The sequence below is a fragment of the Styela clava genome, chromosome 6, assembly GCF_964204865.1.
Source record: "Styela clava chromosome 6, kaStyClav1.hap1.2, whole genome shotgun sequence".
NCBI classification, from domain to species: domain Eukaryota; kingdom Metazoa; phylum Chordata; class Ascidiacea; order Stolidobranchia; family Styelidae; genus Styela; species Styela clava.
The window spans coordinates 14,272,728-14,340,550 of record NC_135255.1 but is presented as its reverse complement, the minus strand read 5'-3'; the positions used below and the strand labels follow the sequence as shown (position 1 = coordinate 14,340,550).

Genomic DNA, 67,823 nt, shown 5'->3' with positions numbered 1-67,823 from the left:
TTATTGTCGTATTAATTTAATTCTTTTAACATGACTCATGGTATATAAAATATATACTGCAATAATCTGCAAATATGAAATGCCTGGTAATATAGCTAGGTTGTAACTTGTAGATAGCAGTTATTCCATTGCTTATTGTATGGAAATTCCTACATACATTTAGATAAGCTTCAATTAGTGGATTTTATTTTCGAAGTATTCGAAATTTCATATTCGAAAAAAATAATTTCGAATGTATTCGAAATAGTGAACTATTCGGTATTGGCCATCCCTGCCCACCACCACCACCACAGGACAACTTGCAAACTGCCTAACGTCTTCTCCATGCAAAACATGAAATCAGGGACCTTGATATTGTAGATTTATGATCGCATACTAAGAGTCAAAGCTTCTTTTATGATGTGGTAGAAAAAACTAAACTATGAGCAGAATATTTTCATTTTCAAAAGTCAATCAGCTCTTGATAGTAAGGCATTTGAAAGCCTGGATTATTAATATACATCCTGCACGCCCATGTAACATCAAACTTGAGTTCTTTTTATAAGAGCAAATGCCCAATTTGAAGTCACCACCTACCAAAAGGCCTGTAAGATGATTTCTTTCCTCTTTCTGGCACTAATTCAAATGAGGGCCAATTAGGAAAAAATGTTTCCACTAATGGTTTAACGACTCTCTGAAAAAGTGGTGTGCAGTAGAACACAAACCTTATGCATAAGAATGATTCACAACTCACTCGACTTTTCCCATTCCCATTCCGAGTCTAACAGCTTGCTCTTTTTTCCTGTCATCCATTGCTGACAGTTTCTTGTCTACCTGTTTCTCCTGTTTTTCTATATCTTGATAGGCCAGTCTTCTTGATGTATCACTATTGAAAAATATCAATCTCAATATCAAATATTTTAACCAAAGAAAAAAAATTGTATACAAAGCAGCACTATGAGTGAAATCTAAAATTTCTAAGACATAATAGATTCAAATCTTATAAAATAAAAAAACAGATTTTTATGTTACAAGATAAAAGAGAGCTTCACCATCAATTTCACGAAATACTTTCATTCAATCTACTTGACTAAAGGCTAGTTTCCATTTATACACTCTTGTATATACATAACAAAATACATATGCTAGATATAATTTCAATAAATGCTACTTCAGAGAATTATTTAAGCGATATATATGCAGTTCTTTTCTGTTTTGTGTAAACAGACAAATGTGTTTTAGAAATAAATCTATGATCTCTTAGAAGTCGGTAAGTTTAACTCTTGTGTCAAAATTCTCTTTACTTTCAATCAAAGGGTTTTGACCACTATTCTGATCCAAATTTCATAAAAAAAAAATCTTGAATAAAGAATAAAATTTTTCCATCTTACGTTAATTTTTCATTTTGTTTTTTATCACTCCCAGATGATGACACAGAAAGTCGCATTTGAGCTTTGTCTGCTTCTTCTGCATTTTTTTCAAGTTCAGAAAAATCAATCTTTTTCACCCGTTGAGCCCCAAGTCCACCAGTTTTCTTTGCGCCCAGCTTAATCAAAACAAATATATTAAAATGGTGATTTCATCCTGCTATAAGTAAAAACCGGAATGGAATCTTTCTTTATGAGAAATTATCTCCTTTTTTCACAAGATATCTATGTTGTATGTGATTATTGCCAAACAATTGCAAAATATATTTCCAATATTACTGCATTAAGTAAAACATGCAGATCCATCACAAATTAAAAATATATAAATTAGACAGCTCATAAGGTTAATATTCATAGCCTGTATTTTTCTCTCCACTTACTGACTTACAGATTTTAAAAATGAATGCTAGGAATATATTTCGCATATAATACTGTAATAATAATGAATTAAATGCCATAATCATTCATGTTCAACCTTGAATATAAAAATTTACATTTTACGGTGCTATTATAAATTAATATTCAACAAAAACAGAATTAGATTTGGGGCTGCTCCACTTTAGTTTGATCCTAACTCTTCACTAGCGAGAATCGTTCCAGCATCAGATCAGAATAATTTCATATTAACTTAAAAAAACGAAGATTGTACTGCAATTTTTTTTGCATTTTGTTTCGTTACTGAATTGTACTAAAATTGGCTGAGAAAAACCATAAATTAATAAATTTGAAAAGCATTGTTGATTTCTTGTATTAGCTAGTTACGCTGAAAAATAACATGAAAAACTTAATACTAAATGATTACTGTTAAAAACATATCGCACCCCTTTCTTTGCTCTTGTGTTTCCCTTCTTTATGATTGTTGATTTTGGTTGACTGGATTGTATTGCGCTGGCAGGAACAGCATGCGGTTCGTACTCATCGCTCATTTTGTTGATGCAACGCTTTTACGTCCACAAACACAATATATATTTTCTAACTGCATTGAAAGTAACGCCACAAAAATGCAATATCTTATAGAGATAAGCTATTCTGCGAAGTATGGTAAATACATAAACACCATGAACGAACAACAGGCATGCATGAATCAGAAATGTTTAGTGTACGTAGCATATTTTGTCACGTGACTACAGGCACGATTGGGTTTGCAAACAAACTCCCGTTGTAGGCTATATTTCGCGGTGATCGGACATTAGAACCCATGTGTATATCCGCGGGTTCAATCTATATGCGGGTGCTAAGACACATGAGTTAGGGTTAGTATGGGTTCAAACATCCGCAAAATAAAAAAATGTCCATAAGTGCAATAGTATGCAGGTGCAATTGTCGTGGGTTCAAATCAGGGGCGGACACTTTCCATAATTGGGGGGGGGGGGGGCGAACTTGGATCGCCTACCGAAAACGCCGCGCCGTGTATCGTCACGTAACAATAACCTGTCGATTTCATTCTCTAAGTATTAGCATGTCATTTTGCTACTCATATATCAGGGATGGGCAAATCACGGCCCGCTTGTTCGTGCTGAAATTAGGCTATAGTTTTCATGCATAAAAATTATCGTTGAAGAGATCGGAAAAACAACAAATCGTCCGCAATTGTAAATATTGTAATTCCACACGTACTATCAGCCCTGAATATAAACATAAAACCATCTGAATAATTTCTGTACAATAATTCAAAACGCCAGCTCCTGACATATCAGCAGTTTGGTCTGCATTTTGCTACGCGCGGGTTCGTGGATATCTCAATACATTTTGTTTACTTTTGTCTAGTACAGGGGGGGGGGGGGCATGTCATGGGTATTTAAGACGTGAACATCAGTAATATATCGGTAAACTATATTACAGTGAATTACCCCTGTATTATGAGGACGTCGAGAAAAGGATTTCCTTAGAACTGTGCGTGAAGTGTGCAAACCTCCTTATTGTGTGGTCATATGAAACGAGAGACTAAATACAAACTAAAAATTTAATCCGCAAATCCAATTAGCGACTCAAAATGAGGAAGTGATTATTGTAAGAAAGGAACGGAGTCATAAGATATAAATATATATCACAAAACATAATGTGGAACTTCATAAATTTCGTTTTCAAAACTCTATTTTTGACCTGGTAAATCCCAAAAATTTCGGTATTTTTCATCGGATCGGAAACTATAGCAAATCCCAGCGGTTCCCAAATATGTGTTTGTGCTGCGCCATATCGCCGCATTATTTCAAAGTTGCAATGCTTTTACTTTATCGTAATGAATTGTACTCGTGGGATTTTATGACCGACCTTGGAATTTTGCAAATGGTGATTTCTTAAAAATACAATCTCAAGTGGCTCAAATTAATCAAATGACCAAGATCGCTCCTTTTCTTAATATATAATTAAATTAATTATATTATATATTAAATTGATATGGCAAGACACTTTTAATTCTCGTAATAGTCTTGAACTGAATATTTTGCGCAACAGAAAAACCATCAACGGTGAAATAGTCGGCAATTTCAACAAATGGATAATCACGACGACAAAATAAAATCAATCAAATAACACTTGCCTTCTAAATCCCAAGTTACAGTAATTTTGTTCGTAAACGACAGGAATGCGCATCATTTATTCTCTTTGATTTGAATAATCTATTTATCAAATACGGTCATCATGATCGCAATTATTACATTGTGCTATCTTTATTATTAACGTTATCCTAGCCCATTAGCCCAGCTGTTAAGCTTTTTTTCTATCAACTTTCTTTGCGCTGCTGCCGTAATTTGCCAGCCCCTGTAAAAACGGCCCATTGATCATTGTGTCTAGAACTCTAGGTATTTGCAAATAACCGTTTCTGACCATACTGAATTTTGATCATCCGGCCCAGTAACCAAGTCTGTTATCCGCATCCGGCCAACTCAGGAAAGTAATTGCCCACCCCTGTCATATATCGATTACCTAGGCTGCTTTGCTCGGACACGGAAGTTGCGCGTCACTGAACCAATTTCTTGAATTCCGCGAGAATTAGCCCACGGCTCTTGCTAACAAACAGAAAATAACAAATTTGAGGAGTCCTATTAGGTTATTGTTTCAATTCCTAGTTCTGCATAAAGCGCACTAACGCCGTTTCGTAAAATTAGAAATGCAAAACAAGGTAACGGGCTATTGTGCGAATTTTTTTCTAATTTTAACAAGGAATTATCATTTGACTAGTAGAATTGCCATTATTGCCGATTTTATTAAATCATCATTTGAACTCGAAATAACATTCAGGATTCACGCAATGACTTTGCAGGGTTTTTGTTTATAATTTAATACGAAAATAAACAGGCACAAGTTCAGGCGCGCAGCCAGAAAAAAAAAGGGCGGGGGTGGGGTGTCAAAGTCGGAACTTCCCTTGCCGTCTGCAACAAGCACCGCGATTACACGCTCGTTAAAAGAGCCGCCTATTTAAGCGTATGATTTTCAATCCATGACAGCCAAGAGATTCTAAAATGTCCTTATATATTAATTTAATTGTGTGCAACGTAACTCGCGATTGCGACTTCTTGCGTCAAAATAAAAGTATTACTAAACTAAAGTACCACGGCGATATGTGGACATAAAAATATGAGATAAGCTGCCTGATGTATTTAATTTTGATACATATTTTTGCAATCTTCCGAACTCGTTATCGCCGTTACAAAAATCTCGATATCTGATATAAAATCCCATATAGTACAATTTTAATTCATACAATAAAAATAATTATAAAGTATACTAGTAAATCAAAAATACAAATTCACCGCCTCGAAATCCACGCGGAACAGTCGCCGTGATTACGCCACTTGTTAAAAGAAACGACTTTTTCAACGAAAAAGGATTTTTCACTTGTGCAAAGTAATCAATCAAAGACCGATAGGGGGATATTCAAAATGTCTTGATTTATTAATTTAATCGTCTTCAATTTAAACTGCGGTTGAGTCGACAACACAAGAGCCACTCTAAAACACCGCGGCAATCCGCGGACATAAAAATGTGTGGTAAACTGCCCGTTTATATAGTGTTTTGATTCGTATTTTTGCTATTTTGCGAATTCGATAAATTTGAGATGTACTTGTAACACTGGCTCCGCTTAATCGCAATGTTGTCACTCCGATTATTTTTAAAGATAAAACCTTTCGAAAAATCCGTAAATTTTCTGTCAATTCTCACGTAGTAAAAGTTATTTCAGTACAATAAAAATACGTAAATAAATACAAAGAGTGATCGAATATACTTTAATTATTTTATATATCATCATAAACCGGGGAAAAGTCGCGTTCTCAGCTTTGTTTAATGTTAACACGAAAATTTTCGACGTCAATTTAAAAGTAATGGATAAAAAGGCAAATCCCGCTCACAATTGACCATGTTTCGATTTTAGTGACGAAATGTTTTTAAAGGTCAAGCAAACATAATTTGTGCCGTAGGCACACGAAATTTTGCGATTTTCGATGCCTAGAAAAGCGTTTTTAGACTGTCGCGGGCCTCAACAAAACTTATATTGTTTACAGTTTTGTTTTTAGTATTTTATATTTCCGCTTTTCGACATAGTAAATGCTTTGATCTTTGCCCGCAAATTATGCTGGGCTTTGCACGAAATCCATAATGTGAAAAGATACGTCCAGCGGTGAAAATTGTTTATAACAACTTTAGATCTAGTTAATTTTTTAGCGATAATAATTAATTGTTGTAATGAAATACAGTTTGTCTCTTTCACTTCTCGCGCAAGTGACAACAATAACACTATTGAACGATTTTGACAATGAGAAAATCATATTAAATTGTACAAAAATGAATTAGTTGTGCAAAACCGTGGCGCGTGATCGGCGGTGCGTTTGAAGACGGAGTATTACCCGTGCGGGCGCGCATGTTTCACGAAAATGTGAGGTGCTCCGAAGGCGCTTTGGTCCACATTATTGTAAGAAAACGGTTTTAATATCGGTAACTATTAACCGTTTAACTGCGCTTGACTACCGCACTTTTCGGAAATGATAATTTTGTAAGCCGGAAACAACATGTATTAAATTTATTTGCGACCCCCCCCCCCCCCCCCCCCCGGGTGTCCACCCCTGGTTCAAATGTACGTGGGTTCAAATGTACGGGAACTCCTCGCCGTCGTTGGGTCGTTCACGTAATCGCTGGTCGGTTACGGCTTCCTCCACCACCAAGTTCATGCTTCCGAAAACAAACAATATAACTAATCCCATACCCGACCTGGAATGGTAACCGGACGAGAGGCCGTGGTTCGCCATATGGATAAGCCGTCTTATCGGCTTTCCTCTCCCCCGGGATAAATCTGTAAATCCTATCCTATCCTATCCTAACCATATTTCGCAGCCCCGAAAGCGTAAAGTTCTACATATTTGTCACAGGAAAAATAAAAGATGACTAGATTCAGCGTTTCTAACATTTAGCAAAATACACCAATTGTCGAGCCATCGGAAAGTGTGCGAAATTAATCATGCGCATATTTCTGGCGATTGTGGAAAACTAGTGCTGCCTCTGGAATATGGATCGCAAAGCGTTGTCATGTATGATGGAACACTGTGAAGTTGTTTCTTTTATTTTTGTATCTATGCACACGTGCGTTGTTATTATTATTATTTGCTCATGATATTTTATTTTGAATACGTTTGCGTCCACGTTCGTCTGGAAAACATCATCACCTACTATCATTTTAGCTATATAATGATATTGAAAGTAAAGTATACCTAGGTCTAATTAATTGACAGTAGCAGTTGTGAAAACCCCTGCAAACATATATATGATATTTAGACCCGCCAATGATATGAAACATGTCATTCTTGTCATTGCAATCGCGGACAAATCAAGCGAAATTCCAATAATAATTTTTTATAAACTAAAAATAGGTTTCAGCAGATTTTTCTCACGGATATTTGTATCTTCTGTTGCACACGAGACCTATATTTGACATATGAATAAGTTTTCATCGTATTTCCTTTCACGCTAAATAAATATAAAAAATGCAAGAGCTATCTATCACCTCTGTTGCCCTCTCGTGTTCAATATCCCTATCGTCGTGGCAACACCAAGCGCTCGAGTGGAATCGTTTCGGAATTTGGAGTTACTGCGATTGCAAATCATTTTACACTTCTCAAACTTTTTTCGGTTGTTAAGCTGCACGAGAAGTAAATATCCAAGATAAAGTTTGATATCCAATATGCCCGAGCCTGGTCCAGAACCAGGAGAGGGGGCGGGGGAAGTTATTACTAACGGTAAAGATGAAAACGCTCCAGAAAATATAGAAAATCAGGAAGATAATCTTCTCGATATCAGAGCGTCACCTACCGCAAGACCACAAAGCAGAGGCAGTGTATCTCCAACTCGAAAGGTTAGTTATAGTTTTTTTTATCCTATCTGATAGTAATATATATGAGCAATACAATCTTCAGCACTCTCTTTACAGCTTTAGGGTTTAAGATCATATCCAATATACTGATATATAACTTTGTTTTCTAAAATTCTCACTTTTCTGGTAATTTGTTCACTTTGCATGCATTGCTGTTGTTTTGCATATGTTAAATTTATCAATTAATTTGTTTCTCAGACAATAAGTCGAATCAGCAGCGCACATTCGACACAATTTGCTCGTCCTCGCAGTGGTTCGTCTCAAGGATCTGTTGAGATACGTGATGACAAAGATGACGATGCTGCAAGTGATGGCGGATACGACACAGATCTAGAAATTGAAGGTTCATTTCTATACTGCAGTACTAGGCTATGTCCAGTTGTTATATTGACAGCTCAGAGAGTTTGCAGGTTTTAACAATATATGGGAAAACTAAAACAGAATCAAAGTAGGAAGTTATTATATTAAATTATCAATGTATTATATTTCATACATCAATACATTAAAATCATCAAAGATTTATATACTGGAAAGTATTTTCACACAGTATTATACAATTGCTCGCAGTGCCAATTTTTAAGCAAAATACTGAAAAGGAAGAATAAAACCATAGCATAACTATAATATTCGTATTGCTATCCTAATTCAGACATATTATATTTGTTGTTTCAATCAACCTAGATGATTTCTACCACACATAATCATTCCCAATAACTTTTTAGTTCGATATATTTATTAAATATTTGGCCGTGTTTATAATATATAACATATTTATTCTATATATTGTTTTTTTCCAAAATTTTATTCAGCGAATCGTGAAGAGTATGATACAACTGGAAAAACAACTTATAAAGAAGCCTGTAAACAATTTGGTGTTATCCCTGTGTCTTATTTCTTGCGTCATATGCAAGATACAGAACTTATCATGAGACATCATGGACTTGGTCCTGCAGGAGGAAAAGCTATTGCTGTGTCACTTGTGGTAGGATATTACTCATATTTATATTCGAACAAAATAAATTAATTTTATTTGTTTAATTTTTTTTATGAGTCTGAATAAAGTATATAAAAACATGCAGGACATACATAGTTTAAATTATTTCAAATTTTTTAAGATTATTTTTTTAATTTCTTTGACTAGAATTCTGTTTTACAAGTATTTTTTTCTGTTATATATTCTGTTAATCTTTGTTGCAGTCCAATACAAGAATTTTGAAATTGGATCTCTCTGACAACTGGCTAAGTGGAAAAGGTGGTGCAGCTATTGCTGATATGCTGGAAGAAAATTGTTATATAACGGAACTGGTATGTTTAGAAAAGTTTTCTCACAGAGCTTCAACTTTTTCTCTGTGATTGTTTGGTTAAACAACATCTAAAGAACTCGTGTGATATTAAAGAAGCTTAATTATGAGCAGGGCTGGGCGTAACTTATGCGGGATATTCGAAACAAATTGCCGGGGAAAAAATTTAGATAGAGATTAGGATAATAACTAAAATTTAAATTTGTAAAAAAAATAAATTCATCTTTACATTTTATTACCTGGTACTGAAACTTATATAACAGAAGTTCTCACTATGAGTTTGATTCTTTAGTTGGTTTCAACTTCTTCCAGATTAATATTCTTCATCACTGGAATTAGAAAATCTAGTTAATCTATCAATCTACAATTGATCATTACATATGGGGATATTGCATTCTTTTATTTTTTCAATTCTAGATTCTTTCTGATAACAAGCTCGGGTACGATGGAGCAAAAGCAATTTGTGCAATGTTGCAAAAGAATGACAACATTAATCGAGTCAACATATCTGGGAATGAATTCGCAAGCAAAGCGGCAGAACCTATTGCCGAATTGTTAATGTCGGTAAGAAATAAGATTTGGTCGAATTATTGAATATAAGAATTATAGTGATTGAGTCTAACATTAGGATAAACAGTCTGCAATTTTTGATATGTAGGATCAGTAATAACAAATGAACATAGGGGTTCAAATGTGCTACAAGAATCAATTTTTGCTTTTGGATGCTTTTGGATTTCAATTTGAGTTTTTTGCATTACATATTTTATCAGTCCATTCTTACTTTGCCAGCCCTATTATAAGGCCATCAAAAAAATAAAACTCGAGGTACAAGAAAGATATTCTTCCAAATTACTGATCCATTTAATCTAAGTGCTAATATTTTTGTTGATTTAGAATACGCAAAAAGTCGAGTTCCTGAATCTTAGTGAAAATCATTTCGATGAGCCATCTGGGGAAATTCTTGGACCAGCTATTGCAGAAAACACATCTATCAAAGAAATTAATTTGAGTTGGAATTATTTCAGAAGAGGAGGTGCTGTTGCAATGGCTAAAGGAATTGGGGTAAGTTTTGAAATGTTTGTACTTTTAGGACATTTTATAATATTGGCTCGGTGGTGTGGCGCATCATGCCAAGTGCTAAGAATATGTTTCCCACGCACCTTTAGGTGTGGGTTTGCTGGTTAGAATCTTGTGTGGGGTAAATATGTACGGGAGGATTGTTGGACACGGCCATAGGGTAGTTCACGGAACCAATATTCCAGATTGTTCAAATAAATTCACTGGCATGTTTACTCATACCTGGCAATCCCACTCTGTAGTTCTTTATAGTCTCAGTAACGCATTTTAGCGGCCACCCTTAATTTTGCTCGGAGATCAATCTTCTTATCTTGTTTTTGAGTGAGTGTGTGTGCTTTAAAAAGAAATTCATTAAAAGTTTCACCTGTAAATTACAAATTGAGGTGGTGGTTTGTCTTCACGATAGGCTTCCTATGTATCTTTGTTCATTCTTTTTTAAATGATCTTTTTTTTCAGGCAAACATCTTCTTAAAATCTGTGAATATTTCATGGAATGGAATGGGATTGGAAGGTGCCACCACGCTTGGTGAAGCACTGAAAACAAACAATGTTTTGGAAGAATTGGATGTTAGCAATAACAGGATTTCTACTGAGGGTGCAATACTTCTGGCAAAAGGTTTGTGTGAGAATATCATTCAGTGATATTACATGGACTTGATCTGCCTGTCCAGCAAGTACAGAGTTCTTATTAAATCTAAAACAGAAAAGCATCACAAAGTTCTTTAACCATGACCATTATAAGCATGTTGGTGCATTGTGATAAACATTAAGAATATGCTTGCCATTGTATTTTTAAATACCCTGTGTGTGTTTGCGGGCTTGAATCCCATGGGCCTGAATTATGTGCAAGAAGATTGCTTGACAGTCCTCGTCACCAAAGGGTGGTTTACTTAACCGCTGGTCAGTTACGCCTTTCTCCACCATCAAGTTCACCTATCTGAAACAGATAACTGACTTACTAATCCCATATCCAAACTCCGATGCACCAGTAAACAGACAAGAGGATGTGGTTCGCCATATCAGTAAACCATCTTATCGGCTTTCCTATACTCCTACTTATGAAAATAATATCCTATTTGTGATAATAATATTTTATACTGACAGTTACAATATGTCGAAGAAAAATGGTTGTTATTCCTAATCCTATGGCGATTTTAACTGTAAAATGAATGAATGACCATGATTCACCATATGATTACGTCATCTTATTAATTTTCCCTTTCAATTTCTTTGTTCAGTTATTGTTAAGATTTCATATAGTTATTAATTACGATTATAGTATTATTTTTTAATCATACAAAACTTCTGCAGGATTGCTGGTAAATGATACATTGAGAATTCTCCACATTGGGAAAAATCCGATGCAATCTGCTGGAGCATTTGGTATATTGACTGCACTGAAAGAAAACTCTGGATCTGCCATTGAACACTTGGGTTTTACTGATATTGTGGTAGGATATATATTTTATGGTGGCACCTGAAGTTAGAAGCATTGAAATTATAAGTATATCGGGGCTGTCGCCGTCGGTATTACAATCTCTTTATTTTTCGTTATGTGTTGTAACTTATTCAAATAAATTTTTACATTTGGTTCATTTTCAATCGAAATATTCCATTATGCAATATTTGTTCTATTTTTCCCCAGGTGAACAAAGACTTTGTAGATCTGGAAAAAGAAGTCAAAGAAAACAGACCAAAATTAGTAATCATCCATGGCGGTGCTGAATCTGAGAAAAAGAAACCAAAAGCTAGGGTAAGAATAACTTCAATATAATTTTAGGATAGGATAGGATTTACATATTTATCCCGGGGGAGAGGAAAGCCGATAAGACGGCTTATCCATATGGCGAACCACGGCCTCTCGTCTGGTTACCATTCCAAGTCGGGTATGGGATTAGTTATATTGTTTGTTTTCGGAAGCATGGACTTGGTGGTGGAGGAAGCCGTAACCGACCAGCGGTTACGTGAACCACCCAACGACGGCGAGGAGTCCAGCAATCCTCTCGCACATAACCATCCCTGCATGGGATTCGAACCCGCGAACCCATGCAGAGTAATTAGAGGTGCGGTGGCGAGCGTATTCCTAACGCTTAGCCCGTTGAGCCACACCGCCGCGCCATGCTCGTTGTTGTGGCTCATTGGGCTAAGCATTAGGAATAAACTTGCCACCCACCTCCCGTTACTCTACGTGGGTTCGCAGGTTCAAATCCTGTGCGAGAGGATTGCTGGACTCATCGCCGCCATAGGGTGGCTCACAACGGTTACTGGTAGGTTACGGATTTCTCCACCATCAAGTCCATGCATCTGAAACATTTAACTGGCTAGCTAATCCTATACCAGATACGGACTAGTAACCAGACAGGAGGCTGTTGTTTGTCATATGATTGAGCCGTCTTATCGACTCTTTTTCCTCCGGGATAAATATGTGAATCCTATTCTATTTTATATACGAATGGTATCAATTAAATGGGAAACCACAATCGTTTGCTCGTTTATCAGCCAAGGTCTGTATAAGATTAGTTAACCAGTTAATTGTTCTATTTCGATGGGATAGACCTAAATGAACGCGGAAGCTGTGATGTGTAATCGACTAGTAGTTAAGCCAACCGCCCTGTAGTGGTAAAGTGTTTAGCAATCCTCCTGCACATGGCTACCACCCACTATATTCAAAACTATGAACTGTGCTAATCAGCAACATATGGGCCGGCGGTGTGATCATGCTAAGCATAGGAATCTGCTTGCCACCGCACCTCTAATTACCCTGCATGGGCTCATAGGTTCAAATCCCATGTGGGGATAGTTATGTGCCAGGGGATTACTTTATTCCTGGCTCCGTTGGGTGGTTCATGCATGCAGCCGCTGATCCATGCACATAAAAACAAATAACTGGTTAATTAATCCCATACCCTCATGGACTGGTATCAGGACGGTAGGTCGTGGTTTCCGATATGATCAAGATGTGTTATCGTCTTACCCCTCCCCCGGATACATACCATATGTATATCCTATGTTTCTAACTTTAGAGCGGTCCACCAGCATCTCAAAACATAATGTGCTTATTACTTTTATATCACTAATCAACCTTGTCTTTAGCCCGACCCAATGACAAAGATTCGCAAATATGTTGAAGAAAACAACATGAGACTTGTTGATTTTTTCAATTCTTTTGATGAAGACAGTAGTATGAGCATCACCAGAGAAGAATTACAGAGAGGAGTTGAAGTAAGAATGTTTTAATGTTCTGATTCTTTGACTATTTTATGTGAAAATTTTTTTTGGTTTATAAAAATCAGTTTAAAACAAAGTTACAGTGCACCTCTGGAAATAAAACAGAAGCTCATTTGATAAGTCATGAATGTCCACCGGAATTTACTTTTATTTTTTTATTCGTCATTTATCACTTCGTCTAGTCTTATCATTTGTCAGAATTGAAAAAACTGTAATATTACAGGTTTTCCGAGGCCTTTGAGTTTCTTAAATCTAGGAGAAGCTGAGGTTAGGACATACAATGATTCAACCCACTCGCGATGCCAACCTTCATGCAAACATAACAACAGATAATACCTATTTACCTTCACTGAATAAAAAATCAAATTTAATTGACAGTTACCGGTAAATCTTTTATCCCAGGGGTGTGCAACGGCCCATGTGACACTAATTTACATTTTTTCCCATCAAGCATAAAAACCTGATCCGACAGTTTATGTTTGAAAAAGCACTCACATGGATAAAAATATGTAATGTTTTCTTGCTATCGTCTTTTTTCACCGCATTGCTCGGTGCATTTATTACTGTAAGACTAAGCGATAATCGCATTCTCTTGCCTTTCCTGCTTAATTTTATGTGTGGCCTAGCTAGATGTCTGAAGTTGGTTATATGGCCGCTGACAAAAAAAATGTTGCACACCCCTGTATTATCACTTTGTGAGTGATTAACAGCAGACTACATTTATTAAAGTACTTTGAATAACTATTGAAAAATTATATATTAATTACATCATAGCAAGCTGGTATTATGCTGACGCAAGATGAAATGAAACAACTCTTAGAACTCCTTGATAAGGATGGTGATGGTGAAATCAACTACAGGTGAGACCTATTCTTTTTACATTTGCTATTGGTTTGTTTGTGGATAACACAAGTGTGTGTTGACTGTTGGGTTTACCTAAGTTCTTGTTTAACTGTGTTACATTTAACTGTGTTAACTTACCTGTTCTAACCTAAAAATAAATTGCATTGGCATAAAATCCTTGGTAAAACTGGATTATGGAATTAATGTGAGGGTAAATTGAAGTGTAAATTTCCTTGATGGGGTGTATTGCAGCAGCAGCAATTACTTTGCGTTGAAATTTCCGTAATTTCATCCATAAAAATCCTCCTTTTTATATGAGTTTAAAAAACTACTATGTGTGATCTTTGTCATTTCGTAATATTGCTTTCTCAGTTAAGCAATCTTTTCATGCATAATCGTCGCCCATAATCCTGGTTTTTTGCGGCTCTAGCTTTGTGTATATGAACAGGCAAAGCATTGTTCAATACGAGCTATGAATAAAAATAAAAATAGCAATAGTGCATCATAATGTTTGATTTGTTAAGAGTTTCTTCATCCAAAACTCGATCAGGTGGTTTCTGATGGTAGAACGTGGTCGATACAGTGGTTATACAAAGGTAAATGACCACAAGGCACAAACACTTTGAAAAATTGCACATGCACCATAAATACTATATTATCACATTCACCAAATTACAATAATTACAATTTCTCGTCTAATTGATCTATAATTTTTATTTTCTCCCTATTCCCTATTCTGACCCAGGGTAGGCAATTGGGAGATTTTAGTCCTTTCAAAAATAGTGTTTTTCTGTATGTCAGTATCGGCCTGTACAAACCCTTATTTAGAATTGGAAAATACCTACCGTATTTCACAGATCATACAGCGCACCATCAATAAATTGCCCAGATAGGGATTCAATCCACACATAAAGAACACCAGGCTATAAAACAAAACCGGTACTGTAGTGTAGGCAATGGAGCATAAAGCACTACAATATATATACAGGGTGTCCCAAAATAAATGAAACCCATTAATTTGATTACCAATTTTGTGGGTTTTATTTATTTTGGGACACTCTTTTTTATACATTGTAAAAATTAAAATATTTAAAGTGTGCCTTATGGTCTGTCAAATGCAGTACAATAAAAAACTATTATTCATATGTTCTTATCATATCCAGACAGACCAATTTCTGTTGGTTGTTTACTAAAATAGTGTATAGCAAAGTTTATATGAAAACAATTGTTTTGTATTCAAAGTCACTATACACAAAATTCATCATTTGTACACAAAGTCGTATAATTTGCCAAAATATCTATGAAATCCTGAACATTGTCTTGCAATTTGTATTGTTTTTGGTGTTATCCTTGTTAATAATATTGGGTTTTATTATAATTTGCCAATTTGAATTTTTTTACATTTTTGAATAACCTGCATGATGTGTTTTGTTGTGTTGCATGTGTGTTATTCCAGAATAATGCTGGCAGTTCTTGAACTTGAATGAACATCTTCACCTTGAAAAGGTAGGTTGGTTTTCTTGTAGCATAGTGTGTAGTTATGTACATGTAATTGGTGTGATATATTTTATTGTATTGTTGTTCAAGAAAATTTGGTATTTTGAGTCTGTGATAATTAACAATAAATGCTAGTTCGACATCAGCCACAGAAATATTGTAAGTTTCGATGAATTACATTGGAATTAGATAAGCCATTTTCTTCCATCAAGCAACCATGAAAAAGTTTGCCCTATTGGCTGGCTGTCTTACTTGGCCATTTTTCAAGGTGTGCAACATGATGGACTGTTTTCATATCTATTTGTATGATTCAGTGTTTCAAAATTCTGTTATTGAAAATCCAAATTTTAATGATCATTCTTTATCGCCCATTATGTATTATTTATTGTAATTTCCTTATTTTAAACTAATTTTTTGCAGCGAACTTGTAATTGGAAATCTTGAATATTTGCAAAAAGAAAAAGAGAAGAAAGACAATGAAGAAGAAGATGCCTAAAAATTTGTAGTTTCTTATTCACTGCGTTATAAGCACATGTATTTGACCACCACAAATTAGTATCTTGGATCCTAATATCTATTTGTCAAAACTATACTTCTTTTATGAAGTTCTAGTAATTTTACAACTTTTTTAAACATGGTTTATGTTCATATTACTAACACACTTCCATTAGAAAATTTTCACCAAAATTAGCCATTATCAGGAAGATTTTGTATCTGTATTCTGTTTTTCATGATTTTCCTATAAACCTACCGTAAATAATTGTTTTTCACTGCAAATATTTAGTCAATTAATTCGGTACAGGATGGCTATTTCAGACCTTACACTCATTCTTTTTGTAGTCATCAATTTTGTCAAAATCAGTGATAAAGCCACAAAACTATCCACGCACACAAAATTTTGTATCCTCACTTTGAATATAGTAAATACAGGACGTGCGTTACTGCTATAAAAGTTACTGTATTTCAGTTCTTATGCTTTTATTTATGAATTGATGCCATTATCTGGTTTCTTGTAATATATTTTGTGTGTTTAGATTTCTAGTCGGTCTTCATTTATTTCAACCCAAACACCTACTCCGTTGTAATTTCTAATGAGTGAAGTGCACATATTAAGTGAACTCATACAATTTACTTATAATAAAGTTTTTTAATGGTGTATTGTATCGACTGGAGTCTGTATCTACTTCGAAATTTCCTCATTGGAATTTGTGTCTTCTGACGAGGAAGATTTACAGACCGATATATTTATATATAATTTTTGATGTTATATTAGCAATGTTTACCTATTTTGCTTCTAAGCCTGCTTAATTCCACTTTGTGCATTTACCTATTTAACCCTACATTGTGTCATTATCACTTCACTGTGTTATTTAATTTGAAAGATGTATTAAAGGGGGATAAATTTTGTTCAGTATTTTTAACTGTAAACAAATGCCAGGCATGTTTGACAGTGGGATAAACTTCATACACATAAACGTTACATTAGACTCTAATATTTATAGTATATTATTAACCTTCCATATTTTAGATAACAACCCTTTGTTCTGAAACAAACCAGATCATAAATCAAATTCTAGTTGTTCTTCTAAGTTTTGAAATGAATGAAGTTTTTTTTTTAAATTGTCTGCTTTCAAGTTTGTGTATTTTTTTTTATATCTGAAATACTTTGCTATAGTAGTGTCTCAAATGTTTGGCTTATTATATGTATTTTTCACATCCCTTTGTGCAAGTGCAGCTTTGGTATCGTAATAAAGTTCTAAAATTATTTATTTATATCGAATTTGTATGCAAATATGTTTCAACAACAGCGAAACAGTAAAATCTGTGGTTTTCAAATTGAGATACCGGGAGTACCGTCAAGAGTACATTGCCACTTTCAAATGCACATTTCAGTTTTTCAAGTTCAAAGATGCGACTATTAGAAGCTGAATCTGAATGTTATTATAAATATTGCTTGTATGCATACTCTTTACTAGGATTAAGAATGTTTAAGTTGAGTGAGAGGTCAAATCGCAGAACGTTACCAATTTAGTGCTACATTTAAAAAAATGCTGATTAAAAGAACACCCAAATATTAAATGTTGTTTAGGTATGCATGTATAAATTAATACTGCATCATATTTTAAGCCCTAATAATGTGGTCTCATCTTTGTGTTACATGTTAACATAAGTTTAAAACCCTATTATTCATAGAAGTTTGGTGTTCTCTGATGACCTGACCACACCCACCGGTCCTGGCACAATTTACAACTGAGTTTTATCAAATGTATATACGCAACTTTTGAATACAGTGGTTCAATATAATACTTGTTAACAAGAGCAAAACATAAAGAACTAGCCCTTAAAAAATTATGAACTGGTTACAGAATTTGAGCTTAGAGGAGGAATTGGTTGGGTTACAGAAAATGGGGAAGTGACATGGGGTGTGTGGCGACTCAAAACATGTGAAGGACTCAATAGAGGACGAATTCCGATATCGCTTTTTCCACTGCTAGATGGTGGACCAGAAGCAGCACCAAGCAGTCTTAAAGTTCTGCCACCTTTCGTAGTGATCATCACGTTTCCTATAATAGTTCCATCATCCCGTAGAACCGGTGCTTGTCGTAGTGGTCCCAGGGTGCGTGATTCCGCCCCCTTTTTGGTTTGGTCACCCTCCGTAATCACTACTCCTGGTGAGGCATCGATACTTTCAATTAACGAAGGGGGTAGAGGTTCAACATTTGGATCTTCATCTTTTCTTCTAAATGCTGGTTGGTGACGACTGTGAGCAAAACTTCTTTGTGTGCTTTGTGCTGTCATTCGTGTTTTCCCTGTAATTATAAGCAAAATTTTGACTGAATTATGTGGATTATGCGTTGTGATTTATGAATTTGAATTTAAATCAATAATGTTGAGAAATTTGCATATTTCAAGGTTCAATTTCTGATTTGGTAATCAATTTCTGCTAATTACCTACTACTGAGTATTAAATGCTGATCTAGAAACTTGATTAAATTCTTATTCTAATTAAATTGCATGCGACAGAGAATTAATTATTTCAGAGGAATTTAAATCTTGGTACAGTTTCTTGAAGATTCCAGCTAATCGTCTTGTGGTTGTGATACAAATAATAATCTCACCTGTCGGTATATTTCTTCGTGGAGAAGGAGGAGCAGGAAGTAAGTTTTTAGGTTGTTCTTCTACTGTTTGTTTTTCTTCCATTGGCACTCGACTGGTATGAAAAATATAAGTAAATTAATTGGTAATGAATTAATGTTTTTGGTGCAAGGCATAATTTACCCAGTACAGCTGCATAAATTATGCCTACACCCCCAAATGAGGGAATCATACCACAGAAATTTGAATAAGCAAATGTTTTTTTTGGAGGATCTATTGAAAATATATCTATATCCACATTTATTTATGCTTTATATGAATGTCATTTCCCCACTGGTTTTCCTTGGTAATGAAATTATAACAGAACAGACATTATTACCTTGGTGAAAGTCTTGTTCTTCTTGCTCTAGGTTTCCATTGAATCTTCGCTAGTGATCTGAGCTTTCCTGTTCGCATTGCTTCAAGTCTTTGTGCTGCTGCTTCAGCCTCTGGATCTATAATGCTGTAGTTAACTCTCACCTGTAAACAAAATGTCACAAATTATTTTAAAGCTTCAACATAGAAATTCAAAATACTGTATCTCCGAATAGCAAGGATGACCAAAAACACAGCTTAATCATAAGTTAAACCACTCTTGACTGGTTACTATTCTGGGTCAGACATTAAAACAGCTAATCAGTCAATAGCTCCAAATGTATGGAACTTGGATGATGGAAGAAGCTGTGACGACCAAGAAAACCTGATGCATATACTCATTCCCTTCGGGATTCGTACATGCAAAGACGTGACTGAGTAGTACAATCTTCAGTTATGCTGATTATAGGGCTGAAATAAACTTATGAAGCTTGTCTATGTTCTGTACAAACTAGTTAGTTTTACCACAAAACATTCATTAATGTAAATAGTAACTTTAGTAAATGTATTTTTTATTAGTACCTTATGGGTTGGAAGACTTTTTGTGTCTAGTCTCATAACAGCCACAACATTTCCTTTCTCATCGAATGTAACTTCTTTATTACCAGGTGGACGACCTGCTTGCAGTTTGAGTAATGATTTTTGAGACGGAGATAGATGTGCGCCGGCTGAAAAAAATCAATTCTTAGTGGATTATTCAAGATTTTTATTACCGGTATATATTTTAAAAGGAATATATGGATAATTGTTTTCGAAAATACCACAAACTCGATTCGGAACGATTTTTCATATCTAAAACGTGTGGAACCACCTGCTATTTATTCGATTGTTTACGTCGATACATTACTATTTGATTTAATCATAAATTTCAGGTTTCCTCTATAGATCTTAACAGCATAAATAACTACTTACGTTCTTTGGGTAAATCAAGATCCGATAATTCCCTTGCAAATAAGTCACTTTCACTCTGCTCCAAAGTCCTTTCCATCTCTCCAAGATGAGCAGAAGGTAATCTACCAACATGTTTCTGAACAAAAAAATAGCATGAATTAATTTATAGTGTTTATATACAAAAGTAAAATATATTTTTGCCACAGACCAATGATAAGAAGATAAGTTTTATCATTGGTTTTTTGAAACAATACAATCACATATCTGGCTTTTATTTATGCAAAAATATGATAATGATACAAAACAAGGAAAAATTCTACTACACATCTGCAACAACCAGTATGATCATGCAATTGGGATATTGCAATTTCCAGTTACATCTGCCTCACATGTTAAATAAGTAGTGATATGCTATATACTCAAATCCACTTGTCATATTTTATCCTTAGTTTTGGAAATATAATCTTACATGATTACATTTGTCGCCATTGGGACCAATCAATTCGAGATCATCTTACGTATTGACCATGCTCATTGTTATCTGATAACTGGTAAAAATAGTCCATTTATTTTTATTACATTACCTTGTATGTGAATTTCTTTTTAACAGGTTTTTCTACTGGTTTCTCAACCTCTTTTTCTACAAAAAAATTACAGTAAAGATTGGTCTACTATCAAAGAAGTAATCAAATATTCATCATTGATGGATGCTTTTAGCAATCAATTAGATTTTCCAACAATCATACAATGCCCTTTTTCACATTTAATTCAATACTTTAAAAATCTGAACCTGTAACACCCTGCAGTGTACTAACATCCAGTATAATTATCCAAGAGCCAAGGTCAATTTCATTTCTATAATAAACAAATATTGGGGCTCCCGAAGTATGCGAACCAAGATGGCGGACATCAGAATGTAATATGTGTACTAGGTTAGGGTTAGGCCATAATTTTAGGTATAAATACTACGGGAGGCTCTTGGCTAGTCTTCCAACTGATAATAGGACTAAAATAAGGAAAATTGGAAAAAAATTATCGCCTAACCCTAACCTGTTACCCATGTTATGTTCTGATGTTCGCCATCTTGGTTCGCATACTTCGGGAGCACCCAAATATTAATATAAAATCAAAATTTCCGTCAAGGAATTGAAATGTTTCCAAGATGTCCTGCGTAGTTCATTTAATTTCAACTTGATAACTATACACTTTTTAAATGATTTAAATGATGGAATGCTGAGAGTAGGATTTACAAACCTTTTTCTTCAATAACTGGCTTTGTTTCTTTTTCTGTTTCATGAGTACTGAGTCCTGTTCCTAGTGATATTGTTTCAGTTCCAGTATCATCAAGTGTTCGAACTTCTTCATCTTTAAATGAAAATAGTAGTAATAAACAAATTATAGAGGATGTAGAAGGTATTAATATTATGAAAAATAAGTTCACCGTGATATGTAAAACTTACTCAAAAAATTGCGTAAGTATGAGTAGCAATCCTCGTGATGAAAGATCAAAAAATACCGAAAGATGCCTAAATTAATATATAATATTAAAACCTGGTTTTTCCAATATTTCTTCTAACAAAGGTGGCATTTCAAATTCAGGAGATTTTGTGAAAATAATTGGCACAGATCCTTGTGCCCACGAGTCTATAATTCCTGGCTCTGGTTCCTATGAAAAAAAGAATAATACTAAATGTTAAACAGACAAAGAGAAGTAAATTCAGCAAAAGGAATTAACACATTCAATATTATAAATTTAAAAATTTCCGACAAACAGAATAGGAAAATAAAAAGTAGTTTGTGACTCCCATTTTTGTAATATGTTTGGTGAGTTCTTGAAATTTTGTCTCAAAATAACAGAACAATTTGGTAAAACCATCAATATCACCAGTTAAATACAAAAGAATAAATAAACATAAAAATACCTAATACACAATTTTTCATTGATAACTCAAAGCAGTAAAGAAATTACATATTCGTAAATGCAAAATAAAATAAGATGAACTACACTTACATTATCTTCAGCCCATCCATGATTTACTTTGACATCAAGTTCACCAACATCATGACTGAGAAATCTCCATTCAATGATATCTAGAAGATCATCTTTGGCTTTGAACACAGTGTATGGTAACACCTTAATTTGAAAGTTTAAATTTTATAAATTGGCATATTACAACTGTTAGCTAACCATGCATAAAGTAAGTGGAATACAACTTTCATTTTCTGTGTAAATATTCCAATTATTTGTAAAATTGTTTGTTTTGTTCATTTGTTGCTTTTGTCCTATAGTAAATTCCTGAGAGCCTTTTTTTGCAGCTCAGAATCAAGAGTATGGAATGAGAAATAGTTTTATTCATCCCAATTAGATAAACAACATACAAAAGTGATTAAGCTGTTTTCAAACACAAAAATTCCAACCAAGCTTTGTCATTTTACGAATTCTGAATATGCAATTAGAAAGAGACTATTATCAACAATAGATTTACTTGCCTGCTTCCACACATATTTATCATAGCATTTGTCCATTGTAATATCTAAAATTTCCTCAACAATTTGTGAAACAAACTCATCGTCATCTTCAACACCGGAAATTTTATTCCAATCTGCTACTGTCATTCGCCCAGGTATGATATCATTACTGACAGCTGGGATAGACACGGATTGTGCCCCGCCACCACCTCTACTCGCCCCCTTTTCTCCCCTCGATTTACTGTCTTTTTGTCGAGACATTTTGTTTTCGGTGTGTCTTGTCAAATGCTGCCTCTCGTAAGTAGAAGTTTAAAAATTCACCTCACTTTTCTCAAATCTTATTCTTCTATAATCTATATCAACATGTTTTGGACGATAAAATAGACTCAGTGCAACTGGAGGTGGGAAGTCCACGAACTATTCTATCAATCGTCATGGAAACAACACGGAACTCTTACGACACCTAGTAGAGAGTTGGTGCCAATTTAACTACACTGGACACGATCATACAAAACAGCATATTAAACAGTTGATTCTTCCTAAACCGTAAACTTTATGACCGATACGGTTTGAATCCGCCCGCTTTATGTATTTTATACTTTCTTGGAATATATATGAAACACTTAAACATCATGTAGGCCTACCCTGAATGACTGCGCGATCGGCACCTTCGCCCACAGCCCTAGGACGATGCTCGGTAACACTGTGTTCTGTAACCAAATAGTCGCAATATGTTTTGATGCAGCGTACCTTTTTTCTCTCCCGTTGCCTGAAAATGAGCAGAAACGGCCGTGCTCCAGAAAGTCTCAAATGCAATAGCTTGATTTCTGTCAGTGCGCGCAATGCATAGCTTCCCGATATTTCAGGTTTCCTAATTTGGCATAGACTTGTCAATGTTCCAATCTGGTACTCGATAAGTAAATAACGAAACATTTTTTTTTATATAGAGTCAGCAATGATTTAATATATATTGCAAGGTGTTTAAAAATCTAATCGGACACAAATGCGCTTCTCTAATTGTCGTTGTTGAAGCTGTAAAAATCGCTTCTCTCCGCACCCAAGGTAGGCTGCAATGTTTTTGTATACTTTCATTCCATAAATATTAAAAAAGTCGTTAGAATGCGCTACCACTGCTGCTTTTTTTCATTCCTATTTTCTATGATTCGATTTTTCGAAAAGATTTTGCAAAAACTATGATATATACAGGGTGTCCAAAAACTTTCGCCCAATTATAAAGTCTTTATAGTCTTTATCAAATGTTAATATTTTTTTGATTTTAAAAAAGATTTATAGTCAACCTGTTTCTAATTGGATGTTATAGATGTTGAATGTTGTAGTCCCCATTTATCATACAACAAAATTTATTCAAATTTGCAATTGGTATTGCTATGAAATCGGGCGGAACTTTTTGGACACCCTGTATATATATATACAAAATATATAATGACGTAAGAAAATGATTTTGTTCAATTCTTCGTTGCACAATTCCACGCTTTGAAATATCAAGGTATATTAATTTGTCGTATCATTTCAATCCAGTGACGAGTAAGATAAACTGTTGTGATTGTCGCCTTCAATCAGCTAATTACATAACGCAAACGAAACTACATCGTTTACAATTTTTATAGAACGAATTATGAAAGGTTGTTTGTAACATTCACCCATATATCATATTTTTCCAACGCTCTTCTAGAAATCATAAATGCATTGAGAAAATGGATGTATATATATAATGAATTGTACATATTTTTAAGTACTGCCTAAAAAAGAAAAGACACTTTTTCTATCGACTCAAATTCAAACATGTTATAAACAACGTTATAAAAGATTGGTACAGAAATTTATATAAATATTGTAAAATTCAAGCGTCCACAACTAAATTATTTCCATATAGAAAAGATACTGGTGGTAATGTAGATCGGTTGATATTTTCATCACAGAGAAAATATGATCTTGGTTGTTCCGTTGTATCTTTCATATTACTCTCAAATTGGTTGTCTCCTCTGTAGATATCTGTAAAATAACATTTGAATAAATAACACAGATATTTTGAAACTCTTGAATTGGTTTTCATGAATTCTATATGTGGGTTTTGTGGAATGCGAGAATTCGCGTTAGCGCTAATAATTTATTTAAATTAGTTAGAGAAACGAGCAACAACGTGACATAGTGTGATTCCATTTCATCGGATTTGGAAAAAATAATGCGATTTTAGAAAAAAATTACTTGTGGGAAAATGTAACCGAACTGAGTCTACAGAAGCAAATTATTTCACCCATGACGACGACGATGAGAAAGTAGTTTAGCGGTAGCTTAGTTTCCACAGAACATGTATGAAAATTGTTTAAAGTATGGAAAATGGACATGGATGTTACATGGATATTACATTCAAAATCTCGCAATTTAAGTTATTTCACATTTATTACAAAAAGTCAATTAAGGATAGGCTATAAAAGAATTTGTTACAGGTTTGAATTGTTCATAAATTCCGCCCTAGAAATGTCAATGGAAAATAAATTTAGGTCCGATTTAGCAGGTGAACTAATATTGAAACGAAATAAGAAGAAATATAAATAATCTTTGTAGAACATATGTAAAATTGACTAATCGCGTATTTTATGGAACTTTCGAAATAAAAAAATTTACGGCCGAGATAACGTGAAATAAACCTGAAAAAAAAAAATAGTAAATGGGACTTTAAGTCTTGTCTTCGTCCAAGCCTTTTTTAGTTACGACTGGGCCTTAAATGACATACAGTTTAACTACGAAAAAATGAATTCGTTGAGTGACATATTGCTACGGACGGTTAATCTTCGATATTTTGACTGTCCGGTTTTGAATTACATCCCGCACGCGCTTAAAAGTATCTCTACCCAATTTTTATCGTCTTGGGTAATGTGAAATTGAATGAGGCGTTTTCCCACAATTAGTGATATATAGCATCGCGACTGGAAAGTCTATGAATCATAATTACATTTCATCGAATACGCTATCAGAGGTTTCGGTTTACGTTTTAAGTTCTGTCAATCGGATGACATCAGAGTTCGGCGGCTAGAGCATATCTGTGAGACAATAGTGTTCTAAACATATCAACATATAACACAGACTTAGAAATTCAAGAGCGTAGACAATGCTGCGTACATCAATTTTCGCTTTTCTAGAACTCAGTTCAAATTCTGTTTGCGAAATACGATTTTTTTATTTTAGTGTATTAACAATTATCTGAAAATTACGTTATTGATTCTGGAGTACGAATTTGTGGCTATCAAGTGGAACAAACTTAAAAATAAATTGTTATTTCCATTATTACCATTGTAATATAGATGATGAAATAAAAAGTACATTCTTACATGCCTATGGTATTCGAAAAATTTTGAAATAGTTGCTCAGCTCTTGAGAAGACTTTTCACAATTGACGTCAATCGTAAGATTCATGTCATATGGTTTAGGATAAATGATTACGGTAAATTAATCACGTGATCAAGGTTTTCATGGGTGATTGTTAAAAATAAATAATGTTAACGCATCAGTGCCAATGTATGGCGCAATTTGGAAACTCTTTATATATTGTCTGCCACAGGAAGTTTCACTTAAACAACATTTTTTAACCCTTTGTAGGCAGGCAATATGTTTTTTGTACCATTTAATTAAAAAGTTCGATTGTTCAAATTAAAAGTTGTGGGAATTCAGATGGACTAGGTTCTGTCATATTTGGTGAAGTCGAAAAAATTCATATATGTAAAGACTATGTATAATGAAGGTGGTTAATTATCTAAATTAATTCTTGTTCCCAAATTATGTGATTACAATCAGGATTGACAAAAGAATCCATAGGGTATATCCATGGGTTCGGACAGCTGAGACGTCATATAAAATTACACGCATTTTAGGGGCTGGCAAACCGATTTCAAGACCTTGGCTATTCACGTACAACCATCCGAATTGGAGACAATGAATTGAATATCCAGCGGTATCTCCATATCCTGTTCTGACGTCAAAGGATCATTAGGACAATGGACCACGAGTATCAGATGGGTATAAGATGCAGAGCAGACAATTGAGCAACACGCGAAACATTGATCAAAACAAGGTAATCAAAATGCAATTCCATTCATTTGCGTGACCATCTAACAAGTTGCTCATTATTTTAGAAGCTTCTTTGGGGTTTCGACTTGAACAAAAGCAACAATGGACTCAACTGAAAGCTACATGGATTAGGGCCACCTGAAAAGCGTAATATTCCACAATTACTAGAATAAAACACTCTTCATCTTCAGTTTATCCAATATGTATCAACGCTGTTTCAAACGGCGATTGGAAATAATTTAGCGAAGAGATATTGAAATTTTCTATAACAAACAACAATATAAGTTATGGCGATTATTGCTTTTCAATATCACTGATAAATAAAGACATGCACTCACTGATGAATAATGATACAACATTTAATATTAATTGAATAGAGTATAAACTTCAGAACGGTTAATGAGAGAATGATAATAAACACTCACTTTGTTGACTACTGTCTTCACTCTCTGGTTGCCGTGAATTATATTCATATTGTGTCTCATGTTCCACGTTTTCAGTATGTTCATACTCAGCATACATGTTTTCGTCTTCGCGAATATCCTCTGCAAGGTCGCTTGTGTTTGCCGTTATTGGATGCCGGTTCAAAACAGGATAGCTTGCTGATAAACTGTATTTATTGCTGCTAACAGGGTTCATACTAGAGACTCCTCCATGATCGTTATGATGTGATTCCTCTGACGTCATCGATGATGTTGGAGACGGAAGTCCGTTTGAACCATTTGGTGACAATCGAGAGCTACGTGGCGGAACTGCCAAGTAAGACATTCCCGAAAAATTCTATGTATGAATTTAAAAATATTAATAAAGCTCAATTCATTTGTTTATCATCGCAAAACAATGCTTGTTTGAGGTTTACATTTAAAATAAACATCGATTGAAGACGATGCGTGAATAAGGCTTGACGTATTGAACGGGCTACCTTGACATTCTTAGAAAATAGGATGGTTACCGAAAATTCTTATATCTCGGTATATTATAAAACACTAGTATAAAAACAAGAAAACTGCAGAGGACTTCTAACCTGGGTGTACGGGAAAAAATTTGAGGGTGGCGATGAACTTTCTGGACACAGTAAGCAACAAGTTGAACCTTCATATCTGTAAAGTAAAGATATATATAAATCATGATTCAAATGAAAATAATATTTACGCGGCCGAAAATCTCGAATTTTAAAAAATACTTCGAAGTTCAAGTATCGATAGTTATTTGCCCTAGGATTTGAGGCCAATAATAAGATCGAAAATAACAAAAGTCATGGTCTGGCCTAAATATGTATTTTGCACTTAGACCCAGTTGTTTCAATCACATTCAATTACTTTCAAAAAACAGTTCTTTCAGCATTAAATTTTCTGCATCTCATCATCGTGAGATCGACGACGTAAAATTAATTTAATTCACTCTACGTGAAGTGACTGGTAACACTAAAAATTTTGACATATTCTTTAATAATTACTAATTACTATATATTGAAAAAATCATAAAAGTATATATCATTTTAGCTAATGAATCCGTAATTATTATTTATTTGTGTGGCTGCTTGTTTGAAACATCTTGAAAGGAATCTAGTCTCGTTAAATTTGGTAAATTGCTTATGATGACCTAACAAAAAGCACCATCATATTATTATTAATTGTATACTGTGAATAATTGAGAAATAGGATTGTAATTCTGCGCGCTTGATTCACAGTGAGTAGATCTCACAGTTTAAAGAATTCATGTTCAGATGGGCGATATCAGGGTCGGATTTAGGAAATTAAGCCTAAGCTATTCCATTTGTGAAGCATAAAATTGTCATTTTCTTTCCTAAATTAAACAGTTCGACGATAAAAAAGATCCCTGAATAGTAAACATGTATATAATTCATAGATTCGTTGTTGTGTAGATGAGTTTAGATATAGTTTAGGATTAAAATATATTGTTTTCTTATATTTTTCAATAAATAAAGGCAATATCAGAGTGAAAAGTGTTTAATTGATTTACAGGGTATCCTAATTTTTTGGGTTAAAATGGTAGGGTTTTTCAAATTTAGAAAAATTCATCTATTTGAGCCATTTTTTACTCTTTTTAAACTGGTGTATTGGAACAAGAATACTGGTAATTAACCCGATTAAAAAGAAAAAATAATCATGGTTTTATAAAATTTACCCCTTGTTGAATTCTGCATCTCGAAAAATCGGGATAAAAATGAATATATATTATTAGTTCAAAATTGAATCTCGAGTTCATTATGGGCTCGAGGCTCAGCCTACCTAGCTTATTGGTAAATCCAGCTCAGGGCGCTCTATACAACTACCCTACTAACCTGTTAAATGGCGGAGGGTAACGAATAGGAGGTACGCGTGGAACATCGGTGAAAACATCGTCAATAAACGGCCGTTCAGTGACAGACTGTCGGGAATGGCAATGGGGTGCAGAACCGATCGTTTTCTTGATATTCGGTATTCCTCCCGTTGCTTCGAGGATTTTTTCAAGTTCATAAATGTAGTCAATTGCCCCCTGTAATGTGTCAACTTTGCTTGGTTTACGGTTTGATGGGACCTAGAACAAAAAGAATTTTTGAATTATAATCGGCAGCAATACGGACATTTGATTTTACGAGAAAATATTCTGTAGTGGGCCAATCACGCACGGTTCTCTGACTTGGACAACGATCCTTGGTTGGAGATAAGCATTGCCGTAAGGCGTAAGCTGTCCGACAAAATGGAATTTATAATATTAGAATGATATGTAGTTCTTAGAGTTCGGCTCTTATTGGTTTTCATCGATCCAGCGTTAGTTTTTTTTTATGTGATTCATTATTTTTCAATTTACAATTATGCATTTGGGTACATTTCAAAAAGTATCTCAACTTACTGTCGGCAATATTCGACGTAATTTTGCAAATCCTGAATTTAAATTTCGAACTCGAAGCCTCTCTCTAGCGTTGGCCTCCCTTCGCTTCGACACAAGTTCAAAACCAGAATGACACATTAATCGACTCTCATCAGCCAGACTTATCCAACTTGAATCGACGGAATCCTCAATTTCCTCTAAATTGATTTGTAAAAACATTCCATAATAATTTTTCACTCTTTGGTGAATGGGAAACAGGTAAAAATGAGTCAGAATATAATTTGAAATTAGTGATCCAACTGTTCGAATAAAAGTATTTCAAGTACAATTCAAAATTGGCATCACCTTTTGTTTCACCAATTATATACACGGTTAGAATGGACATCGCCGTTCGAATCAATATCGTGAGGGTTGGTTTTTCGCGCGAGGTTTGGGCATTAACTTGAAATTGGTAAACGTTTTTCATTATTTTTAGTACTTATAATGTTAGATCACGCCATCTTGATCTTATTCCAACAACGGAGAAAATATTTAGTATCAAACTTGTAATCTAGTATTCAGACTAAGATAAATAGAAAGTGATCCACTTGCATCTTTGAGTAGAAGAACAACGATAACTCTGATAGACCTTCTAATAAATAAAAATTAGCTACCACGCTCACCATCTGTAACATCATGCAACGACCGACGTAATCTTGCCTGTCTACGGCGTCTCACAAGAGCTAAAGATGAAGGCGGATTCTCCATTTGTTTATCAAAATGTAGAGCGTAAATTCCTAATGGGAAAGAAATAACACACTAAAAACACTGTACTGAGTTTGAATGAGAAATTTCTGATACACATACTCTAAACAACTTGAATCATAAAGTTATCATCAAACTTAACAATTACATATAAAATATGAAGATGTAAATAAAACAAAATGATAGTAACACACACGAACTAACTAAAAAAATATTCTTCCTCCTTTCCATTCACAAAATTAAATACAAACAGAAGCATGAATATCATTGCACCAGTACACCAGTGTCATTGAAATGATTTCTACTGATTTACCTAAAAGTTGTTCCCAGGTAGCAAGCCAGAAAAAGGGATTTTTATTCTAAATAATACCCCTTTTTCATCGGCATACGGTCACGTAAAATAGCAAATTTGTAAATTAAGCAGATCTCTCATTTGTAATGTTACCCTTGCTGCGTTTTATCATTGACGAAATCCTACCCACTCCCATGTCTGACCGAGTATGAGTCAGTTAGGATAATGTTGTCTTATCTTTGGCCCATGCTGGATCAGTAATTGACCATTGTACTCCAAAAAAGGTATCTCTTGATAGAAAATAATAATATAACTATTTCACAAATTTGTTGTGAGCTAATAAAACATGTCTTTACATATTTCGCAGAACGAATGTCAGGGGCTCATGTTACCCACTTAACGCCCCCTCAGTTTGGGTCGTAACCATGCGAGAATAAAGTTATGACGATATATATAAAATCGTAGTTGAGACTATAATATAAACATGGCCAAGTCTTATATTCAACTTCTAGTTTTGCTAATGATCAGTGCACTAAATATTTCAATTGACTTCGTCTCATTTTTCTTTATTTTTTTCTTTATTGAGTTAATATAAATATTTTCATTTTCACAATGTGTCTAGAATACGTAATATAATATTTGTTGCATTGATGAAAATAATCCAACAAATTCATACTGTTAATAAGTTTCACGACACAAGGTGAATAAAAATGCATCAAACACAAAATCCTACCTTTCAAATTTAGGTTTTTAAAATAGACAAATGATTTAACCATCTTTGCATGTTAGTATTAGATTTGTAGAGGATGTTTAACTCTGGGAATAAATCTTCATATTGATGACGCCGTGATTTGGTAACCGAAAAAATATTTCCATAAATAGGAAAATTTGGCACATCAAATTTGATTGGATGTGATGATAAGTTAATTATTTCATAATTTCATAACCTCAAAATTAAGTAAGTTTTACTTGCTTTGCAGAGCATATCACCCCAACATGTAATTATATAAATGTACCAGGTTTTCTATAATTATTCACTGAATATTTCTCCAATTATTACATTATTGTTAATATCAAGGTTATAACCTTTTTGATATATAAGCTTACAAAATAGTAATTACTATTTAAAAGCTAATTTATATGAATTTATAATAATTTAATATTCTCGGAAACAAATTGGTATTTAACGTCATGGGATTACCAATTATTTTTGCTTGAATACTTTGCTTTACGTTTCGTTAATTTCATTGCAGATTAAGGATGATTTTCTACTCTGGAAGTTAATTCACAAAATTTAATAATTTTTCACAATCACGTAGTTAAGTGAATTATACAAATGTATGATTCATTTTCACACGAATAGCAGCAGACTCATTAAATATTATTATTATTAAAAATTCATAATAACTAATTTTGTTTATTCCAGAATTTTCTTTGCCTAAAAATAACTACAGATTATACTTTTATATGCTTTCAAATACAAACCGAATATATAATATATCTGCACTGGCCTAATTAATATCGCTTAATTAAATATTTGATAGCCATCTGATCATTTATTAAACATAACTGTAGCAGTAATGCCTCGGTATCATTTACACGAGAATATGCTAATATATTGACCTGGAAATAAAGTTAGAACTTGTCACAAACTCGTTATGAATCAGAAATAGAGGTATATTATCAGGATTTGAATAATAAAATACATTTATGATATTTAACATTCGCAAGGCTATTTGAATAAGCATCTTATGTAATCCCGGTCTGGGTTTTGATACTGTCTTGGAAATGAGAAAACAAATAGTTTTTTTGAACCCCTCCCAAATCTTGCTGGATAAGACGAAGGTGATGAGATTAATTTTTATTTTTAATTTTGCAGGTTGCTTGCCTGTTCATGAAAGATTTTAGGTTTTGGTCGAGTTCGGGTTTGTTGCCTATTCGCTTGAGCAGCTTATAACAACTTGCAATCGTTGCACAATATTAATATTAAATGATTTTTAGGATGAAAAGATCTTATAATGCATTAGAGGTACAGAATCCACATTGTGAATGTTTACTATGTTGCCAGGATTGTCTTGCAAATGGATATGAAGTTGTAAAAATAGATACTTGTATCGGAAATTAAAACAGATTTAAATTTTCAAACACTTAAAACTAATCATTTCCTGCATAATTGTTGTAAAATGCCCCGAAGTCATAATGAAAAGTCAATTGAGAATTCAAAAATAACGTTCAATCATTTATAGAAAAAACATCGGAAATACAAAACATTGTAGAAATATACACTGTAAAAGCGTTTCAACATTACTAGAATTTTTCAGTAATTCAATATTCCAACCATGGTACAAAAGAAAAATCAAATAATTGTTTTGTTACGCAAGTAACAACAATTGTGCACACACGTACGGTGTATCTCATGGTTGATCAAGAAAAAAATAAATGCTGTACCCATCCATATGTAAATTAAATCACTATTAAACCAACTAATTTTCAGTTTTTAATGAGAGATTTCCTACATTTATGAAACTTTCCTAATTGTGCTTCGCAGAAATCGAGCTAACGTAAACTAGAGACAGGCGCCACCAAAAGATAATTTGATTTTAATTATGAGATAAAGTGAAGAAAAAATTTGAATAAAACAAGATAAAATTCAGTTGCAGTTTTAGTGATGCTGGGGGTGTGCGAGGAAATTTCCAAGATGCAGTATAGCGGAAAATTGTACAAGTACAGAAGAATAAAGCTTTGCATCGTATAGGTAATAAGATTACAGGTTTAATGTCGAGAAAGGTGAAATACAATTTCAATTATTTACGACAAATGTCTAAGGTAAATTTTTTAAATCAAGTTGAAGCATTTTGGTTTATGTCATTACTGATTTTCTTCCTATTGAGTAAACTCATCAGTTGTGTGTTATAAATGATGAACGTTTTTGTTTATATGCAAAGTTGTAATTAGTAAGAAATTTCAGATTCAACGGCATGTTGTATTTACAAAGTTCTTGCAGCAATTTGAGTTGTTATAGAAAACAAACCGGACTGAAACTGTTTCCAAAGGAAGGATATTTGTGTTTCATTCAATTCCACCATACTGCTATGCAAATCATTCTTGTTTCTATTTTCGCACGATAAACTTAGTGAGCCACAACATTGCTCAATAGTAAGTCTGTAGCACTTCTCTTCATAAATAGATCAGCCTGCATATGATACATAGCATAGAACTGAGAGTTTATTTTAATGCTATCAAATATATCATGAACATATTGATCCTAATATAAGGCGCTGTGAATTTAAACAAGTAGACGCGTTATACTGGACAGAATATTTGACAACAAAAATGTTTCAGTTGATGCATTCACAAGATAACAATGGTAAAAGATTCAGCTTGGTTTTAATTAGGCATACTGAGTTTCGAATTAAAATAAAATGCTAAAAAAATTTATGTAGCGGTAAGTTTTAATTTCTGTACTACGAAGAAGTCGGTGATAATTACATCGATCTGAATTCATGACTGAGTTTTAATACAGCGAAGAAAGTGTTAAATTGAACTGTTGATCCGACATTAATGCCAACTTACGATAGAACAGAATTTCGTTATACTTATATTTGAATTTCTTAATTCAATTGTCTTGCTAATAAAAGAAGGTGATCAAATAAATTTCAACAGAAGGATGCTAATTTTGGATTATTTTGATTCAAAAAAAAAAATATCCCAAGTTGAAATTGGTTAATATTTATTTTCCATGACCCAAAATGACCATCATGCTTAATTTTTATTTTACGCAGTAATGCATTTTGGTACATTCACCATGATTTGCTATATAATAATTGTTCGTGGTCGTGAATGTACAAGTTTAATAGCTGGTTAGCTCAAATTTTATCACCATATAGCTGTAATTATTGTAATTAGATAGTCTCAAAATAAAATAGGTTTTACATCAAACGAGAGGAAGTCAGGGGTCGAAAGTTCTTTTTTGAGAGAAGGATATTAAGCATAATTTATCTATTTTTTGCGGTTTATTATAAAGATCAATTAACCGACATGCAAATGGTAGAATAAATTGAATTTTAAAACCATTTTATCAACTTGAAAAATAAAAATGACGAGTAGAACATTATGCCCTGGCGACGGTTCGTTGTTAAGACGTATTATCAGACGAAGAATTTCGGTCCTCTCAGGCGTAAAAGCTCTTATGCATATTTGGTGTGTTGTCTACTCTACAGGATTGAAGCGAATATATGAGATCCGAAAAAATCACCAAAAGTGAATTTTTGATAAAATTAACAATATTTATCATCTGCACATCTTCAACAATGTTTAGTCACACCCGAAACAAGTTTATTTGATTAGCTACATGAACTGATAATCAGGCGACCAGGCCGCGTAAAAATAAAATAATTACCTCAAAAATCTATAAAAAGCATCTTTTTATGTAGTTTTCCTGCAATTACTAGTTAAATTCTGTTTACAACAAATATCAAGAGATTTTCGAAACACTTGGGGTAATTATTATCTATAAACTAATTATGGGATTTATCGCGGTGTGAAGCTAATTGCTGTTTGAATCTGTTCCGTTTACGGTAAGAGCCTTTGAAAATGTTATTAAAATAGAGCTGTATGCACCATGTACGGGTAATTACAGTGAACTGTCAAAATTGTCTGCAACACAATTATCCAGAATAGCGCAATCTAACACTCATTAAGCTCTTATTCGGAGCACATGTTTTGTTAATAGTGGAATTGGTGAATTAATAAGATACTGTGTGTTCCGACACGTACCAAATTTTAGAAATCCCATGAATGTGTTGTGTGGTTTTTGAACTTGGAAAACAATGCAAAACTATTTCGTAAGGTTTCCTCTAATTTTATGCCAATCTTAAATTAATGTCTGTTTCGAAAGTCAAAACATGTTATTTTGCCATCCAGATTTAAGACTTAAACATAGATTTGCTTGAAACGTGCTACCGGGTACTTGTGTTTTGATGAGATAATACCACAGTACGGAATAAAGGTGTAAAACTTCGGCTTAAAATGGATCGGAAAAACTATTTCTGATTGGAGATAAACCTACTTCCGTATATAGATTTTTGTTACGCTACTTGTGCTACCATAGAAAAAATTTGTTTCGACATACATTTAGGGTGGAGAGAATAATGGCACGCGAATGGCATTGGGGGTCATGCCCGGATACTGGAATTTTATTCTAGTGTGATTACTTGAATAATCTTGTCGGTATTGCTACGCGTTTGGAATGCGCTTGCCACGGCACCTCTAATACTACCCTGCGTAGGTTCGCAGGTTCGAATCCCGTGGGAAATAATATGTGAAAGGGGATTGTTGCCGTAGGGTGGTTCACGTCACCAATGTCCGCTTCCCCATTAGTTTCATGCAACTGAAACAACTGGCTGACTAATCTCATACCAGACGTGGACTAGTAACCGGGAGAGAAGATGTGGTTCGCCATATTGTTATGCCATCTTATCGGCTTGCGTCCCCTGGGATAAATATGCAAATCCTATCCTATTCTACTTTTATTACCAAATTGAGTTAATATACTAGTGACAGGTCGAGTAATATTAATCTAAGTGTTGTGGTATATCTAGGTTAAGTTAATGACGATAGAATCTGCTGCAGTTTATTACGATAATAGACTCGTACTAAAATTAGAAATTTTGTATTCGTAATACTGATTATAAAACATTGACGATTGACGATTTAATTGACGATTTATAATTTCATTGTTTTCAGCGAGAACTATATAATAATTTGTTCTTGTATTCGTTAATTCAGGTTTATTTAAAAAAAAAAGAAAATGAATCAAAAACTTGTGCTAGCTGTATTTACAATATTTTTTAAAATTGCTTTGGGAGAACACAATCCTAAAATTGTTACTGCAGGGAACTTGGAGGAATCAAGAGTTACACTGACAACTGAAACTCAAAACGAAACAGTTGTTGCAACTTTTCATCAAACTAACAATCCATACGGAATCACATGTAAATATGATTTGAACCTTGATTGGATTCTGAAAAATGATACTTTGAGAACAATATGTTGTGATGAAGTATATGATATATTCAGAATATATTGGAATCATTCTACAATTAAGCTGGCTGATCTTCTGCGTGCTCTTAAAACTTGGCAGTGTCCAAAATTCGAGGAAGAGTGCACAATGAGATATTTCGGTTTCAGCAAGTTCACGAATCTAGTGTATGACCGATTTTGTGATCCAAATAAGTTTGTATCTGAATGCAAAGAAGACATAAAAGAACTCATAAAACAAGATTCGGTTTTATATTCGAATTTAATAAATGAATCGGAGGGATCAGGAATGACTCCGCACAATAATCAGAATGACCTCACGAATTACACAACATTTACGACACCATCGGTATACGATAATGCATGGATAAACCTTGTTCACTCTGATCATCTTGCTGACAATTTACGTATGGTTGACCAGATGAAACCTTGTGTACAAGCAGCCCTTGTCAACGTTCAAGAGATCTCAGCTGGGAAATACTATGAAATAAAACAAAGCGAATTAGCGTTTTGCGATATTTCTTGGTGTGCTTTCAGGGCCGATACTTTTGAAATGGAAACAGTCACGGATTCACTTTGCATGCCTTCGAAGTAAGTTTTAATTTTTTTCCGTTCATCGACAAGAAAATGGCTACAATAACACCCCCCTTAATTCCGCTTTTTATAATTATGTTTCAGTTTTTAAAGCTTGTGTGCCCGAGTTTAATAACCCATTAGGAAGTCACAATTTCATCGAAGTAGAAGCTTCAACTACATTTACCCTATTATTTTGTCCAATCACAGCACACAGTACAATTTTGGGGGTACGCTAGCAAATCTTGAATTGTCCAAAGGATACTGTGTCTGTGGTCAATACTGCTTATTACGACTTAGGGAGCATATAATCTTGGTCATTCAATGGACTAACATTGCTTGAACCTTAAATCATTAACTAAACAGCATTCGTACACCGAATGTGCAAGAGAGCGTGTGACTTTGACAATATATGGAGTTTTAGTTGAAGATTTTAGACTCAATAAGTAATATAATTATGTAAGGTCGATAGACCATGACAGACATTATATCATTCTTTTATAAATTAATACTCTATATTGGGGTTCCACTTTTGAATAAATTTTCCCGGTTGATGTCGCAGATACTTCTGGATATTATAATCAAACAAACACTTTTATTCACAGATGTGCAATCAACATGTATATTATGATGGTAGCGGGTGGACTTCTTGGATTTATTATCGTTCTCGCCAACGGCACTGTTTTGCTGGTCTTTGGTATGAATCGACGCTTGATGAATAGCCAAGGGATATACAAAATGTCTTTGGCAGCAGCCGATTTACTATGTGGATTATTCGTGTTTCCAGTAATTATTTGCACCATGCGTAGAGGTTTCTTATCACAATATGAAGTCATCGAGTCCGAAGTTGTTGAGTACAGTTACGGGAGCGGAAGAAACGGAACTCGGTTAACCATCGATAATTACAATCAAAAGTTCTTCAAGTTTGGTGGAGTTTTCACTGCACTCTCTCTATTCGTCTCGATGTACACTCTTGTAATCGCCAGCTTTGATAGATTCCTCGTTGTGCACCGCCCTCTTGAATACAATCAGTTTAGGGCTAGATCAATTGCAAAGAAATGCGTCGCAGTTTTATGGGTAATCGGAGTCATTTATTCTATTTTGCCTCTATTTGTCGACGATCTTTATTACATGAGAGTTGCATCTATACTTGTTTCATTAGGAGGGGGAGAGGTAGCATTGGTTTTGTACATCATAACATTTGCAATCCCTCTCTTTCTCGTATGGTCATTGAATATCGCAACCTTCACCTATTCAAGAAGAAATGCACAGGTTCGACCAAAAATTAGGTTTTCTGAGACGACTGTACTATCAGTGAATTTGGAGGCACAGCTGGCTAAAACTTTATCCATTATGGTTGGCGTATTTTCGTTATGCATCGTTCCAGTTGCGACCGTGTTGGTGTCAGAGTTATTTATCACCGGAATTCATTATGACGTACCTACAGAATTTCACATGCCAACGGCTGTACTTGTGTTGTCATTAGAAGCTGTGTCAGCGTTCATCTTAATGTCGAATAGTCTGTGGAACTTTTTTATTTACAACGTGCGAAGTATGGAGTTCAGAGCATGCTTTCTGTCACTCAGTGGTTCAATGAAAAGTGCTTGCTGTAGAGCACTAGTATCAAGACACGAGCGCGGTTCGGCATACTCTCACAATGTGAGCTCGACAAATATGAACGGCAATAATACCAAAAAGAATTTAACCATGTCGACAAGGGTACGAACTTTGCAACATTCCGGACACCATGCTTCATAGTAATTATGCTTTTTAAAATATGTAATCAAAAAAACTAAAGTAATTCAACAAATGAAAAACGTAATGAAGTGATCGATTTTGCCTCAATTATGTGCACCAGAAATTGATTTCATCAAATGTAGATATTCTGTTCGGTGAATCGAAGTATGTAGGTCTGGAGACTGAAGCGAATTCATTCAACTTTGTGGATCCTAGAAAACTACATCATTGAAACAAAAATACAAACATTGTATTCGAAAATAAATGAACTTGTACAAAATAATATATTTGGCAATTCTACGTTGCTGTATCCTAGTTGAGAATTTGAATCTTCCCTGAAAGTCCCAAGTGTACATTTGGATCGTTTTGCGAGTTACTGTTCTAGTTGTCCGCCGATAATTTTAACAACTCAATGCTGTTAGGCCTTACGGTATTGATTAGAGCATTATTTACTCCATGACGTAATTTTCATCTACCTTATTCAAGTTTTTTGGGCATCATGTAATATTATAGAAAAAGCCTTTGAAATACGTCTAAATTACAAATGTACACGTACAATATTTAAAGTTTATTTGTTTCCAGAATTCGCTAGCTGTTTCGATCTAACTTGGCAAATAGAAATCTCATACCCCCCCCCCCCTTTTTGGAAACTAATATTAAATTTTAAAATCCATAACAGCAGTAGCGCATACACAGATACTCGCCAGACCTTCTTGTATCTAAAGAGTGATACGGTTGGAAGACATTGGATGTAGCCTACCGTGTTTCCTCGAAAATAAGACTTATCCTGAATTTTAAAAATGATTTTAAGCCATCTCCTTAAAATAAGACCTGGTCGATAACGCAATTTTTTTTTATTTTGTCGACAGCAAGAAATCTCTCCTACACGTTTTGACTGATTGATAATCTATGTTTTGCAGTTGCTTTGAATAAAAACGTGTTATTTAAAAAATGGATATCGATTTTCATATTTTGTATATTTGTCGTTGATAAATAAAAATTAAACTATAAGACATCCCCCGAAAATATTATTTTTCGCGGATCTTTAGTATATATAAATTATAGGAGTCGCCAAATGCAACTTAAAATAATCGAAACGAATTAAATTGTTGTTGTAGAATGTAAAAACTGGTGTACACCCTTACTTCGTTCAGTGTGAGTCAAGCCTTATTAAATGAACGATATGCTTTTCGACGCAATCCTATGTAAACCGCAACCTAGGCAGTAGGTTGATCCGCCTAAAACTTAATCGACCTAAATGACTACAATGTTTCCATTTGGTTATCAACTGCTTTAGTAAGTTCTGTAGTTTGATTGAAAAAGAGCGGTTCCGTTTTTGTCACATCTGTAGCATAGTTGTGGGTTTCAGTCATTTCTTCAAAAATGCCCAAAGCCGAATATTTATACATTTGATTACATATATGGCGATAGATATTTTGCGTACTTTTGCTGCGCTCATGGACCAGGTCCGGATTCAAACGATGCGAGGCCCTAATACAGGGATGTCCAACGTTTTCAAATTAATGGTTCGAAAATTTAATTTTTATTGCAGAAACGACGACTGTGAGTCATAATATATTTTCAATCATAGTTTGCATTAATAAGAAACTTTCCTTTGTTTCTTTTTCCCATAATCCTTGTTTGACAGGGCCAGACTTAATATTAGGCGAGGTAAACTGAAGCTCAAGGACATCGACATTCAATTTTAAACCATTATACATTTTTATGTCGTTTTTACAATGTAAAAACTTGTTCCAGAATGAAAACGGTTTAAAACTGACATTTTTTAATTAGGACCAGGTTAATAATTCTTGCTTCAAATGTTTATGTTTAAAAGGTTGAAAAATTAAATACGATCGAATAAATAAATTTGTCCAAATATGGAAAAATACTACTTCTTTACCCATAATAGATGTTAGTTTAAATGAATTGAGCAGTTTTTCCTGTAACATTGCTTTTACAAAAAAATAAGAAAACGTAACAAAATAATCAATATTTAACAATACTAGTCTATCTAAACAACGACGAATCTAAGAAGTATTATACTTTTTTACTATTTTTTTTATTTTTTATCCTCGTTTACCCGTTTATTACAAAAAATGAAATGATAATAATGTTGAATATATCAGAAATTGGGCCACCTGTCGCAACAAGAAACAGGTATTATTTCGTTGGGTTTTATGGTGACCTGACATTTTATTAAAGCCTTACGTGTCCGTGTGAATCTATTATGACGTCATAATAGTAGTTCAAGTTGTACTCGTGAAATGTATTCAGACGTCACAAACAAAAATTACTTGAAATACTGAAGTTTAGTTACAGGCAAGATACGTACACTAAGCACTCAGTTAGATTAAATATTGATTTGATTTTAAAAATACTTTACCACCCGAAAATTATTACAGACTTGAATCTTTAATAAGACTCAAGGCTGTAATAAAACGCCATGGCACCAGAAAACCGATGTCACAATACCCATTTATAATCTACGATAAAAAAAGTCCAAAATAGTGAAAAGTATAATAGTTATTAGATTCGTGGTTACTTATTAGATTATTTGGTATAGCTAACGGTGTTCCCCCCAAAATAAGATTGGGTCTTATTTCAATTTTTTTCGTAATGTTAACACTTGGGTTTATTTTCGGGGGATGTCTTATTTTTGTACTCCTGAAGTATGCGCACCAAGATGTCGCATAACCTGAACCCTAACCTGGTACACAACCTTAGTTCAGGTTGTGCGCCATCTTGGTGCGCATACTTCTGGATGTCCCTTATTTTTTCATTTATTAAAAAACCATTTACTTATAAATAACACGTTTTTATTTAAAAGAAATGCAAAACATATATTATCAATCATTTAAAACGTGAAGTTGAGATTTCTTTTTATCGACTAGGTCTTATTTTGAGGGGAGGTCTTATATTAAAATCATTTTTAGAATTCAGGCTAGGTCTTATTTTCGGGGAAACACGGTATGAGCTATATCAATATTATCTTATATTTATCAAAAAATGCATTATTAGGCTAAAAACCATTCATTTAAATTTTTTTAAGCTTATTTTGTTTTCAATAATAATGAAGTAGATCATCTCAAATTCATTTATTCGACTAAATTTATTTTTTCAACGTTTTGAACTGTAATTGTTTGGGACAAGAATTACCCACAAATATTTGTGTGTTTAAACAAAAACCAATTCATATATATGGGCACCGAAAATCAAAATCGCCTACATATTGTACGCCAAAGTATAATCTGGGTTTTAGCCGCCACCATAATTGAAATGGATGAATGAAATTGTATCTTAACGTCCCAATACCAATTTTCCCGAGTTGAAAATAGCCCGAGGTGTGGGGACTATTCATCTTGACCAAATTAGTGTAGTCCTAAACTGCTTTTATATTTGTGGAGATAGATGTCGCACAATGATTGTTTCCCCGAGCATTGATTGATCGGTTTATTTCTACAACAATAACCATTCATCAATAAGTTATTAATGAAGTAACAATTGCAATTTGTGCAGCAGCACGGGCACTTCTTACTCTCAGACAAATGTATGTATGTTTATTCGTCTCGTAAAAGCAATATAAAAGAGTAAGTAATTATAAATACTGGATACGGGATGTATGCACAAGACCATGGCCTAAAACACAAATGTGCGGCATACACCCCTTTTGATATATATAAATTATAATAGGGTAAATTAAATATGTACAATATGGTTTTATACAGGCAGTTGTGCAAGGAGGGTGGGTGGGTGTGGTAACAGGGATAAGGGTGGAGTGTACAAAACTGTTTGTACAAAGGAGTTTGTTAGACAAAACAACATCTATAAATAGAGACACTACACAACATGAAACACACTGCATATGAATATAGTAATAAAAAAAATTAAGAATTTGGATGAATGTACAACACCATTGAGTGATGATACCACATACTAAAAAACGCGGGAATGGTCAAGTTTAAAGGGTGTGTACATATATGGTATGCACCACTCAAGGGCGACAGTGTTATAAGTGGTCTATGGCTGTTCTGGCCAAAATGTGACCCTACAGGTTTTGGTAAAATATGATAAAGGTATGTATCAAATTACTCTAACTATTGTAAGGTTTTTTGAAATTCTGGATTCAGCCAAAAACGATGAAGTTTCAAAAAATAAAAATAAAAAATGTACAAGATACAAAAATAAAAAATATACAAGCATTACGTATAAACATTGCCATGTTTTCGGGGTTTTGGGTGTTGTTTGTCAGTTTTTTGTTGTGTTTTTAAGAATTATTCGTAAATCAAAAACATGATTGTCATTTTGTCTTTTGAGGTAATTGAGTTTATTGGCAGTATTCAAAAATTAGTCTCGGAATAGCTGCGGTAGACTAGGATAAAATTGGCTATCAGTACCTGTAAGGGGCATGAGGATTCATTTATAAAAATGATAGTTTTGAACAGGTGAACCATTCCTAAAAGCCAATTCTCCGAAACGCGGAGATTTTTTCAGGGGTCAAGGGTCGGGGGACCATCCATTGTGACTCGGGCCAGCAAGATCTTGTACATGTGTATTGTGCATGTTTCTAAATGAGAATCAATTTTTTGTATTGGTGAGGCAAAAAACAGCTATGGATAAAGTATTAAAAAAATCTGGGGTCAAGGGTCGAGGAAAAGAAAGTAGGTACTTTTTTAGGTCAAAGGTGGGAAAAAATCATCACAACATTGGGCGATTTTCGACATGAGTTCATCTCTGCTAAATCTACTTTTGGTTGGAGCTTCTCGTACCGTCCGATTGTTTTCTTCACAAAGCCGATCGCTATGGGTAGGTTAAACTGGCGACATAACTGGTTGATTCTGAGTTACAGTATTATGCACGCTCTTCATAGTCTGATAGTATAGTCATGTGCTTTAAATATCAAATATGGTCCATTTACAGTGCAGCAGTTGTCTAAATAAAATGTTTTATTTGCTTCCTTTTCAAAAATAAATGATTACCCGTTATTCCAAAGCCTAGATGTATGAAGTTCTTAGAATGGGGAATAAGACCATTCCCAAATTGAAAATTTTTTTAAAAGACTCCAGATCTGGCAGTCGGGAGGCGAACTATACCAAATGACTAATTGCTCATTTCGTTACAGACTTGCAATGCCCAGAGAATGGATGAAGTGCAGAGGGCGAAAGATGCTGCTGCAAACCAAGCAGCTACTGCTACTATTTTCAGCAAAATAATTGATAAATCCATTCCTGCCAATATAATTATGGAAGATGACAAGGTGATGAACGCTGTGCTCAAATGCCAATCATAACTGAAAATATAGTAATCCTATTTGATGTTTTTAGTGTATCGCATTTCATGATGTTTCTCCACAAGCTCCGGTTCATGCTCTTGTCATTCCAAAGAAACCCATTCCTAGACTAAGCGAAGCAACTGTTGATGACACACTTTTGTTAGGTAAGATATCCTTCTTAGGTTACAATTTTTAAAAATAGTCTAGCGCTCTTTTATCTCTTCTAATTTCAGGTCACCTGATGAACACTGCAAGACTAGTGGCCAATGAACTCAAGTTAAAAGAAGGATTCCGCATTGTCATAAATGATGGCATTCATGGTTCACAGTCAATTTATCATTTGCATATTCATGTGTTAGGTGGGAGACAAATGGGATGGCCACCAGGATGATCTCCAATTCAATTTTTTTGACTTTTCCAATTGATATTATGATCCGACTGGCACTGTTTTTCAACTTCCTACAATGATGAGCATACAACTTTACAGACAGAATAAAACATCTGATATGCGAAGCAATAGATAGAAACACTATTACAAGTTTACATCTGATATGCGAAGCAATAGATAGAAACACTATTACAAGTTTACAACAGTCTTGTTCGGAAACAGGGTGACCTTAATGTATGCTGAAATTCTCTTAATTTCAATGCGCATCAAGATCTAAACTTTCCTGCTTCTTGTACCTCAGAATAAAAATTCCAAACTGATCTATCTATCCCTGGTGGACTTCGAATTTAGGAGGATTCTGTGTTTAAACTTACCTTTCGGCAGTTAAGGCAGGCATTCTAACACCATTTGTTTAAATTCAATACTATAGAAGAAACTTCTAATGATGGAAGACCCCGAATTCTGGCTGTTTAAGCAAATGGGCAGCTCTGCCATTGGCTATTCATCCTGCCATCCCCCATTGGCCAGTTTTTTCCAGCGGGTAGGCTACCTACGAGGTTTTGGTAGGGGCTGAGCATAAAATGCTTTCCTGTTCACAGAACGAATTAATTTTGTAAGTAAAGTTTCTACTGTATTATTGTTCCAACCCCCAGACTCCAGACTCTTTCTAAGCCGAGAAACAACCCACAAACTTTTTCAAATTAAAGAATACATGGCTCTACGGTATTTTAATTAGTATAAAGATTTCGATCAATCGCAATAGAAATTGGCTATATTGAATCGAACACAAAATTTATTAAAGGTTACCAACAGAAATAGTAATTATTCACTTGAACTGACATTAAAGACAATATTGTAACCGGAAAAAGCTGGAATAGTAGAGATAAATAACTTGAAACTACTAATTTAGGAGATAATGGGGGCTGAAATATTAGCAGACAAAAAACATCTATCTACCATAACAATCCTACCATTTGATACATTTTTAACAAGAATATAATAATATCCAGTCAAAAAAATCTTTATAAAAACAGTATCTATCGAGTTGCATAAGATTGGCAGTTAAATAAATGAAACAGCTTGAGATTAAGTTTTGAGTTACATGCGAGCCATCATACTATTGTAAATGCTACAATTCCACTCAATTCTAAATACGGTAATTCAAATAGACTTCAGGGGGGGAGATTTTAGGCAAACTTATTTCTATATCAATATATTTATTCCTCGCATGATAAGTGGAATTGGTTAAGGTTTGAAACTTCCTAATGCTTTAAATAATGTGACTAATATAAATAGATACATTCAGAAAAATTAGTTGTTGAAACACACACATTGATTGATAAAGAAAATAGAATCTGTATTGCAGTCAATAGAGAGTAATTATCTATATCTCTATGAAGTATTGAAACTAAATTTTCTATGAAAAAGGTGAATGTTGATTCATTTAAAACAAAGCTCATGGTTCGCATTTTCATATAGCTTCCTGGGTAACAACTCAACGTATTGTGTTATAAACATTATGCAGTTGACTTATTGGAGATGATATTGAACTAAGCATGATGTTTTATGCATTTATGTAATTTTACACTGTTACACAAGGTTTAGGATGTTGGCGCTTTCCACATTGCTTGTGGACAATTATTTGTACCAGGAGAGGTTTTCGATTGATTATACCCTGATAAAAAAAATTCCTAGTATTATATAAACACAATAACCACTGAAGCTTTGATTGCATTTTATATGCTGTGATCAATCTTGCACCCATAATCAATGTGCAAACTTCAGGGTAAATATTGTAATATCACTGAGATGATTAAACGACCATCTATCGTAAGATACAAATAAACAAAAAAGAATCAAAAGTTCAAACGAAAAAAAAGCCTTAATTTAAACAAGTGCTCCATAAAGTAGGGCGGAATCAATAAAATGACAAGAATTTTATTTACAGTGGCTGACCCAGAAAACAATGCTCTCTCTATGATCAGATCACTAAAAATGCTTGACATAATTGTTACTGGTGGGAAGCTGATAAAATAGCTCATCTACATGTAGAACTACAACCTTTTCTGCCATCCATAAGTCAAAGTGGTAGGATGCTTGCATGGAGTGAACAATGTCTGATTAATAAGCACAATTGTGCAGGACCAGGAACTTTTGATCATAATGAAGAAGAATTTCTGAGCAGCAGGAATGCCCAATAGACTAAATATTATAGAGGTTTGAATATATTTGATAATTACAATGAAGGACTTTATGTGCAAAAAAACTAATACAAGCCAGGCATATGCTGAACTTTCACATATCATACATTGAATTTTCTCCAGTACTTATTTTAACAGTGTTATTTCGCCTACTTCGATGTTTCATTAAAAAGTTTCAAAGTTCAAGCAGGCTAATACAGTAAACACAAACCCACAATTATAAATAATGATTGGACTCGAAAACTGATACTAATAAGGTAATTTCAAAGGGGGATTTATTGTGTCTCTGTCGTTTAATCGTGCTGACATTCCTACTGCTCGGTCCTAGTATGTGAATCATTCTATGCCATTATAAGAAGTTTGTGCTGCATTGGTTGTTAACGGAGCTTTTTCATTTGATGATTGGAAGCCTTCGGTGCCCATAGGCAAAGGAATTGCAGTAGAATTATCAGCTGATTCCTGTGTAGCACCACCGGGCTGCATTGTGACTGGAGGGTCATTTTCAGAATCTGAAAAAAGAGGATGGTGTATGCATAATATACCATAAGGATTACATTATTTGCAATAGCATACAAACTGTAGATATAATAAAAATTGAATTAAATGGAGTGAATATTCAATTCAAAAGTGATTTAGTTATTGATTTACCAATACCATTCGATCAATTAAATTTGATGGTATGATGTTATCACTGCATTTGGCCAGTGGAAGAATTCGCATCTTCATTGGTACTATCGTATATACTTTTGATTACCTCATACAATTCCCCTGACTAGCAAAGTTACTTCAAGTATCAGACACTTTATCACATATTATTGAACAATTGATTTTGAGAATCATATTTTTGTACAGGTGATAAATTTTAAGAGAAATAGTCTATTAAATGTCACTCAAGGCAGCAATGCTGATTGTCAAAAATCAAGAGTTAATAAACTGTGAAATAAAAGTGATTGGGAGTCTGAGGGATATATAAGAAGTGATTTACAGGCATCAATGTGTGTCCAAACCAAAAAGCTACAAAAATTATCCACAATATTTAAATGTGTCTGAACGTGCAAGTGTGTTTTCATTTGGTAATGCCAAAGGTTAGAGGGATGATGACACACTGATATGTACTATGCCATTGAGGGCTGCCTGCAATAAATTATTCATACATTCTATCTAGATTTACCACCACACCTGATTTAATAACAAACACACAAATAAGATGGCCTTATATATAAAAAAAATTTTAAATTTTGGAGAAAATTGTTCAAGTTGCATATTGCCGTCCAGTGGTCGATTTTTCATTTCCATGTTTGAATATACACAGTTGTATCGAAAAGTTTTTAGATGTTCAACTGCAGGTGAAGCTACTTGAAGATGTGAAATAGTCTAGGCCTTTTCTAGTTAACAGGAAATGTAGCTGTGGATTTTATGAAGACAATATATCAATGAAATAATCTACATACTAATCATGTGAAACAAACAATATAACTTAAGTAAAAATATCTGCGTTTGAGTAAATTGTGAAATAAATATGGTCCTATGTATAAATAACATCTAACAAAAACATCCTACTTTAAAAAACTGTAGGCCAGTACAGTGATCAATCAAAACAAGCTCTAAGCTTCATGTGGATTGGTATTTACATAGAGTCACATATGGCATATGCATCCAATTTCACATATGGAAATATTTTTGTCCAAATATATCATTACTGAGAAGTTGAGCATACTGCAGCAGCATGCGTAGCGGATGCCGGAATTGAATAATGACAACTCTGACAACACAGGAAATTATTAATCAAGGGATGCAAATTTATAAAGCGATGTACTTTCAGAATAAAAAGCTTTAACATTTTGTGAAACAGGAAAATGCAGGAAATGAGATTGATTGAAATTATGCTGTACCGAATCCGAATGACAACCCAATCTTTACATTTATTTGAGTAATATACTTTAATTCCAAGAGATATTTCTTAGAAAACCTAGATCCAATATTGGAAAAATTGGCATCACAAAATAAGAGAACAATCTAATAAACAAGGATAGCCAGAAGCGAATATATTACTATTCCGAATTTTAAAATAATTTCTGAATATGAACTATCGAATGTATTCTAAATTAGGCCATGTTCACTGTGTTTGAATATGGAAATGAACAAAATTAAGAAACAATAATATATTGGTTTTATCTATTATTTATGAATTGAATCAAAGTCTTGTTGGTCATACTGTGAAACTTTGAAGGTAGTGATTGTGAAAGAAAATACTTCAATTGCTCAACACATAAGCCCTCAATGCTGTTATATGCTATTCAAATGAAATTGAGACATAGTGAACGCCCCAATACTAAACAATGAAGTCACGAGATTTTTTGTCATGGTGTTAACTGTGGAATTCACATTGTGAAGCCACCTCACTGGTTTATATTAGGCTACATAGAACACCGGTTATAGTATTTGTTTTAAGCATTTTTGTGGCCAGCAATTAAACTGTAGAAAATGAATATAAAACATTTGACATTCGAAGGACAATTTGACCAAATTTCAAAATTTAGTGCTAGTGTAGCATTAAGATGTATAAATATGTAAATCACCCTTTTTAAGATTATATTCTATACATTGAAAAGACATTCGCAAGGGCACACACATATTTGAACACATTGATATATCAGTACCTCCATGTTAATGATTCATTTATTTACTTCACTGTGTACACAAACTAGTTGCTATAGAAGTAGTAATCTCATGTGGTAAGATTTGGAAATATAAGGTAAAAGTGAACGTTCCTGTGGCTTTTACAGATAAAATCTGTAAGCCCAAACCTAACTCGGAATATATAATGATTTTGCCACAAAATAAATCGATTTGGGATTCGTCAATTATATCCTTGACCTTTGAACCTTTGAATCACTTGCTTGTCATTAAAGCTAAGATATTTATAATTCAGTTTCCCCTTCAACAAATTGTGGAAATCCATATTCCACCATTTGGGTACAAAATTGAGAACACTATGTGACTATACATATATATGTATTATATGATAATACAAGTATAATACAGATAAAATTAGGAATCTCACTATCTCTTCGAGACTCCGATCATATGTACATGTACAAGACATAAATCTCCCTATTAAATTCTTTTCACAATTCTTACCTTCTTATGTATTTCATGTTGGCTTTGCAATCTTTAAAATCACAAAATTCGATCAGTAACATTTACCAATTTTTTTTTCAATTTAGCAGTTTATCAGATATGTTTGTTACTTCAAATTAGTACCGTAGATCATTTAAAAGGAAATTATATGACAAAAAAGGATTAATATCACACAACACTTATTTCGGCATTAATCATAATAGTATGCACAATTGTAATTTGAGAAAAGTTGGTAATTCCAAGCACGACAGGAAATTTGAAGAGTGAAGTATTTATATTCAGGTTTTAATAAAAAAAGTATCTATATCGTTTTAAAAAAAAAATCTAGGATCCATTTCCTGTATGCTTTGACATATTTCAGGTAATCAATCGGATAGAAATGTTATGACCTGAACTGCATTTCTTTTAGTTGCATTCTTTTAGTAATTTAGCTTATGATGTTAATAAAACAATACTAATTACACCCAAATGTGTCGCTCAATTATAAAAATACAATTATTTTTAACAGCAAGCTGATATTGTCCATTTGCACACGATTGGTGTCTTATCATCTTTATTCAATAACACTATACCCTAGTATTTAGTCAGCCATGTTATTATGGTAATAAACACATTGGGACTTAGTGGTGTTCATATCGAATTTTTACTTTTCATTCTCAAGCATCCCTTTGTGGTGATAAAAATGATCAATGAATTATTACAACATGCACTAAAGATTCGAATAATAAAAAATGACTAAATGAATTATGATGAGAGTGAAATAGGAATTGATCATCAAACAAATCAAATCGAGCAGACACAAGATGCAACATGCGAAACAAACTAACATCATGCTTCAAACCTTACATAAAACAGAGAATTCTTGACAATAAAATGAACTACGTGCCGGTCTCAGGTGGGCCGAGAACAATGGGTTGACTCGTAACAGGTTCAGTTCCAGAACGATCCAAATTATCCGGATAAGAACGGCGCCCTGCATAGTGGAACAAGGCCAAAGACATGATTTAATGTCAATCATGAAAAACAATATATTTCTGAATTTTCAACATTATAAATAGAGCCTGATATTAGAAAGCCTTGTCAGTTTGAACCATATCAAACATTCAAATTTGAGAACTGAATATTAGATATTCAAACTCTTAAACACTTATTTATATGGTGTATTACATTACTTCTAAAATAATAAAACTGGATGATATGAAAAATCACAAAAAAAAATCACAAAACTGCAGAACATATGATATGTAAAAAGCAAGCAACCATGCAGCAATAGTATACCAAAAATGACTGAGTGGATTATTGTATATATATAAAACATACATAAAAACAAAAGAAAGCAACGGCATGGTACAAACCATGAAACTTTCAAATAGAAATTCCTAGGGAAATTCTGCACATATCATGTCAAAGTTTGGCTTGTGGGTATTTATAACCAGGATATCAATCTCCACTTCCAAAATTATTATCTATATATTGGAATTCCCTATATATATTATCCTATTTTGACTTACTCATTTTAAATATAGAAATCAAAATTGATCTATAATACAGCTAAAGCACACTCTCCATTATTAATAATACCCATCTTAAAATGGAACATAGAAGTGAGCAGCTGCACAACACTAATATTGATGAACTTATTGATAGAAATATTCAATTTTAAGCTCCTAAATCCCTATTATTGATTCAATTCAAATATTATAATTAGCTATAATTATACCAGTGACAAATTATCTTCTCAGCTAAAACTATAATATATGTGATAGTGAAACAGTAGATACATGCAAATCAAGCATGCATAAGCGAGTAGTAACTAGTGATCATTATCTACAACAAAGTGAACTTGAAAATCATTTTTCTGTAGTTAGAATCTGCTTATTTTTACGATTCAGTACCTAAGTGTCATACATATGTGCATTGCTCTCTTTAGATTCAATAACTTCAAAATCATAATAAGCAAAACAATATCAAATTTTGCAAACGGATTTCTAAAACAAAAAAAAAAATTTATACCATAAATGTATTCTAAACTGATTTTGGTGACCCATGGCTCTTTTGATTCAAATTTTTAAATTCTTATTCAAATAATACTACAATGTCTAGGTAGGCATGTCATTCAAAACTATTTCTATGATTATTTTACATGTGCCATTATCCACAGAATATTATTGTACTTTCATCATCTTTGCCTGCAATTTCATAATATTGATAGTTGATAAATTTAAATACTGTGACCGTGTGCTACGTTAATATGAGAATTTCTATGTAGTTCACTGTATCCTTTATTTGCCATTTTCATGCTAATCTAAGTTAATCATCTTCATAATTATTGTAGTAGAATTAATAACATCATCCTGATAAATTGATGACAAAATGCTTGATATGTAGGCCTACACAAGAATACGCAAAGCAAAAAGTTTACTTGTGGAATTATTTTTAAGGGCTTATCTTACAACACTAATGTTCAGAATTATAATGTTCTATATAATAAATATGGAAGTCAAAATGTTTTATCAGTGAATTCAGGTATTTGTTATTAGCTTGAATTACAAATGATTTATTCAGATTACTATTGCTAACTCATTAAAGAAGAATTTGAAAAGAAAAAAATAATATTACTCTTTGTAAATAATTTGAAGAGTGACGATAGATTTAAAGCAAGGTGTGTGGTCAGCCATTATTATCCAAAGCCAATCGGCAAAGCCAATCGTATAATTAGGAAACTAACATATTTTACATTATGTGCAAATTAATAAGTAAAAAACGTACCATATGAATTAATATGATAATATTGGCATCAAATTAAAGAGTCACCATTAATCATTTTTTAGTTCAATTATAAGCAACTACCAAGCAAAATTACAAACAATTATAATCATTTTTAAAACCTTGTTCACTTGTGTTATCTGACATATTTTCGTGTTTCAAAAGCTCCAACACTGTAAAAACAGCATCAAAAAGATAAAATTTAGTTGAAAAAAAATTATCATACATGCATGGAACAATGGAAGTGATTATGTATAACGCCGTGAATGACATATGTAATGATATAAGATACTTGAATTGCTATTACAAATTTGTATTGATGACAATGCTCGCTCGTGCATCAAAGTTTGCGGACAGAACGTCAATACAATCCAGAAAAAAACACATGTTTCACAAAGTCTTTCGTTTCAATATTTAGGTTACCGTATTCGTTAATCATTATTAAACCATCACACTTGATAAATTTTTATATACGTTGTTGCTTAAAAATAAGTCTATTTTTCATTCAAATTTTAATCAAGTATGATATTAATAAGAATTATACAGAGAATTAGTCATACGTGCATTAAAAACAAATGTGTGTGTGAAATTCAGCATTGTTATAAATCACCAGATGTGAATGAGTTTGTTAATAAGTAGCAAATGCTTTTTGTCCAATTTTATGCAGATGCAAAATTATGTTGGCGTAAATATTATTCATCTGTACAAACAATGTTGGGTTTGAAAGGTGGTGGGCAGTAACTTGGAGTGCAACGATAGCAAAGAAAGAGGTGAGAATAAAGACATAGGTGAGGGCTATATAGCTGTAAAAATCAATCTAAAACTTTTTACAGCGTTATCATATGAGAGTTATCATATAAAAAAAGACAAAATCAGCTGTATTACTACAGTCACAATCACCATGCTGAGATCAATTTGATACAAAACAGAAATAAGTCCTATCCACAACAAATTGCGAAGTCATTTACATGCAAAAATTTCATACTTTAAACTTAAAGCATACAAGCTGTCACAAGAAATTTCTTATAAGGGAAGCATGACAGACATTGATTTTCTGTTTTGAATCAATCTTACCAATAAACTATTACCGTAGCTTACAAGACAAGAAAGGCTTCTAAATTACTAAAATACAAAACTAAGTTTATTATCTGAATCGAGTAATATTGTTATAATCACATAAGCTTGAATTAATATACCATGGATTTTATTTTATTTATTATTATAAAAAAAGTTTCAGTATGCAGACAATGAAAGATTTAGCAAGAACTCCATGGCACCGTGCATATGAATATATTGAGTGTGACTTCAAGCATTGGTACATAGAATCAGTTCATCAGAAATATTATGAGATCATCCTCTTTTCATTGTCATGTAGGTTATATCAACTTTTGATTTGAATTATTTTTTTAGTATATAACATGATTATTCTTCGAATAAAAACTATTTTTCAAGTAAACTTATGCATGATTATATTCCACATCACATTAGATTGATTAAGATTGAAATTACAAATATTTGTAGCACAAAAAGCTATCAATGATTTACTAAAAATATAATTGTAAAACGCTATAGACACGATAGAAGTACATTTTATCTATAATTTTACACAAATCTCAAATTTAAAGCTAATATGTAACAGAAATGAAAACATTCGAGAGGTTTTAGAAGCAGGCACATTTCAAATCTCGCCATATGACACCAGAAAATGGAAAATTTATTAAAAGTTCTTAATTTGAGATGTTTTCAAATAATCATGTAAAACTGTGGAATGTCACTTACTTCTTTGAAGCATTTAAAATAACCAGGTTTCTATTAACATTTGAGAATGGTGAACACAGTATATATATTTTATATAGCAATAATACAACGTTCATAAGTCATCAACACTACTCAAGGCTGCTGCAAGGCGGATCACATTACCCCGGGTTATATACAGCACGAACTAGATCTAAACATCGAGAAGAAATACTCGACTAGCATTATACAATAACGGAAACTCAGGACTTGTAACTGGAAGAGACCCATGTACGTAAGCTGTCTAGGTCGAAACTAGAAAAAATAGCTCAATAGATTGTGAATATTTTCAAATAGCCCAAGATTATTTTCTGAAAACACTTGTTTTGCAGGAGCAACTTAAATATACCTTCGGAAGAATTATTCAAGTCCCGAATTTGAAGTCTTTGAAAACTTAGCTATATAGGCTTTCCTTATTGTATTAAATTTACTTGGCAAAGTGAGATGATGTAAAAAGAGTTTTTTTCTTTGGCATACAGAACCTAAACTTTTCTCAGCATTTATGGTACTCACCATCTTCTAAGTCTTCGGCAGGAATGAATTCAGCATCTTCATCAATATCTGGCTTGCATTTACCGCAACAACAATTACAGCAGAAACAACAACAACAACAGAAACAACAACACGTGATAAGACAACAGAAGAATGCAAGTCCCTGAAAAAAAAATGAAAAATAATTAATGTTCAATAAACATCAAATTCACTATTGCAAATTTCCTATTGCTAAAAAAACTAAATTGGTAAATTAACATTGTGCCAGAATATATCGGATATAAGAAATCTGATAGTTCTGTAATATAGGTACTGGCTATATGTCAGAATCAATAAATATATTTTAAACAAATAGTACATAATATCAAAAAATGTTCCATTCACATCGCATTTGTCACTTATAAGTAATACCCCCATCCATTGTGACAATCATGAACTATGTCATTTATGGGTGAACTAGTACATTGGGGACAGAAATAATTGGTTGGGTAATTTTAGAAAGTGTATTTGTTTCAGGTTACAACTTATTAACACACCACAGGTACTAACCCCAAACAAGACAAATTACTATGCATAGCATAGCCTCATTGATTGCAATGGAACCATAACGGAAGGATGTTAATTACCACAATGCTGTATATAGTACTTAAAAAATGCAAGCTAAAATAACCATATGGACACTGCAAAAAGCGTACATTTGAAATCACTAAACTAATAGTTTATGAACAAGTACAATACATAAAATTTTATAATTACAGGTACGTTATACAACAAATATTCCTTGTTAAATTTTCAATTCCCAATGAATCATCGCTAATATACTTCGTGTAAATTTACGTATCATATTACAGGAAATTGGAAAAAAAATGGTTTATAAGAATGTTGCTATGCCTTGATTTGTTCTCTTCGTACACTTTCTACATATACTTGTATACCCACATTTTTGCAAACTTACTATAGCTTATAATGCAAATAGTATAATGGGATAGGTATTAATATATTGGTGCCTGTAATGAAGAAAAATTTACCGGCAACACTAAAGACATTTGAGACTATGAGGACAAATATCACATCATCATATATTCGATTATTGATAAGTGATGACAAACACCATAATGCCTTGCTGAAATTCATTAAACTACACAGTACATAGATTGGATGAACATGGAGAGTATCATGGAAAAGTTTTGCTCTATTAAGTTGCCTAGTCAGTGATAAGAATATATCTATGTTTGAAACAACTGTTTAACGTGTCCTACATGAGTCTTACCTTTGCCCAAGGTGACTGCAATGCAAAATATGTTTTTACGTTATCTTCTCCAATTTGTTCTGCAATATATAATCCCATAGAACCATATTGATCATATATTTCTCGTTTCTTTTCATCCTAAAAAGTGAATTATTCAAATCTGTAATTAGAAACTTGATTCCCAGGAAGAATGAAAAACAAAATTTTATTCAATCATTCCTGTATCAAATCTAGACTGGTAACTAGAGAGGAGACCATAATTTGCTGTATTATAACAAGTCGATAAAGTGGGTCTCGTGTAGTTTCGTACCTAACATACTTCTAGTGGGCGTAGCATAACAATTTTTTGATATGTCAATCCTAACCCCCATCTGTCTATGCCATCCAAAAATACGTCACTACGACATCGCAATCCCGTCATAGAGCTTGCTATACGTACGTACATATGTGCAAATATACGTACAATCGCCCGAAATGGCATTGCCGCTGACGATAAAGAACTGACTGACATTATCGATCTCTCTCCTATTGGAATCGTTGCGACGAAAAAACGAGAAAAATACCTGTTTGATTTCGGGTGCTCGTTTGGGCGTCTTGGATGGTAGTTCGTATAGTTTTAAGGGCTCTATTACGTCACTGTGACGTCGTGTTGACGTAATTTTTGGATGGTGTAGTCAGGTGGGGGTTAGGATTGATACGTGAAAAAATTGTCATGCTACGCCCCCTAGAAGTATGTTAGGTACGAAACTACATGAGACCTGATAAAGTTTTGATGTCCAAAAAACAAGTTTTAAATCTTATTCCATTGGATGACAATTTTATATCACCTTTGGCCTTCATGCGCATTAATTTGTTTCAATCCAGCCTCATTCTATCTGCTGGTGATACACTAATTGACAATGTAATAATGGATTTACCGCACTAATCAATATATCAGTATACTGGTATATGAAATGGTATGAGCCAGATATTCTGATGAAGTGACATTCATGTGAATATTATGGTACAAATATATGAAATTTCACTTACAGTTTCAACTTCTAAAATACAAACAATCATACAAAAAATATTCATATATTTGACATTCTGACATTATTGTACCTACTGACCTATAAATCAAAAGAAGCCCTAACGGTGAAATTAAATTTACAAGTCTGCAAGTACCGACCTGAAGTATTTTATGAGCGCTATTTATTTCTTTGAATTTCTCTGTTGCGTCTGGATTATTTGGGTTTTTGTCAGGATGATAGCGCAATGCTAATTTACGATATGCCTTTTTTATTTCATCTTGTGTTGCCTTTTTCTCTATTCCCAGCATTTCATACAACGATTCTCCTTTTGTCGACATTTTTCTCTGCTTTTGACCTCCTCCAACATGACCTTCTTCCCTGGGTTGGGGGGTCGCCATGATGAACGCAAAAAATCAATTGATCCAGTGATCAAAACACTAAAACAAACTTACAATTTCAACAGAACTTGAATATTAAATACCGTAGTCTATACAAAACCATTCATGCGTTTGCTTCACCTACTGACCTATAAATATAAAATTGCATGAATCGCCTAAAGAAATATATACAATTCCTGCAAGATATAGTGAACAGATGGCACGATGGCGATAGGTAGAGTGTCCGAGGGGAGAGGAATACCGGTACTGGCACCGGTAGGGCCTACAGCATAACGGTCATATTACAGTATTAAGACCGGTACGTTTTACGTACATTCTTTGGCTTAGGCATACTAACAGACTAAAGAGTTGCTTCCTCAGTTTCCCTTGCCTCTATTTCCATCTTTACCAACTCAAACCACAATCCTGCAATCCCGTTGGCCGTTGCAATACCAGATCCGAAGGCTCTAGTTCACCTTCCAACGTAGTCCGGTTTAGTTATCACACACTTTGATCGTTTAAAGCGACGTCCTCAGAGATTGGGTTCTGACGTTCATCAAGTCCCTTGGGATAGGTCCTTCGCATAGCAACACGTTTGGATTAGGTGTTTTTATTATCAGGAACCCTGCCTTTCTAAGCGCAGCTGGCTTAACTGAAATTTCCACCCGTTTTCCTCGAACCTTGTATTTCGGTTTTCTGCTGAGATGAATATACTTTCGTCCTCGCGATTCCAACCCAATTTGCCATATAGAGTTTAGGTTTTCCACGCGCGTCACATGATATAGTGTTTCATTACCAGTATATTCATTGTATTGTGGCGTCGTTCCCCGCGTGTGCCCATAAGCTGCTGCTAGCCCATCCTTAGTTACAATAGCCCTTTCGCTATCTCGCATTACCTCTTGGATGTACATTACGTCGCAGTTAATGCCACTCTGTTCCTGTAGTACTTCCTGTAAATGCTGCCAAGAATGAAAACCTTCCTTTGCGACAGGACAATCTGTATGTCTGCAATGAGCTATCAAGACGCGTTGAATTTTTTCTTTTTTCTCTCGTGCAGCGAGCTTCTCCCCTTCTTTTTTCGTTGTCGTTTCAGGTATGGCCCACGCGCCAGTTTCTTTGGGCGTGAATGCCATCTCAAGCCAGAACGAACGAGACAAACCATCTGACGTAAATACCTCCCTTGTAGTTCGATGTATTACTTTAGTTATTTGGAACCCAGATATATGATTCAGCCAGCGTTGAATTAGCATGCGCGGGCTGGGGTTTTTTGCATTGTCTTTCATTCGCTTTAGCAAGCCAAAAACTCCCATGTTATCTGTTATAACTGTAAAGGGCATAGTGTGTAAGATCGATAGCCACTTATCCAAAGTTTGTTTTAGGGCCTTAAGTTCCTTCGTGCAGGGATCGTATGCCCTTGCCGCAGGCGTATTCCACTTCTGGCTGTAGTATGCTATTGGGTAGACTGAGGTAAAGGGCGGTTCTTCTTCTTTGTTTGTTTGAAATATAATTGCTCCAAACCCGTTTTCGGAGGCATCTGTTTCCACAAACAACGGGAGATCAGGATTTATGTGATACAAGACCTCCGCGCTATTCAGCTGCTCTCTAGCGACTTTATAATCTTCCAATAGTTCTTTAGTCCATAACACTGGTGTAACCCTTCCGCGCGTAGCCGGAACGTTTCCTGTTAGAGCATCAAATTTTGCCAGTTTTAAGCTAAGTTTCGGGATATGATCTGCAATGTAGCGTAGGGCTCCAATCCAACCCCTTAATTCGTATACATTACGCGGCGGAGTCAATTCTTTCAAGGCCCTCAATCGTTCTGGTTGTACTTCTATTTTCTTACCGCTCAATGTCGCACCAAGTAGATTAATTCGTCTTTTTCCGATAAAACATTTGTTTATGCTGAGCGTTAATTTCATTTTAGCTAATTGTTCAAAGGTTATTTGAAGCAGTATTAGATGATCCTCCACAGTTTTGGTACTCAGAAATATATCGTCAATGTATGCTTCTATAGGTGAGGCCTTTACCTCGTCAAGCCGCTTGCAATTATTCATGTGTTTTCGATATAGAGCTGTAATAGGTTCTACGACGCAAGCTTGCATATTAGCTGAGAAGAGGGCCACGGCGGTCTTAAGTCCCATCGGGAGTTTTCGCCAGCGTAGATGTTGACCTTTGACCGCTATGCCCAAAAAGGTCCTACTGTCTTCAACTACATCACAATGAAAGTATGCCTTTTTTAAATCAAGGAGTGACAAGACCTCTCTTCCTTGCGCCATTTGCTTAATATCGGGGATTAACGCTGGGGCGATTTCAATAGATTTGATGGCAGCATTCAATGGTTGGAGATTTTGCACCACCCTCCATGATTGTTGCCAGCCAGTTTCTTGCTTTTGTCGTTCGTTCATTTTTTGCGGTACCACAAATATTGCCAATTTCCATTCCGCAAATCCAGTCTCTATTACTCCGAGATCTAGAAAGTTTTTTACGGCTTCTTCGAGAGCTTCTGATTGTTCTTTTCCTCTCAGGTTGTATGGTCCTGAGACAAAGGGTTTTACAGTGGGATCTTTTAGTTCGATGTGACACGGATATTTCAGTTCTTGTTTAGACGATAAATGACCCCTCAGATCTTCCAACTCTTTGGCATAAGGTTGATACACTTGCCTCCATTCTTTTTCTGTTATTACTGTGTTTTCTGGTGAATTGAGTTCAGGCGGGACGTAAATTTCCCCAGCAAGAGCTATCGCTTCGTCGCTGAGCTTCTGCAGTTCGCTTTTTACTTTGTGCGGTGTTCCCTTTTTCAACACGTATTCGTTCACTGGTCCTTTCATGACAACTCTTTCGTTTGATATAGGTATGACGGATGATTTTCTTGCACTTCGTGCTTCACCCCGGGGGTCCGAATCTGGCTTTCTACTAGCTCGTTCGGATTTTTGACCCCTGAAACTTCGTTCTCGGTCATTAGTGTTTCGCAAGCCAATACCACTGTTAGGCCTTGCGCGCTGTTTCCCCGCCTCGGTACATTCCAGAGGATCGTCACCCTCTGGTTCACCGGCTGTCATAACTAAATTGCTCATACATGACGATGGATTGTTCATCTCCGTGACCATCGTCGTTAAGGCTTGCACCGGTCCCAACCATTTGAACCCAATTATGTTTAATGGTATGCCCTGTCCCGTTGCAAATGGAACTTTGAGCTCTCCCATGTTTATAATCATCAAGGAATTAATTTGGCAAGTTCCTCCTATTCCCCTTACATTCACTGTAAAAGGTTGACGGTTTTTCCAACTATTGGGATAAGATTTTTCGGCGGTTTGCCTTGTCATTAAGTTAGGCAAACTACCCGTGTCTGCAAGGAACATAGTTCCAGTTTTGATATCCCTTAAATACATCAATTCACCTCCAAATACATCGGTAAGGCTTATACCGTCAGTTTTTTCCGGTTTTCCCAAAAAGGTGAATAGAGGTAAGGTTTCATTGTTTATGATTTTTTCATATTTACAAGGTACCACTTTATCCGGAAGTTGCCGCACCGGATCAGACAACTTCCGTACTAGTTTAAAGATGAGTTTAGTCCTTGTTGCATATCATGTTCAGTCCAACCATGTTGGACATAATAGCAAGGAGCTGTTTTAGTTTGGGTAAGTGGCAAGTTCCAATGCGTCCTATTCTGCCAATGAGTTTTATCTCGGCTTTTGGGTCTAAATCCAAAGTATAGCTCACACAGATTTGCCCTTTTTTCTAATGTTGGGGACCCTTGAGATATGAGGTATTTGTTTAGGTCATCAATGTCGCGCAATGGAAGTGCTAAAGGATTATTGCCGCCTAGGAAATCGGACCATTTTTCCTTGCATTCTCGTCGCAAATTGTCTGGCAGTTTTCTTGTTCGCGGCTTGATTACCCAACTTCCCTGTTCATCCTTTCCCAGGACCTTATCCGTGACCCACAATATAGCTTTAACCAGACACGAGCTTGAAATGTGACCAGGACTTTTACACAAGTAGCAGACTGATAAAGATTGACCATTTTCAGGTGAAATGTACAGTCCTAATGGTTCAAAGATGTTGGACTGACTCAAGAAATTGTATGGCTCACCTTGTGTTTCCGCTATTCTTGCGGCTTCGCCTATGCTACTTGGAGTTGTTTCTTGTTGGGTTAACTGCTGGCGTTGAGGAGAAATTTGTTGCTCTGATGTCTCTTCGCGAGGTGGCGTGTTTCGTGGATTCGCGTAACGCTCTTTTCGCTTCCACGGCTTGGCTTTTTCTTTCGCTTTTCTTGGTAGAGTGGCTCTCTCACGTAGATTAGGTGCTTCATTGCTCCTTGTCGTTTGGCCACCCGAAACACCTGGAGGGTTCATCATTCTATTACTTAATAATTGATTACTTTGGACATCAGTGGGGAACTCTTTAGTAGATCCAACGTATGCGTGCAAAAGCCTTTTGTTACCTTCTTCATAGGGTGTTTGGCGCAATGTTTTTTCCATCGCCGGCTGAATATTATATACGTTTACCGGAGGTGGTGTATATGTTTGTTGTAGTGCTGGCATCGAAGTTACTGGATACGAAGAGGTTCTGGAATACCGATCCATCTTATTTGTTACTCTTACGGTTTGGTCATCTAATAGTTCAGAGTTCCAGAATTTTTGTAGATCTGTCGCCACATTTCTCCAGGTGAAATGTTCTCGTCCTTGTAGCAAAATTCGCAATGTTTGGGGAAGTTTTGCTCTGAGATTTCTGAACAGGCGCATGCCATCTGGATCGGCCATAATTTGTTCATCGATATCAATATCCATTTCTCGTAATACCCCATGTATAGCGAGCATGGGCCTTTCTTTCCAACTATAATTTAAGGCAAAGTCATTTATCACCTTCTCGTTGTTAGCGATGCCTTGTGGATGAGTTACCGCCAACAATTCCATGACTGTTTTCCAATTAGGGCGAGGTACGTCAAACAAATCGGCTATTTGTTCTGCATCCTCTCGGCGGTTCGCTTCAATTAGCTTCTTTTGTATCGCGTTGGCCAGTATTCTGTCCCTTATTGTGTCGCCTGGACCATGTTCGATAAATGTCATCGCGTCTTCTAGCCACTTCAATAGATTTAATCTCCCAGGATTCTTCATGATAGCCATCATTTCGTCCACGTTCATGGGTTTGGAAGAAGTAGCCAAGGGTTGGTACGGTGGTTGTGTAATTTTGACGAAATTCGGCTGCGATGGTCTTTGAGCATACCGTTCTTCTTCTTCGGACGACGATGATGATGAAGGAGTCTCGGTATTACTTGATAAGTCCAAATTCGGGTCCGCTTGCAAGGATCGCTGAAACTCTGGGTCTTGTTGCAAGAACTGTCCATTGGCAAGGGATATCACGTCAAATTTTGGGCCTCCTTGCAGGGAGAATTCTTGAGAAACTGGTCTTGTTTCTGACGATGGCGAACGAGACAATTCAGTTCTCGTCAGCACTCCATTTTTTAGCTGCGCCCTTCTTTGCCTTCCTCGAGTTAAGCGTACGGTGGGATATTTTTTTGGACTTGGTCCCAACCTTATGGAGCTTAGTTCTTTAGCTTTTGTATAATCGGGAGCCGGTATTACCATTTGAGGCGTTGTTATTTCTGCCTCTTGATAGGGACCTTTCCCGTCACCTCTGGCTGTTCTTGAATTCAATCCCAACCGTCTTCTATTTATTATTGCTGACCTTTCGTCTGCTGGAGTGGAGAAAACAGGAGGCGGTATAAGCTGCGCCCTTTGTGAGTACAGCATTTTAACTCCGTAGGGATCCTCGCCTGGTGTAGTTAATAATCGTCCTTGACGTATCCTTTTATCGCTGACCACATCTACACCTTCGATTCCAATCGGGTAAGCGGCCATTTCATGTTGCAACCTGGGGTATATAGTTTCTATTTCTTGATGGTCTAGTCCCTTTTTCACAACCAACCTTGGGCCATTTGGGGTATCTGGGTGAATTGGCCAGGAATTCATCGTGGGTGTTCTGGAAACAAGTGTGGCGGGGTATGATGGTGGTTCTGAAGACGGTGGTGCCGACGGTTCAACAGCCACTGAATATGACTTCGTGACGTCTGCTTCACTGGTAGACATTTTGTATAACTTTCCAGCATTGTATTCGTTTTTGAGTACACCTTGAAGTTCTTCCATCGTGATTTTTGCGCTGGCTTTCTTTGCTGCTTTTTCAATGGCTGCTAAATCGTTCTGGGCCATTTTTACATCTTTCGTTGCCTGTTTAAGTTCTTTTTTGGCATGGGGAAGGTCTTTTTGTATTTGAGTAAATAGTTTTTGTTTATCAAGTATATCTTGCTTAAGCTTTTTTTCAGTGGCGCTAACCTCTTTATGTCTTTCTTGGGTATGCTTTATTAATTTCATTTTGTTATTAAGTTTAGTTTGTTCACGGGACGCCTCCCCTTTTTTTCGACTAAACCAATTGGGCATTGTTAGTCCTTAATTACTTTAAATATTTAACGTTATATTATTGTTATTGTATACATGCAGTGCCAAATCTTCTTGGCGTTACTCTTCTCGGACTGGTTCTCTGGACTGGTATTCCGCTTTTTCCGTTGTTATTGAGTGAAGTGGCTGGTTAACTATTCGTTATTAATATAAAAATTACTTGCAATTTTACGATTCCCTTTTTATCTTGCCGCTTGTTGTAAGGGTCGTTTGTTGCCTCGTTCTCTTTCGATTGGAGTCTACCTCTCTGCTTTTTCTTTTTTCGTTTTGGTTGTACGCAATTCTTTTGCCAGTCCCGACAGGATTTTGTTTTTGCTTATTTGGCTCGAAACGTTCCCTTCCTTGTTGTCTTCTTCGACTTGGGTCTCAGAACGACCCAAGTTTTCCTAAGCCTAGTACGTAGCCTAAATCTTAATACAACCAAATACTCCAATGTTAGTACAGTTATATAAATAAATAAAATACAATATAACCATACTAACACACATTTAACATTTTAAATACGATAAAATGATTTACTAATTTGTTTTTGCATCATAAAAATTGTTATAAACACAATACAAATTTCTTAAAATAGCATAACACACTTAAGATAAAATTCGGAATATGATATAAGATATCTTAACATCATTATACTGTTTTTCAAAACTATAACGTTGGGTCAAAAGCAAAGCGCCTATCAGGAATTAACCATAGACCGTCAGGCTCCCCGTAACCAATGTTAGTTTCCCACTGAACACCCTTATTACGGTGCCTTGATCCCAGATCATTAAATAATATATAAACAAAACAATATAACGTGTCAGACACCATATATCCTATTTTTTTTTTTAAAGTGATGCACACATTTAATACGGTAACCTATTTCAAATTTATACTGAAAAACACTTGATCATATTTGCGAAGTATTAAAAAAAATACAACATGCACATTTGTAGATAGTTTCAGTATAGTTCCTTAATATTCTCAACACGGGGCATGGGGTGTATTGTTGCATAAAAAACAACACTCGAGTTCAGTGCAGGGCTTCTATCAGGAATTTCCTTTAGACCGTCAAGGCCCCTCCCAGCATTGGCTTCCGCTATGCCCACCTAACACGGTGCGTTACTACCCGCAAACAAACATTCCCTCCCCCGGTTAAAAAATAGAAAGACCGAGACGAAGCCCCCAGTATGTTATAGAGATTTTTGGGGTTTAATTAAACACACCCCACAGGGGGTGGGGTACATTCAATTTGCCCTTGATTACTCTTGGGTTCATTATCGTTGTCTAGGACAAAATAATTCCAAAAAAATATATGAGATAAACATCACACATTATTAGCAACATACAAAGACATCAATGTTCAAAAAATTCTCAACTAGTATAGTCAAATCTTATTTTAAAGTTTCGATGTCTTAACAATTTCAAAAAAACATAAGTTACACGTATCCGCCATTTTGTTTTTTCTTTGTAGCCGCCATTTTGTTTTTCCTTTGTGGCCGCCATTTTGTTTTAGATGCGACGATCAATAGTATTGGTTTGTATTAAGAATTTTTAGCTGTTTCTTTTATTATTTTTTATGGGTTTTAATGTACAAATTGAAACAGCACCATTAAATAGTCACATTAAGTATGTGGTTATAACTTCCACTATATAATTAATAAAAATAACTAAGGTTTACGACTCATCATAATATAAGTACATGAGAAGGCTTCAAGTCTTTCCTTAGGAATTTCTCTGTTACGAAGGGCACCGGCTTATCGTATGAGTAAGTCAAACGTCCGGTTAGTTCATTAATTAAAGGTTCAAACTTACAATTTACATTCATATAATAATAAACAAGTTACATAAGTATATAGGGTAGTATAAAATCAAATGTTGAGTATACCAACACAATAAAAATATAAACAATAATGGTAATAAACTACAATTACATTTACATTATTGTCAATGGTGAGCATAAGTCGTTACAATTATTCCTTTAAGCTTATTGTGCAATTCCACAATACATTCGTGTAGTCTATTTATTTATTATTTTATTTTTACTGACCAACCAAACTTGGGCATCCCATATTTGAATGACGTAATACCATAAATGCGTATTACTTCCGTGGTCACTATAATACATTATGTCCATACATGATCTATGTTATTTCCTATATTAAGTTCCGCCTGGCAAATATGCTCTAGCATAACTTTTAATATAAGTCCCACGATCATCCTTGATCTCATGATTACATGATAATACATTAACTATTAATCAATGAAAATATACCAATAATAATAAAACACCATACGTCAGAGCCAGTTACAAAGTTAAATGGAATAAGAAAAAATAACAAACTTCAAATATACTTGGTTATACATGAGTCATTTGCAAAGAATTTTTTAATAACTGGGAGTCATGGGAATACAAGTTACGGAAGCCATTAAACCAACGCAGCTGAATCTATTTATAAATTTCCTATCTGGGAACTTCAGCAATGCATTAGTGATTACCCATGGGAAAACATGTTTTCTTGGGCTCTTAAGGGATTATCCAGCTTTTTACGAGATAATAACTTTGCAGCGTTGATGGAAAATATTTAATTCTCTGCCAATTCTCACGACGTGCAAAATCTATTTTCCCATAAATTTAATAACCATTTGATAAGGCAATATCAGGTTTGCAAAATATAGCATAGCACCATGTACTTTACGATCAGCCAACAATTTCCTGAAACTCAATGTGGGAAAATTTTGACAATACGTCAACTGTTTGTGATTTCCTATGTCCCATAACAATATTAATTTTTATTATGTAAGGCAATTGGAGGATTGTGCATTCCCAGACTCTGCCTAAAATTCTCATATAATTTCGAAAATTAAAACATATCTGAATTAGGTAACTTTCCTTATTTCACATAAATTGTTTAATAAATTCCTACAATTCTTTATAGGTCTCAACAGTTCTACAGTTCTAGTAAAAAATTATACAATTAACTTCAAACATAATCTACGTTTTCAAAGTTTACCAAAGTCATTCTGAGTTTGTATCTATATAATCATTCAATAACCGTTCTTTTAATCGAAAGATTCTGATTAATGAATTAAAGTTCGGATGAAAACTTAATAAATTTGTAACATCACCAGTGAGTCCATTTAGTTGAAGGTTGTTCATATGATATTCTTTTAATGCTTGAGTCTGGATAGAAGTTGCAGTTGAGTTCTCAACATCTTTCTGATATGTAGGCTGAGTTGTATAAGTTCCATTTGTTTCGGTTGCTTGTTGAATATTTCCAAGTCTTTTGCTGGTTGTACACAGTAGTTGATATTCGTTTGCCATGGATGCCCGATGTTGACTGACTTTCTCAGGCCAATATTGGTCACCTTATAACACATCTGATGGGTGTATTTTAAACTTCAATTCTCGAGGGATCAAGCATCGCTACCTTATATGGTCGCGTTGCGCAATTTTATAAAGGTCATGACGTATTCGATTTTCATCAAGTCCAGGAAGTTTTGGGCGTCACTGGGGGTTTGCAATTTATTCCGAGAGTCTTTGACAATTTACCTAGATTTATATTTATAATATTGCTATAGCAGCCGTTTCGGCACCGTCTTTTATCATTTTCTTTATTTCGTGGTGTTTTTGCCTGTTTTCAATATTTCGCCAACCTAATGGGCTTCCTGTCTGAAAGTAAGGCGGCAGCTGTGCTTTTACAGGGGCGCAATTTGGGTGATTCTGGATACAGCAGCACATTGTTATAAGAATCACAACCACGATTGCAATCGGTATTAATGCTTTTAGGAAAGGCGAGAATACCCC

The 67,823-nt window shown here is 34.5% G+C and overlaps 7 protein-coding genes across 12 annotated transcripts in view; 3 read left to right on the top strand and 4 right to left on the bottom strand.

Moving 5' to 3' along the window:
- The window catches only part of LOC120330712 (ADP-ribosylation factor GTPase-activating protein 3-like), an 11,072-nt gene extending 8,567 nt beyond the window's left edge, over nucleotides 1–2,505 (bottom strand). Inside the window, exons 1-3 of the mRNA XM_039397606.2 lie at nucleotides 2,228–2,505; nucleotides 1,371–1,525; nucleotides 734–865 (exon numbers count right to left, since the gene is read on the bottom strand). Of these exons, the coding sequence (XP_039253540.2) occupies nucleotides 734–865; nucleotides 1,371–1,525; nucleotides 2,228–2,332 (392 nt within the window). The 5' untranslated portion in view covers nucleotides 2,333–2,505. The remainder of the gene's footprint in view (nucleotides 1–733; nucleotides 866–1,370; nucleotides 1,526–2,227) is intronic.
- A 4,923-nt stretch (nucleotides 2,506–7,428) lies between these two features.
- On the top strand, nucleotides 7,429–17,480 carry LOC120330708 (uncharacterized). 4 transcript variants are annotated; one of them, XR_005567873.2, is made up of 14 exons: nucleotides 7,429–7,749; nucleotides 7,966–8,110; nucleotides 8,577–8,749; nucleotides 8,965–9,072; nucleotides 9,486–9,632; nucleotides 9,963–10,130; nucleotides 10,602–10,761; nucleotides 11,457–11,596; nucleotides 11,791–11,898; nucleotides 13,239–13,367; nucleotides 14,148–14,233; nucleotides 14,741–14,812; nucleotides 15,673–15,722; nucleotides 16,134–16,204. XR_005567873.2 is itself a non-coding variant. In XM_039397602.2 (13 exons), the coding sequence occupies exons 1-12, from the start codon at nucleotides 7,579–7,581 to the stop codon at nucleotides 15,701–15,703; spliced, it is 1,566 nt and encodes a 521-aa protein (XP_039253536.1). In that variant the 5' UTR covers nucleotides 7,429–7,578; the 3' UTR covers nucleotides 15,704–15,722; nucleotides 16,134–17,480. The 4 variants fall into 4 exon arrangements, 3 of the variants coding, with proteins under 3 accessions (XP_039253536.1, XP_039253534.1, XP_039253533.1); XM_039397602.2 differs by lacking the exon at nucleotides 14,741–14,812 and having other exon boundaries at nucleotides 16,134–17,480; XM_039397600.2 differs by lacking the exon at nucleotides 15,673–15,722 and having other exon boundaries at nucleotides 16,134–17,480.
- Nucleotides 17,481–17,964: 484 nt separating this feature from the next.
- On the bottom strand, nucleotides 17,965–23,015 carry LOC120330709 (uncharacterized). The gene is made up of 10 exons (XM_039397603.2): nucleotides 22,605–23,015; nucleotides 22,126–22,248; nucleotides 21,666–21,780; nucleotides 21,369–21,479; nucleotides 20,699–20,754; nucleotides 20,136–20,250; nucleotides 19,746–19,891; nucleotides 19,189–19,328; nucleotides 18,833–18,924; nucleotides 17,965–18,523 (listed from the first exon to the last, which is right to left on the bottom strand). Exons 1-10 carry the CDS (start codon nucleotides 22,842–22,844, stop codon nucleotides 18,063–18,065), a joined length of 1,599 nt encoding a protein of 532 aa, XP_039253537.2. The 5' UTR covers nucleotides 22,845–23,015; the 3' UTR covers nucleotides 17,965–18,062.
- Nucleotides 23,016–23,595: 580 nt separating this feature from the next.
- On the bottom strand, nucleotides 23,596–30,465 carry LOC120330711 (uncharacterized). The gene is made up of 6 exons (XM_039397605.2): nucleotides 30,167–30,465; nucleotides 29,526–29,701; nucleotides 28,975–29,210; nucleotides 27,694–27,769; nucleotides 27,095–27,449; nucleotides 23,596–24,596 (listed from the first exon to the last, which is right to left on the bottom strand). The coding sequence occupies exons 1-6, from the start codon at nucleotides 30,249–30,251 to the stop codon at nucleotides 24,445–24,447; spliced, it is 1,080 nt and encodes a 359-aa protein (XP_039253539.2). The 5' UTR covers nucleotides 30,252–30,465; the 3' UTR covers nucleotides 23,596–24,444.
- A 5,855-nt stretch (nucleotides 30,466–36,320) lies between these two features.
- Nucleotides 36,321–39,172, top strand: LOC120330705 (uncharacterized). Its single transcript, XM_039397597.2, has 2 exons — nucleotides 36,321–37,170; nucleotides 37,758–39,172. Exons 1-2 carry the CDS (start codon nucleotides 36,350–36,352, stop codon nucleotides 38,908–38,910), a joined length of 1,974 nt encoding a protein of 657 aa, XP_039253531.2. The 5' UTR covers nucleotides 36,321–36,349; the 3' UTR covers nucleotides 38,911–39,172.
- A 4,366-nt stretch (nucleotides 39,173–43,538) lies between these two features.
- On the top strand, nucleotides 43,539–44,869 carry LOC120330717 (putative HIT-like protein Synpcc7942_1390). Its single transcript, XM_078113416.1, has 4 exons — nucleotides 43,539–43,695; nucleotides 44,012–44,146; nucleotides 44,214–44,325; nucleotides 44,395–44,869. Exons 1-4 carry the CDS (start codon nucleotides 43,612–43,614, stop codon nucleotides 44,550–44,552), a joined length of 489 nt encoding a protein of 162 aa, XP_077969542.1. The 5' UTR covers nucleotides 43,539–43,611; the 3' UTR covers nucleotides 44,553–44,869.
- A 391-nt stretch (nucleotides 44,870–45,260) lies between these two features.
- On the bottom strand, nucleotides 45,261–57,756 carry LOC120330714 (dnaJ homolog subfamily C member 5-like). 3 transcript variants are annotated; one of them, XM_039397611.2, is made up of 6 exons: nucleotides 57,361–57,756; nucleotides 56,214–56,330; nucleotides 54,965–55,106; nucleotides 52,780–52,830; nucleotides 50,738–50,864; nucleotides 47,119–47,259 (listed from the first exon to the last, which is right to left on the bottom strand). In XM_039397611.2, exons 1-5 carry the CDS (start codon nucleotides 57,598–57,600, stop codon nucleotides 50,770–50,772), a joined length of 645 nt encoding a protein of 214 aa, XP_039253545.2. In that variant the 5' UTR covers nucleotides 57,601–57,756; the 3' UTR covers nucleotides 47,119–47,259; nucleotides 50,738–50,769. The 3 variants fall into 3 exon arrangements, with proteins under 3 accessions (XP_039253544.1, XP_039253545.2, XP_039253546.1); XM_039397612.2 differs by lacking the exon at nucleotides 52,780–52,830 and having other exon boundaries at nucleotides 57,361–57,754; XM_039397610.2 differs by lacking the exons at nucleotides 50,738–50,864; nucleotides 52,780–52,830 and having other exon boundaries at nucleotides 45,261–47,259; nucleotides 57,361–57,752.
- Between the last annotated feature and the right edge of the window lie 10,067 nt (nucleotides 57,757–67,823).

Bases quoted from the DNA above. Each gene is read 5' to 3' on its own strand.
- LOC120330705 (XM_039397597.2), top strand. From the start codon at position 36,350: ATGAATCAAAAACTTGTGCTAGCTGTATTTACAATATTTTTTAAAATT. The intron at 37,171-37,757 runs GTAAGTTTTAAT...TTTTATTCACAG, and splicing joins TCACTTTGCATGCCTTCGAA to ATGTGCAATCAACATGTATA.
- LOC120330709 (XM_039397603.2), bottom strand. From the start codon at position 22,844: ATGTCTCGACAAAAAGACAGTAAATCGAGGGGAGAAAAGGGGGCGAGT. The intron at 22,249-22,604 runs GCAAGTAAATCT...TTTCAAATTAAG, and splicing joins ATAAATATGTGTGGAAGCAG to GTGTTACCATACACTGTGTT. The intron at 19,329-19,745 runs GTACTAATAAAA...TTTTGTTTACAG, and splicing joins AAAGTCTTCCAACCCATAAG to GTGAGAGTTAACTACAGCAT.
- LOC120330714 (XM_039397610.2), bottom strand. From the start codon at position 57,600: ATGGCGACCCCCCAACCCAGGGAAGAAGGTCATGTTGGAGGAGGTCAA. The intron at 55,107-56,213 runs GTAAGACTCATG...TTTTTTTTTCAG, and splicing joins TGCAGTCACCTTGGGCAAAG to GGACTTGCATTCTTCTGTTG. The intron at 47,260-54,964 runs GTGAGTACCATA...CTCTTTTTTCAG, and splicing joins TGCCGAAGACTTAGAAGATG to ATTCTGAAAATGACCCTCCA.
- LOC120330711 (XM_039397605.2), bottom strand. From the start codon at position 30,251: ATGGAGAATCCGCCTTCATCTTTAGCTCTTGTGAGACGCCGTAGACAG. The intron at 29,702-30,166 runs GTGAGCGTGGTA...AAATCAATTTAG, and splicing joins GTTGCATGATGTTACAGATG to AGGAAATTGAGGATTCCGTC. The intron at 24,597-27,094 runs GTGAGTGTTTAT...GTTATTTTACAG, and splicing joins TGAAGACAGTAGTCAACAAA to ATATCTACAGAGGAGACAAC.
- LOC120330717 (XM_078113416.1), top strand. From the start codon at position 43,612: ATGAGTTCATCTCTGCTAAATCTACTTTTGGTTGGAGCTTCTCGTACC. The intron at 43,696-44,011 runs GTAGGTTAAACT...ATTTCGTTACAG, and splicing joins CACAAAGCCGATCGCTATGG to ACTTGCAATGCCCAGAGAAT. The intron at 44,147-44,213 runs GTGATGAACGCT...TGATGTTTTTAG, and splicing joins TAATTATGGAAGATGACAAG to TGTATCGCATTTCATGATGT.
- LOC120330708 (XM_039397599.2), top strand. From the start codon at position 7,579: ATGCCCGAGCCTGGTCCAGAACCAGGAGAGGGGGCGGGGGAAGTTATT. The intron at 8,111-8,576 runs GTTCATTTCTAT...AATTTTATTCAG, and splicing joins CACAGATCTAGAAATTGAAG to CGAATCGTGAAGAGTATGAT. The intron at 10,131-10,601 runs GTAAGTTTTGAA...CTTTTTTTTCAG, and splicing joins CAATGGCTAAAGGAATTGGG to GCAAACATCTTCTTAAAATC.